The sequence below is a fragment of the Mus musculus genome, chromosome X, assembly GCF_000001635.26.
Source record: "Mus musculus strain C57BL/6J chromosome X, GRCm38.p6 C57BL/6J".
Taxonomy (NCBI): domain Eukaryota; kingdom Metazoa; phylum Chordata; class Mammalia; order Rodentia; family Muridae; genus Mus; species Mus musculus.
Window position 1 is genome coordinate 26,197,470 of NC_000086.7, and position 72,089 is coordinate 26,269,558.

General features: G+C 38.7%; 1 protein-coding gene across 1 annotated transcript; it reads right to left on the minus strand.

The window, feature by feature from the left end:
* Positions 1-3,412: 3,412 nt before the first annotated feature.
* On the minus strand, positions 3,413-33,854 carry Gm2012 (predicted gene 2012). The gene is made up of 9 exons (NM_001104946.2): positions 33,746-33,854; positions 32,173-32,292; positions 26,500-26,566; positions 25,926-25,960; positions 21,395-21,520; positions 21,019-21,082; positions 6,464-6,545; positions 3,921-4,019; positions 3,413-3,602 (listed from the first exon to the last, which is right to left on the minus strand). Exons 2-9 carry the CDS (start codon positions 32,267-32,269, stop codon positions 3,534-3,536), a joined length of 639 nt encoding a protein of 212 aa, NP_001098416.1. The 5' UTR covers positions 32,270-32,292; positions 33,746-33,854; the 3' UTR covers positions 3,413-3,533.
* Between the last annotated feature and the right edge of the window lie 38,235 nt (positions 33,855-72,089).

Consider the following 72,089-nt stretch of genomic DNA (forward strand, 5'->3'; position numbering starts at 1 on the left):
TCTGGAAATCAATCTGGCGGTTCCTCAGAAAATTGGACATAGTACTACAGGACGATCCCGCAATACATCTCTTCTGGGCATATATCCAGAAGATGTCCCAACCGGTAAGAAGAACACATGCTCCACTATGTTCATAGCAGCCTTATTTATTATAGCCAGAAAATGGAAAGAACCGAGATGCCCCTCAACAGAGGAATGGATACAGAAAATGTGGTATATTTACACAATGGAATACTACTAAGCTATTTAAAAAATGAATTTATTAAATTTCTAGGCAAATGGATGGACCTGGAGGGTATCATCCTGAGTGAAGTAAGCCAATCACAAAGGAACTCGCATAATATGTACTCACTGATAAGTGGATATTAGCCCAGAAACTTAGTATACCCAAGATATAATATAAAACTTGCCAAACACATGAAATTCAAGAAGAATGAAGACCAAAGCGTGGACACTTTACCCTTTCTTAGAAATGGGAAGAAAACACCTATAGAAGGAGTTACAGAGACAAAATTTGGAGCTGTGACAAAAGGATAGACCATCTAGTGATTACCATATGCAGGGATCCATCCCATAATCAGCTTCCAAATGCTGACACCATTGCATACACTATCAAGATTTCGCTGAAAGGACCCAGATATAGCTCTCTCTTGTGAGACTATGCCTGGGCCTAGCAAACACAGAAGTGGATGATCACAGTCAGCTATTGGATGGGTCAGATGGCCCCTAATGGAGGAGCTAGAGAAATTACCCAAGGGCCAGAAAATATCTTCAACAAAATTATAGAAGAAAACTTCCCAAACCTATAGAAAGAGATGCCCATGATCATACAAGAAGCCTACAGAACTCCAAATAGACTGGACCAGAAAAGAAATTCCTTCTGACACATAATAATCAGAAAAACAAATGCACTAAATAAAGATAGAATATTAAAAGCAGTAAGGGAGAAAGGTCAAGTAACACATAAATTCAGGCCTATCAGAATTATTTCTTTTTTAAAATTAGGTTTTTTTTTCATTTACATTTCAAATGCTATCCCCAAAACATCCTAGACACTCCCCCTACTCCCCTACCCACCTACTCCCACTTCTTGGCCCTGGCGTTCCCCCATACTGAAACATATAAAGTTTGCAAGATGTTGAATCTGCATAAATAAATAAAATACTAATACTAAAAAAAGAATGAATCTAAAAATCAAACTTCTATATGTTTGCTGAACCTGAAAATAGAAGGCATTCTTGATTACTTATGTTTGAAGACATATGTGAAGCATTCTTAAGCATTAGGTAAGGTTATATGTCATTTATCTGAAGGCCAAGCACAATGAAATGATGTTTTGATGCCTTTATGAGAATACAAAAATCCATGTCTCAAACTAATATTTATAGATTTTGTCAGTTGCATTTAATGTGTTAGTGTTATGAAATATAACATGGCAAGGGAGTACCTTTGGTGGGCTCATGCAAGGTGTGGCCCTGAGAAATTATACCATGCAACAGACCTGGTATAAAATGGATTTATTGGGGGAGGGGAGAAGAGTGAGGAAATGGGGAAATGATAGAGGCAGACAGACAGAAGAAGCAAAGTCATTAGGTCAGAAAAAGTAGGGCAGAGAACAGATAGAGGGGAAGCTGAGAACAAAAACAGAGACAGAGAGCTCAGAAACAAGAACAATGGGAACAGAGAGAAGGGGCTGGGCCTGGAACAGTGAGATGGGGCTAATCAGTTCTTTTATCCTGCCTCACAGTTAGCAGTTTAGTTTGTTTCAAGAAACAAATATACATTCTGTCAATGAATTTTGTAAGTGAACAGGAAATATTTTCATCTCTCAGAGCTGACAGTGTTAATTTTATAGTGTTTATAGGAGATTTTTTTGGGACTATTTTCTTAAGAACAGTGTAAGCCAGGTATGTTGTCACATTCCTGTATAGCACCTACATGGAATGCTGAACCAAAACATTCTAGACCTTACTAGACATACAAAAAATACTAAGTGCCTATCTCAAAAATAAAATAAATGAAATAAAACCAAACCAATGTGCCTTCTATATTTGTATCTTGTACCTTCGGGAACTAATAAGATAATGAATCAAAAATAAATTTCAACTATCCTTATGAATAAAAATAATTAGAAATGTTAAGAAGGTTAAAAAAATCACTACAGGGAGGGTGGAGGGGTCCTGGGTGGGAAAGCAGACAAGGAGAAGAGGAGAGGAACATGATCAGGTATTGTGGGGGTGGGGAAAAGGACTGAAGCACTGAGGACCAGCAAAAAGAATGGAAACAGGCATCTTTGATATGTAGGAGGTTAGAAAACCCTCTAGAATATACCACAGACCTGGGAGGTGAGAGACTCTCAGGACTCAAAGGGAGGGACCCTAGATGAAATGCCCTGCAGTTGGGAGAGGGAACTTGTAGAGTCCTCCTCCAGTGGAGAGACAGGTCATCAAGTGGAAAGATGGGGTTGCCATCCCACAGTAAAAAGCTCTAACCCAGAATTGTTTCTGTCTGAAAGAACTACTGGAAAAAAATGGAGAAAAGCCTAAGGAAAAGGAGATCCAGTGACAGGCGCAAATTGGGATCCAGCTCAATAAGAGGCATCAAGGCCTGACACTATTACTGATGCTATGGTGTGCTCACAAAAATGGGCCTATCATGACTGCCCTCTTAAAGACCCAACCAGCAGGTGAAAGAGTCAGATGCAGAAATTTACGTGCAACCAATGGACAGAAGCTGAGAACCCCTGTGGTTGAATTAGGGAAAAGCTAGAAGAAGCTGAGGAAGAGGAGTTGAAGGAGGAGGACCAACAGTCTCAAATAACCTGGAACTCCCAGGATCTCTCAGACACTGAGCCACCAACCAGGCAGCATACACCAGCTGATATGAAGCCCCCAACACATATACAGCAGAGGACTGCCAGGTCTGGACTCAGTTAGAGAAGCTGCATTTAACTCTCAAGAGACTTGAGGCCACAGGGAGTAGGGAGGTCTGGTGGGGTGGGGGTAGGATGGTGGGGATATCCTCTTAGAGATGAGGAGTGGGGATGTGGGAGCATGAGGCAAGGAGGTATGGGATGTGGAACAATCAGAGGGTGGACAAGGAGGGGGATAAAGTCTGGACTTTAAAAAAAGATTAAGGAATAAATTTTAAATAATTCACTACATTAGTGTGTGGAATTTCGGTACAAAGGACTATTTGCCACTCACTTATTCATTTAGATTTTGTTTGGAAGTTAATATAAAGAGGCTCTTACACTTAAACGAGAAAATGATTAAAGATGTTTAAAAATAAAGGAGTTCTATTTTGACTCTGAAGGTATACCTCCTAGTTAACTTTGTAATCACTTCACGGGGGTTAACTTCCTTCTTAGAATCATCAGAATTACAAGGATTAAAGAGCCTTTCAAACTCTGTTTCATAGGAGACAAAAATGTTAGTGAAATTTTATTTGGTTACAATGTACCAGCAAGTGAGAAATATGTATGCTTCATTAGTCTGAAGATGGGAAAGGAGAAGAGTACTTCAGAGTATGCTTCATAATGTCTCTTCACCATCTACATCAAAAAGCATATCGTAGTTGTTGGTCTCCATGTTCATCAAACCCTAAAACAGAACAGCACTTCTTACTAAACAAACTCCCAAGGATACAAATATGAAAGATTCTGTGCAAATGATGTATAGATGTGCTATGTTTAGTTAAGCAGGATAATTATAGTGTTAATAAACTATGAGGTACATCTGAGGTCAAATTTCCAATTTATCATTTCATGTCTTGAATAATTCCTACAAGGCATTAGGATTTTACAGATAATATCAGTCACTTCAGTAAGAAATAATTCAAAATAGCAAGTAGTTAAACTTTTTGATTCCTAAAACATATTTCGTTTCCTGAGGACATTTTATGGACCATGTGCAACATACCTCCATGGACTTCTCATGCATGTCTTCAATTGCTTCCAGGGTCTGACTCTGACTACATTCGGACAGATTTAATGCTTGTTGTTCTTTTTGATAATTGTTCTACAAATGTAAAATGAAAACATTACTGTAACAATTCTGTTCATTTTTGTTGTTACTGCCATGCAGCATGAATGCTAGGCTAACAACCAACCACTTAATGTATTTCCAATACTAAAATGTTTACGTGAGCAAAAATAATTCCATATGAAAGGTAAAAGGAATAGTTTTCCAAGTGATTTAACATTTTAACAACTATTATGACTAAATATACTTATATTTTAAAGTAACATGAAATACAATTATACTACCAATTGTGGGTTAATAAAAATTTTTTATGAGAAATTGTTTGCCATGCTGCAGAGACTGGCCTTAGCCTCTCAAGTACTTAAGTTTATAGGCATGCACCATGTAAACATGAACTTGGTAAAATCCTAGCCCTGGAAACTTAACTCTAGCTAGTGTTAATGCTTTTACCATATGGTGGCCTCCTTTTTCTAACTAGCAGAAGTAATCCCAGGAGGTGGTTCACTACCTCATCTTTATATCTAGCCCCCACCTAAGGTGTATGTGCCATGTCTTCTACTTTTTCTTCCTTTCTTAAGGATGCCTTATACTTATTCTTTACTAAGTCCAACATCTTCACTTTTCTCAACTATTGTCAAGAGTTTCAGCAATTGTAACTGTTATTTTAAATTCATGACTTTAGCTGGTTGTCAGTGTAATGCCTATAAAACTAACTTTTATAAAGTTTGAGTTAGAATGATCACAAGATCATGAATAATCTTGATCACTTAAAGATACCCTGCCTCAAAATAAAGTGTAAAAAGATGTCTGGGGACAAAGTTTAGTGGTAGATTTGTTTTCTCTAGGTTCCAATCTCAAGTAACACATGTAAGAAGTAATATAAATTTCTCTTTGTATTCTTTATGTTGGCAGACAACCATGGTAATTTGCATTTAAAAAAATTAAGACAAGTCATTTCCACCTTTTCTCCTTGTGCTACTAGATTCCTATTTTGTCCTTTATTCACTGTGATCAGTTTTGTACCTCACATTTCCACTCAAATCATCCTGATTAAGTACAATGACCTGCACTTTGTGAAGTTTCCCTTTAAAAAATGTACACGTGCATACATATGGAGACAAAGGATTAATATTGGGTGTCTTCTTTGGTTGCATCCCACTGTTTGGGAGACAGGGTCTCAATGAACCTAGAGCTCATCCATTAGGCTACAACTGGTGGCTAGGAAGCTCTGGGAATCTTCTTATCTCTGAACTAAATCTGAGTTTGGTGGTTCTAAAATGCTCACCACCACACCAACTTTTATTTTTGTGGTGGTTTGTTTTTAGTTTTGCTAGTTTGTTTTGTTGGTGGTGGTGTTGGTGGTAGTGGTGGTGGTGGAGGTGTGTGCGTGCATGCTTACTCAGGGAATATAAACTCGAGTCTCCATGCCTACAGTGAGAAAGATTACCAAATAAACCATCTTCCAGCCTTGCAAATCTATTTTATTTGGCCAATTAGCAGCATATGACAAAGTTAGTGAACTTTTCTTCCTTAAATGTTTTCCTTCACTCATGGTAGTTTTATTTGTACCAATTGTTCTCTTCCCTTACTGGTTCACTCTCACCCCCACCCCCACCTCATGCAGAATTACAAATATTGAAGTACTCTGGGAGTCTGTCTTTAGACTCCTCATATACATGGATGATTACTCCCCCTTGAAATTTCATCCAGGGTTCAAGGTTTAAAAATTGCCTTCAATTGGAGTATTCATTTACTTTTTATCTTTAGTCCCAATCTCTTTCCAGAACTGACTCATAATGGCGGCTTCCTCAATGCCTTCCCAGGCAGGAATGGATCTCCTGTTCATTTCAAATTGAATACTTCTCAAACTATTAACCAATCAAATAAAAAATAGTTAATATGGTCATCATCTCAGATCTTACTTGGAAACTATGTGATGACTACAGTCATTGGTACAGTAATGGAGAGATGATCTAAAATAGTTTGGTGATATTCTTCCACAGGAATATTCTGCCAGGGCTGTTGAGAAAGGTTGTTTCTATCCACTGTTGTTACAAAATTTGTACTAATTTTAGGATTGTAAGAACTGATTTGCCAGTTTGAGTTGGCTTTCGAATATTAACAAGAGAGTCCAGATGACACCAGTAAGTAAGCTTTCTCTCTCCTTTCAACTGTACCTGAGGCTGACATAGTGTGCTTCCTTTTGTAGAAACGGGTAATCCTCTCTTCATCTTTCAGCAAAAGTCTGCCTCTTGAAAATTTATAATCTGGTCTACCAGAAAATACCTAGTGGTTTTCATTGATATACTATGTGATCATACTTCTCTGCTTTACAATTCAGTAGGACTAGAACAGAACCAAGGATAGATAGATAATGAAACTTAACTTCCTTTCATGTGCCCAACACAAGGCTAGTTTCTCCATTCCTATTTGATACTTAGTTATTCTAGGTTAATTATAAAGTTAGTTATGATACCAACCACTGATTTTTCTTGTTCTTCATTGAATTTCTGTATATCCATATCACACTTCTGCTCACACAATTTGTTGTTGATCTTCTTTCTGAAAAGCACAGTAATAAAAGCAGTCACATTTCATACCAATATGAAAAAGAACACTCAAAACAAATTAAATTGACCATTTCATACTATAAAAAGAAAAACAGCAGTAAAAAATTATCTAATGGGAAATCATTATAGTTTTTTTTTCCCTGAAAGATTATCAGAGAAGTCTTCTTTTATGTTTTAGCTTTTCAAAATTAAAGAAGTTTTAATACATATATATCTTATTTTAGAATATTAATTGTATTTCAAAGTATTTTTTCATTATTTTCTATCAAATATAATGTCTAATTTATTTTCCTATATTGATTCAGTTAAGACTTAGTGCAAACAGCAGCAGCGGTCGCCATCTTGGTCCGGGACCCGCCGAACTTAGGAAATTAGTCTGAACAGGTGAGAGGGTGCGCCAGAGAACCTGACAGCCTCTGGAACAGGCAGAAGCACAGAGGGGCTGAGGCAGCACCCTGTGTGGGCCGGGGACAGCCGGCCACCTTCCGGACCGGAGGACAGGTGCCCGCCCGGCTGGAGAGGCGGCCTAAGCCACAGCAGCAGCGGTCGCCATCTTGGTCCGGGACCCGCCGAACTTAGGAAATTAGTCTGAACAGGTGAGAGGGTGCGCCAGAGAACCTGACAGCTTCTGGAACAGGCGGAAGCACAGAGGCGCTGAGGCAGCACCCTGCGTGGGCCGGGGACAGCCGGCCACCTTCCGGACCAGAGGACAGGTGCCCACCCGGCTGGGGAGGCGGCCTAAGCCACAGCAGCAGCGGTTGCCATCTTGGTCCCGGGACTCCAAGGAACTTAGGAATTTAGTCTGCTTAGGTGAGAGTCTGTACTACCTGGGAACTGCCAAAGCAACACAGTGTCTGAGAAAGGTCCTGTTTTGGGCCTTCTTCTTCGGCCAGGAGGAGGTCCAAATACAAGATATCTGCGCACCTTCCCTGTAAGAGAGCTTGCCAGCAGAGAGTGCTCTGAGCACTGAAACTCAGAGGAGAGAATCTGTCTCCCAGGTCTGCTGATAGACGGTAACAGAATCACCAGAAGAACAATCTCTAAACAGAGTCAACTATAACTACTAACTCCAGAGATTACCAGATGGCGAAAGGTAAACGGAGGAATCTTACTAACAGGAACCAAGTCCACTCACCATCACCAGAACCCAGCACACCCACTTCGCCCAGTCCAGGGAACCCCAACACACCTGAGAACCTAGACCTAGATTTAAAAGCATATCTCATGATGATGGTAGAGGACATCAAGAAGGACTTTAATAAATCACTTAAAGAAATACAGGAGAACACTGCTAAAGAGTTACAAGTCCTTAAAGAAAAACAGGAAAACACAATCAAACAGGTAGAAGTCCTTACAGAAAAAGAGGAAAAAACATACAAACAGGTGATGGAAATGAACAAAACCATACTAGACCTAAAAAGGGAAGTAGACACAATAAAGAAAACTCAAAGCGAGGCAACACTAGAGATAGAAACCCTAGGAAAGAAATCTGGAACCATAGATTTGAGCATCAGCAACAGAATACAAGAGATGGAAGAGAGAATCTCAGGTGCAGAAGATTCCATAGAGAACATCGGCACAACAATCAAAGAAAATGGAAAATGCAAAAAGATCCTAACTCAAAATATCCAGGAAATCCAGGACACAATAAGAAGACCAAACGTACGGATAATAGGAGTGGATGAGAATGAAGATTTTCAACTCAAAGGTCCAGCAAACATCTTCAACAAAATTATTGAAGAAAACTTCCCAAATCTAAAGAATGAGATGCATATGAACATACAAGAAGCCTACAGAACTCCAAATAGACTGGACCAGAAAAGAAATTCCTCCCGACACATAATAATCAGAACATCAAATGCATTAAATAAAGATAGAATACTAAAAGCAGTAAGGGAAAAAGGTCAAGTAACATATAAAGGCAAGCCTATCAGAATTACACCAGATTTTTCACCAGAGACTATGAAAGCAAGAAGAGCCTGGACAGATGTTATACAGACACTAAGAGAACACAAACTGCAGCCCAGGCTACTATACCCAGCCAAACTCTCAATTATCATAGAGGGAGAAACCAAAGTATTCCACGACAAAACCAAATTCACGCATTATCTCTCCACGAATCCAGCCCTTCAAAGGATAATAACAGAAAAAAACCAATACAAGAACGGGAACAACGCCCTAGAAAAAACAAGAAGGTAATCCCTCAACAAACCTAAAAGAAGACAGCCACAAGAACAGAATGCCACCTTTAACAACTAAAATAACAGGAAGCAACAATTACTTTTCCTTAATATCTCTTAACATCAATGGTCTCAACTCGCCAATAAAAAGACATAGACTAACAAACTGGCTACACAAACAAGACCCAACATTTTGCTGCTTACAGGAAACTCATCTCAGAGAAAAAGATAGACACTACCTCAGAATGAAAGGCTGGAAAACAATTTTCCAAGCAAATGGTATGAAGAAACAAGCAGGAGTAGCCATCCTAATATCTGATAAGATTGACTTCCAACCCAAAGTCATCAAAAAAGACAAGGAGGGACACTTCATTCTCATCAAAGGTAAAATCCTCCAAGAGGAACTCTCAATTCTGAATATCTATGCTCCAAATACAAGAGCAGCCACATTCACTAAAGAAACTTTAGTAAAGCTCAAAGCACACATTGCGCCTCACACAATAATAGTGGGAGACTTCAACACACCACTTTCACCAATGGACAGATCATGGAAACAGAAACTAAACAGGGACACACTGAAACTAACAGAAGTGATGAAACAAATGGATCTGACAGATATCTACAGAACATTTTTCCCTAAAACAAAAGGATATACCTTCTTCTCAGCACCTCATGGTACCTTCTCCAAAATTGACCACATAATAGGTCACAAATCAGGCCTCAACAGATTCAAAAATATTGAAATTGTCCCATGTATCCTATCAGATCACCATGCACTAAGGCTGATCTTCAATAACAAAATAAATAACAGAAAGCCAACATTCACATGGAAACTGAACAACACTCTTCTCAATGATACCTTGGTCAAGGAAGGAATAAAGAAAGAAATTAAAGACTTTTTAGAGTTTAATGAAAATGAAGCCACAACGTACCCAAACCTTTGGGACACAATGAAAGCATTTCTAAGAGGGAAACTCATAGCTATGAGTGCCTTCAAGAAAAAACGGGAGAGAGCACATACTAGCAGCTTGACAACACATCTAAAAGCTCTAGAAAAAAAGGAAGCAAATTCACCCAAGAGGAGTAGACGGCAGGAAATAATCAAACTCAGAGGTGAAATCAACCAAGTGGAAACAAGAAGAACTATTCAAAGAATTAACCAAACGAGGAGTTGGTTCTTTGAGAAAATCAACAAGATAGATAAACCCTTAGCTAGACTCACTAAAGGGCACAGGGACAAAATCCTAATTAACAAAATCAGAAATGAAAAGGGAGACATAACAACAGATCCTGAAGAAATCCAAAACACCATCAGATCCTTCTACAAAAGGCTATACTCAACAAAACTGGAAAACCTGGACGAAATGGACAAATTTCTGGACAGATACCAGGTACCAAAGTTGAATCAGGATCAAGTTGACCTTCTAAACAGTCCCATATCCCCTAAAGAAATAGAAGCAGTTATTAATAGTCTCCCAGCCAAAAAAAGCCCAGGACCAGACGGGTTTAGTGCAGAGTTCTATCAGACCTTCAAAGAAGATCTAACTCCAGTTCTGCACAAACTTTTTCACAAGATAGAAGTAGAAGGTATTCTACCCAACTCATTTTATGAAGCCACTATTACTCTGATACCTAAACCACAGAAAGATCCAACAAAGATAGAGAACTTCAGACCAATTTCTCTTATGAACATCGATGCAAAAATCCTTAATAAAATTCTCGCTAACCGAATCCAAGAACACATTAAAGCAATCATCCATCCTGACCAAGTAGGTTTTATTCCAGGGATGCAGGGATGGTTTAATATACGAAAATCCATCAATGTAATCCATTATATAAACAAACTCAAAGACAAAAACCACATGATCATCTCGTTAGATGCAGAAAAAGCATTTGACAAGATCCAACACCCATTCATGATAAAAGTTCTGGAAAGATCAGGAATTCAAGGCCAATACCTAAACATGATAAAAGCAATCTACAGCAAACCAGTAGCCAACATCAAAGTAAATGGAGAGAAGCTGGAAGCAATCCCACTAAAATCAGGGACTAGACAAGGCTGCCCACTTTCTCCCTACCTTTTCAACATAGTACTTGAAGTATTAGCCAGAGCAATTCGACAACAAAAGGAGATCAAGGGGATACAAATTGGAAAAGAGGTAGTCAAAATATCACTTTTTGCAGATGATATGATAGTATATATAAGTGACCCTAAAAATTCCACCAGAGAACTCCTAAACCTGATAAACAGCTTCGGTGAAGTAGCTGGATATAAAATTAACTCAAACAAGTCAATGGCCTTTCTTTACACAAAGAATAAACAGGCTGAGAAAGAAATTAGGGAAACAACACCCTTCTCAATAGCCACAAATAATATAAAATATCTCGGCGTGACTCTAACGAAGGAAGTGAAAGATCTGTATGATAAAAACTTCAAGTCCCTGAAGAAAGAAATTAAAGAAGATCTCAGAAGATGGAAAGATCTCCCATGCTCATGGATTGGCAGGACCAACATTGTAAAAATGGCTATCTTGCCAAAAGCAATCTACAGATTCAATGCAATCCCCATTAAAATTCCAACTCAATTCTTCAACGAATTAGAAGGAGCAATTTGCAAATTCATCTGGAATAACAAAAAACCGAGGATAGCAAAAACTCTTCTCAAGGATAAAAGAACCTCTGGTGGAATCACCATGCCTGACCTAAAGCTTTACTACAGAGCAATTGTGATAAAAACTGCATGGTACTGGTATAGAGACAGACAAGTGGACCAATGGAATAGAATTGAAGACCCAGAAATGAACCCACACACCTATGGTCACTTGATCTTCGACAAGGGAGCCAAAACCATCCAGTGGAAGAAAGACAGCATTTTCAACAATTGGTGCTGGCACAACTGGTTGTTATCATGTAGAAGAATGCGAATCGATCCATACTTATCTCCTTGTACTAAGGTCAAATCTAAGTGGATCAAGGAACTTCACATAAAACCAGAGACACTGAAACTTATAGAGGAGAAAGTGGGGAAAAGCCTTGAAGATATGGGCACAGGGGAAAAATTCCTGAACAGAACAGCAATGGCTTGTGCTGTAAGATCGAGAATTGACAAATGGGACCTAATGAAACTCCAAAGTTTCTGCAAGGCAAAAGACACTGTCTATAAGACAAAAAGACCACCAACAGACTGGGAAAGGATCTTTACCTATCCTAAATCAGATAGGGGACTAATATCCAACATATATAAAGAACTCAAGAAGGTGGACTTCAGAAAATCAAATAACCCCCTTAAAAAATGGGGCTCAGAACTGAACAAAGAATTCTCACCTGAGGAATACCGAATGGCAGAGAAGCACCTGAAAAAAATGTTCAACATCCTTAATCATCAGGGAAATGCAAATCAAAACAACCCTGAGATTCCACCTCACACCAGTGAGAATGGCTAAGATCAAAAATTCAGGTGACAGCAGATGCTGGCGAGGATGTGGAGAAAGAGGAACACTCCTCCATTGTTGGTGGAATTGCAGGCTTGTACAACCACTCTGGAAATCAGTCTGGCGGTTCCTCAGAAAATTGGACATAGTACTACCGGAGGATCCAGCAATACCTCTCCTGGGCATATATCCAGAAGAAGCCCCAACTGGTAAGAAGGACACATGCTCCACTATGTTCATAGCAGCCTTATTTATAATAGCCAGAAACTGGAAAGAACCCAGATGCCCCTCAACAGAGGAATGGATACAGAAAATGTGGTACATCTACACAATGGAGTACTACTCAGCTATTAAAAAGAATGAATTTATGAAATTCCTAGCCAAATGGATGGACCTGGAGAGCATCATCCTGAGTGAGGTAACACAATCCCAAAGGAACTCACACAATATGTACTCACTGATAAGTGGATACTAGCCCAAAACCTAGGATACCCACGATATAAGATACAATTTCCTAAACACATGAAACTCAAGAAAAATGAAGACTGAAGTGTGGACACTATGCCCCTCCTTAGAAGTGGGAACAAAACACCCATGGAAGGAGTTACAGAAACAAAGTTTGGAGCTGAGATGAAAGGATGGACCATGTAGAGACTGCCATATCCAGGGATCCACCCCATAATCAGCATCCAAACGCTGACACCATTGCATATACTAGCAAGATTTTATCGAAAGGACCCAGATGTAGCTGTCTCTTGTGAGACTATGCCGGGGCCTAGCAAACACAGAAGTGGATGCTCACAGTCAGCTAATGGATGGATCACAGGGCTCCCAATGGAGGAGCTAGAGAAAGTACCCAAGGAGCTAAAGGGATCTTCAACCCTATAGGTGGAACAACATTATGAACTAACCAGTACCCCTGAGCTCTTGACTCTAGCTGCATATGTATCAAAAGATGGCCTAGTCGGCCATCACTGGAAAGAGAGGCCCATTGGACACGCAGACTTTGTGTGCCCCGGTACAGGGGAACGCCAGGGCCAAAGGGGGGGAGTGGGTGGGTAGGGGAGTGGGGGTGGGTGGGTAAGGGGGACTTTTGGTATAGCGTTGGAAATGTAAATGAGCTAAATACCTAATAAAAAATGGAAAAAAAAAAAAAAAAAAAAAAAAAGACTTAGTGCAAAACATAAGTCAATTAAAATATACAAATTTCTGCATATGTAATTGATTTTTTTCTATATTGTTAAACATAATAAACAACATATTACACTTCTAAGATTTGGTGCAAGACTTCTGTGTTTCCACAATGAATGTAAATCAAATTTTAAAATCTCATTAACAGGTACTTAAAGTAGAAAATAAAAATTTTCACAGATTTCTAAGAATTAGATTTAGTTTCCTTGAAGGCATGAAGTTATAGGGTTAACTGCTTAGACAAAATCAAAGACAAACAATTTTACTAAAAGCTCAGTAATGTTTTTTTTTTTTTAACTTCAGCCACATATAATTTTTAAAATGATACAAATGTGACCCTACAAAACTAACAACTCTACCTCTCCCATTTGTTCGTTTGCCAAAGTCATTCTAATTTCTGGTTGCATTTTTTGAAAGAATCTTTGATATAAGTTTCCATGTGTTTTCTCTTTATGTGACTCCAGGTCCAAGGTGTCTGAAATAATCATCTTATATGTACGGGCAACAGGCACATATGTGGTGCACATATATAACAGTAAGCAAAACACTAATACACAAATATGTCTGAAAAATAGGTATTAAGAGCATTGTTTCTTAAGCCATTTAAGATGTTTTGGGTCTATGATCCTAGTCTAGGAAGCTTAGCAGGAGATTTCCAGTGTAAAGGACAACATAGGTTACATAGGAAAATTCCAGCCAGCCTGACATACATAGTGAGACTATATATCAAAGACAAATTATTATTATCTAAGAAAGCTCATGCAACATTCAATTACATATAATTTAAAATAGATTCTTTGGGATCTGAGTTTCATTCCCTCACTGGTTAGTAAATTTGTCTTTCACTTTCAGTTACATAATTCATTTTATAAAAATCAGTGAGGGGATTGGTGAGATGATTCATCAGTTAAGAGCACTGGTTCCCTTCCAGAGATCTGAGAATGGATTCCCAGCATCCACAAGGTTGCTCACAACCTATAACTCCAGTTCCAGGGAATTCAATGCCTTCATCTGGCCTCCTCAGGTACAAGACATACAAGCTGTGTACATACACACAATCAAGCAAAACAAACATACCCATAAAATAAAATTTAAAAAAAAATAAGTAATAAGGGTTATATTAAAGAATTCATTTTTCCATTGTGTCATATAAAGAAAAGCACAGAGGAGATTTAGAAAAGAAACTGACTTAATATAAAATTAATACTGGGTCAAAGAAATACTGTTGCATGTACAGAATTTTGTATACATATCACTTAGCTTTGAATACATGGAATGTAGAAAAGTTTACATCATTTTTTTCCTCTAAAAATCCCTTCAATACAGTTATGAAGATGCCTCAGTAATAAATAGGGTTTACTGTGAAAGGAGGACTTTCGCAAGTTTGATTCTAGTACACATTTAGAAAACTAACCATGGATGATTGCTTCTACAATAGCAGCACTGTGGTAGGCAGAGTGAGAATTGCTAGGACTTGCTGGCTGCTTATCTAGCTACATGTTCAGTGAAAGAGCAGGTCTTACGGGAATAAGGTGGAAAGAAATAGAGCAAAACCCAACATCCTCCTCTGCCCTCCACATGTGTATATATGCAACACAGACACAAATATACGAAAAAATTAAAATTAAGTTTAATTAATGTCGCACCTGTTGAAAAAGCACCATTTTCACTTCTGTACCACAGGCAAAAATAAGTCCATGATGCTAAATCAAAAATATTTGCAAGAGTCCGTGTCATGAGTAGATCTTGGGTGCTGACCTAGTCCCACAATACCCAGAGTAAGCTCAAATCCCAGGTGCTCTAACACTACCAGGATCACAGGAATGGCCCCAACATCAGGAGTAACTGAGTCCCTAAGGATCCAGGGACACAGGAACTCCTGCCTTTCCAGTGGCATGGATTCCTTCTGGTCTGAAACTGCACCTGGATCAGACCTGGGGTACTGGCTCTGCACCCACTCTTAAAACACCCAGAAGGAGCACGACTCCCAGGTATTCTGAAATGCTCAAGATCACAGGATCACAGAGGAAGCTCGACTCCCAGGAGATCAGACACACCCAGGAACACTGGAGTTCTGACAGAAGAGCACAGCTGAGGGCACAACATCTTTCCCAACACCCTGTGTATCTGGGACCCCCACAAGAACCAGGGAAACAAAATCATCCTCCCGGCCAGAGGCACAGGTTCCTTGCAGTATGCAACTGTGTCTAGAGAAAACCTAGGGCTCTGGCACCCCACCAAATCTTGCAACACCAAGAAAAAGCTTAACCCCCAGGAGCTCTGACACAGCAGGATCTCAGGAGATTGGTCACACCAGGATTTCAAGATCCAAGAGGCAGCATGACTTCCAGGAGCTCAGACACACCCAAAATATCAGGATCCCAGGATCCCAAGATCTCAGAGATAGCTGGACTCCTATGAGTTCTGACACAACTAGGATTACAGGAGGGACAGGCTCCAGACAGAGACAGCAAGGGAATATAGCACCAAAGAAAATGAGATGGCACGAGGTAAGTGCAAGAATATAAGCAATAGCAACCAAGACTAGTCGGCGTCATCAGAAACCAGTTTGGCCACCAGAGCAAGTCTTGAATACCCCAACACATTGGAAAAGAAAGATTCAGATTCAAAATCACATCTCATGATGATGATAGAGGTCTTTAAGAACAAAAATAGTTCCATTAAAGAAATACAGGAAAACAACTAGAAGCCCTTAAAGAGGAAACACAAAAATCCCTTAAAGAGTTAAAGAAAACAAAATCAAACAGGTGAAGGAATTGAACAAATACCACCTAGATCTAAAAATGGAAATACAGAATAAAAACTCACAAAGAGAGATGAACCTGGAGAAAGAAAACCAAGGAGACATAGATGCAAGCATCTCCAACAGAATACAAGAGATAGAATAGAGAATCTCAGGTACAGAAGATACCATAGAAAACATTGACACAACTGTGAAAGAAAATGCAAAATGCAAAAATCTCCTTACCCTAAACATCCAGGAAATCCAGGACACAATGAGAAGACAAAACCTAAGGAAAATAGGTATAGAAGAGAGAGAAGATTCCCAAGTCAAAGGGCCAGCAAATATCTTCAACAAAATTATAGAAGAAAACTTCCCAAACCTAAAGAAAGATGCACATGAGCATACAAGAAGCCTACAGAACTCCAAATAAACTGGACCAGAAAAGAAATTCCTGCCGACACATAATAATCAGAACAACAAATGCACTAAAGATTAAATATTAAAAGCAGTAAGGGAAAAAAGTCAAATAACATAAAAAGGCAGACCTGTTAGAAATACACCAGACTTCTCCCCAGAGACTATAAAAGCCATAAGATTCTGGACAGATGTTATATAGACCCTGAGAGAACACAAATGCCAGCCCAGGCTACTATACCCAGGAAAACTATCAATTACCGTAGATGGAGAAACCAAAGTATTCCATGATAAAATCAAATTCACACAATATCTTTCCACGAATCCAAACCTTCAAAAAAAATAGATGGAAAACTACAACACAAGGAGGGAAACACTACACCATACAAAAATCAAGAAAGAAATCTTCTTTCAAGAAACCCCAAAGAAGATAGCAATATAAACACAATTCCACCTCAAACAACAAAAGTAACAGGAAACAACCAACAGTCACTGGTCTTTAATATTTCTTCATAGCAATGGATTCAATTCCCCAATAAAAGACATAGAGTAATAGACTAGATACATAAACAGAACCCAGGATTTTGCTGCATACAGGAAACCCTCCTTAGTGACAAAGACAGACACTACCTCAGAGGAAAAGTCTGGAAAAAAATTTGCAAGCAAATATTTCCAGGAAACAACATGGAATAGCCATTCTACTATGGAATAAAATCAACTTACAACCAAAAGGTTTTTGTTATTGTTTTTTTTTTATTGTTTTTTTTTGTTATTGTTTTTTTTTGTTTTTGTTTTTGTTTTTTAAAGATAAGGACTGTCACTATACTTGTCAAAGGGTGAATCAACAAAGATGAACTCACAATTCTGAACATCCATGCTCCAAATGCATGGGCAACCAAATTCATAAATGAAACTTTACTAAAGCTCAAAGTATATATTGTACCCTACATAATAGTGGGAAACTTCAACAACCCACTCTCAGCAACAGACAGATCCTGGAAACAGTAACAAAACAGAGACACTGTGAAACTAACAGAAGTTATGAAACAAATGGTTTTAACAGATATCTATATCTATAGATATCATAGAACATTTTATCATAAAACAAAAGAATGTGCCTTCTTCTCAACACCTCGTGATGCCTTCTCCAATACTGACCGTATAATGGGTCACAAAACAGGCTTCAACAGATATAAAATATTTAAATAATCCCATGCATCCTATCAAGTCACCACGGACTAAGGCTTATCTTCAATAATAATATAAATAAGCCAGGCATGGGGGCACATGCCTTTAATCCCAGCACTCGGGACACTGAGGCAGGTGGATTTCTGAGTTCAAGGCCAGCCTGGTCTACAAAGTGAGTACCAGGACAGCCAGGGATACACAGAAAAACCCTGTCTTAACCCCCCAAATAATAATAATAATAATAATAATAATAATAACAACAACAACAACAACAATAATGATATAAATAATACAAAACCCATATATATACACGTGGTAGGTGAACAACAGTCTAATCAACGATAACTCGGTCATGGAAGAAATTAAAGACTTTTAGAGTTTAATGAAAATGAAGCTACAACATATCCAAACTTATGGGACACAATGAAAGCATTCCTAAGAGAAAAACTAATAGCTCTGAGTGCCTCCAAAAAAGAAACTGGAGAGAACATACACTAGCAGCCTGGCAGCACAGTTAAAAGCTCTAGAACAAAAGGAAGCAAATTCACCCAAGAGGAGTAGAAGGCAGGAAATAATCAAACTCAGGGCTGAAATCAAACAAGTGGAAACAAAAAGAACTATACAAAGAATCAACCAAACCAGGAGCTGGTTCTTTGAGAAAATCAACAAAATAGATAAACCCTTAGGCAGACTAAAGAGAGGGCACAGAGTCAGTATCCTAATTAACAAAACCAGAAATGAAAAGAGAGACATAACAACAGAAACTTAGGAACCCCCCCCCAAAAAAAATTATCAGATCCTACTATAAGAGCCTATACGTAACAAAACTGGAAAATTTGGATGAAATGGACAAGTGTCTACACAGATATCAGGTACCAATTTAAATCAGGATCAAATAGACCCAAATGAAGAAAGGAAACTTGAGACCAGTTTCACTTATGAATATTGATGCAAAAATGCTCAATAAAATTCTGGTAAACCCAATCAAAAACACGTTAAAATGATCATCCTTCATGATCAAATGTTCTTCATCCCAGGGATACAGGGATGGTTCAATATATGGAAATCCATCATCGTAATCCACTATGTAAAATATCTTGAAGATAAAAAAAAGTATTATCTCATTGGATGCTGAGAAATCATTTGCAAAAATTCAATAACTCTTCATGATAAAATTATTGGAAAGATCAAGAAGTCAATGCCCATACCTAAACATAGTAAAAGCAATATAGAGCAAACCAGTATCCAACATCAAAATAAATGGAGAGAAACTTGATGCAATCCCACTAATATCAGACAAGACAAGACCACTCTCTTCCTACCTATTCACAGTAGTATATAATATAGTAGTATTTTATAGTACTAGAAGTTATATCCATAGCAACTATATAACAAAAAGAGGTCAAAGGGATAAAAATTGGAAAGGAAGAATTCAAAATATCACTATTTGTAGATGATATGATAGTATATGTAAGTGACCCCCAAAATTCCAACAGAGAACTCCTAAACCTGATAAACAAATTCAGCAAAGTGGTTGGATATAAAATTAACTGAAGCAAATCAGTAGCTTTCCCCTACTCAAAGGATGAACAGGCTGAAAAAGAAATTATGGATACAACACACTTCACAATAGTCACAAATTATAATACATTGGTGTGACTCGAACAAAGCAAGCAAGAGATCTGTATGATAAGAACTTCAAGTCTCTGAAGAAAGAAATTGAAAATCTCAAAAGATGGAAAGATCTCCCATGCTCATAGATTGGCACAATTAATTTAGTAAAAATGGCCATCTTGCCAAAAGCAATCAACAGATTCAATGCAATCTCCATCAAAATTTAAACTCAATTCTTCATAGAGATAGAAAGAGCAATTTGAAAAATCATTTGGAATAATAGAAATCCAGTATATCAAAAAACTATTCTCAACAATAAAAGAACTTCAGGGGGAATCATTCCCGAACTCAAGCTGTATTATAGAGAAATAATGATAAAAATGTTTGTTAATGGTACAGATACAATTACTTCATGAAATTCACAGGCAAATGGATGGACCTAAATTATATAATACTGTGTGAGGTAACCCAATCCCAAAAGTTCAAACATGGTATGCACTCACTGATAAGTGGATATTAGTCTAAAAGCTCAGAATACCCAAAATGTAATCCACAGACCACATGAAGCTCAAGAAGAAGGAAGACAAAAGTGTGGGTATTTCAGTCCTTCTTAGAATGGGGAACAAAATACTCCTGGGAGGAAACATGGAGATAAAGTACAGAGCGGAGACTGAAGGAATGACCATCTAGAGTCTGCCCAAACTGTGTATCCATCCCATATACAGACACCACACCCAGTCACGATTGTGGATGCCAACAAGTGCTTGATGACAGGAGCCTAATATGACTTTCTCCTGAGAGGCTCTTTCAGAGCATGGCAAGAACAGAGGCTGATGCTCACAGCCAACCATCAGACTGATCATAGGGTTACCAGTGGAGGAGTTAGAGGAAGGACTGAAGGATTTGAAGGGGTTTGCAACCTTATAGGAAGAACAACAATATGAACGAACCAGACCTCCCAGAGCACCCAGGGACTAAGCCATCAAGAAAAGAGGGGGTCCCATGGCTCCAGTGCATATATAGCAGAGGATGGCCTTGTCACACATCAGTGGGAGGAGAGGTCCTTGGCCCTGTGAAGTTTCAATGCCCCAGTGTAGGCAAATGCCAGGGTGGTGAAGTGGGATTGGGTGGGTGGGGGAACAACCTCATGGAAGCACAGGGAGGGATAATGGAATAGGGAGTTTCTGGGGTGAAACCAGGAAAGGGCTATTATTTGAAATGTAAATAAAGATAATATCGAATAATAAATAAATTGAATTAAAATAAAAATATTCACAAAATACTACATATAAATAAGTCATTAAGATGTCATATAGTATATTAATCAATATTATCTAATATATAAATTATGTTAATACTATATAGTTTTAAACAAATTACATATCCAAAAATGTACCTTCAAAATTTCCCAGTATATTTTATACTGGAGATCTGTGAAGTAATTAAAGGTTAAAAAGTAAGGATGCTGGGGATACTGTTTGATTGCTCAGCTTTTGTCCTACAAGCAGGACGATGAGAGTTTGACCCACAACATTACACCCTCCAAGAAAACCATTAAAATTAAGGATTAATCTTATAGAAATATTGTTTATATTATATATCATATTTCAATTATTAATATACATTACTTGCTATACAATCAATTAAACTTTTCTGGAAGTACTTACACTAAGAAGAAAATAGTAAGTTTGAACATATTACCGTGTATCTCCAACTACTTCTTCAGGATTTGCATTCCCATCATCATGAGTTACTGGATTCTGTACTGGGTTCGTAATAAATCAAGATATTAAAACAATTATGTTATTTTGCAAATTTTAATGAAATACTTTGTGATCATTCAGGCATAGTGCCAACATTAGGTTTTAAAGCAGATCTATTGTTTGCCTAGAAGTTAAACAAAATCAAGTAATGTCTAATTGTCATCTAAAAATATGTTTTAAGCAATTTATTTATATGTTGTGATTAAAGACAAGAGATACAATATGAGATTTTTGATCTCCTTTACAAGCCTAAGAAGAACAACTGAGAAAAAAAGGAAGTTTAACATCAATGCCCATCATTAAATATCTGGTACCTTCCATAAGGTCCAATTCTGAAGCATTCCTAACTTGCTGTTCACCACTTAACAAATTCCAGTTTTCCATTGGTGTCTCTACAGAACGTGCAAAACGCTGCCATTTTTCTGAGAAACTTACGTTTTCTGATTTAAAATAAAAAAAGAAATTTTCTCAAGCCATTTGAATAAAAAAATCACTTAAACTAATAAAATTGAAATATAAAATAACATTAAGGAATGATTTTTACAAAAACAGCACTTCATAATTGCAGGAAGGGTTTAAAGATAAAACCATATTTCTATTACCCTCTGATTTAATACTAAAGACTTTAGTATTTAAACATGGAACACAATAGTTGGCTTCAAAGATAGCCATTAATAACCTTAACTTTAATATGTACACATTTTTAAAAAGAATTATTTAAGTTGAATAAAGTATCTTAGTCTTCCTTACTATAAATGAATAGAGGTTTGTTATTTTTTAGTTTAAAACTCTCCCTCTCTCTCTCTCTCTCTCTCTCTCTCTCTCTCTCTCATTCTCTCTCTCTCTCTCTCTCTCTCTCTCTCTCTCTCTCTCTCTCTCTCTTACACACACACACACACACACAGACACACACACTATGATGGCTTTAACTGTGACGTCAAGTGGGTTTATATCTAAACATAGGAGGATCTGCATCTTGGTCCCATTCCTGCAAGGTTTTTGATAAGTTAGAACAAATGTGTCTGCATCTCAATCTCCAAATAAAATCATAGTTGCTATTATCACAACCAAGCTCCTCAATCTTTTTCATCGAAATACAAATCTAAATTATAAAGATCTGGCTGGCTGGACATATATTTCACTGCTACAGCAAGAAGCTCTGGGTTCAATCTTCAACTATGAAAAACCCCCACAAATTTTAAAAGTAAAAAATAAAACAAGCATGTTTCCTCAGGTCCCAGTACATTTGTAAGGCTGAGGACTTCAGTTTCAAGGCCAGTTCAAGCTGCACATGAGGTTTCAGACACTCCTGAGATACAGAGTTAGAGCTTACTTCCCTAAACCAAAACAACACATAAATAAACACAGCCTGGATATATGCCCAGGAGAGGTATTGCTGGATCCTCCGGTAGTACTATGTCCAGTTTTCTGAGGAACCGCCAGACTGATTTCCAGAGTGGTTGTACAAGCCTGCACTCCCACCAACAATGGAGGAGTGTTCCTCTTTCTCCACATCCTCGCCAGCATCTGCTGTCACCTGAATTTTTGATCTTAGCCATTCTGACTGGTGTGAGGTGGAATCTCAGGGTTGTTTTGATTTGCATTTCCCTGATGATTAAGGATGTTGAACATTTTTTCAAGTGCTTCTCTGCCATTCGGTATTCCTCAGGTGAGAATTCTTTGTTCAGTTCTGAGCCCCATGCTCCACTATGTTCATAGCAGCCTTATTTATAATAGCCAGAAGCTGGAAAGAACCTAGATGCCCCTCAACAGAGGAATGGATACAGAAAATGTGGTACATCTACACAATGGAGTACTACTCAGCTATTAAAAAGAATGAATTTATGAAATTCCTAGCCAAATGGATGGACCTGGAGGGCATCATCCTGAGTGAGGTAACACATTCACAAAGAAACTCACACAATATGTATTCACTGATAAGTGGATATTAGCCCCAAACCTAGGATACCCAAGATATAAGATATAATTTGCTAAACACATGAAACTCAAGGAGAATGAAGACTGAAGTGTGGACACTATGCCCCTCCTTAGATTTGGGAACAAAACACCCATGGAAGGAGTTACAGAGACGGAGTTTGGAGCTGAGATGAAAGGATGGACCATGTAGAGACTGCCATAACCATAGCCAGGGATCCACCCCATAATCAGCATCCAAACGCTGACACCATTGCATACACTAGCAAGATTTTATTGAAAGGACGCAGATGTAGCTGTCTCTTGTGAGACTATGCCGGGGCCCAGCAAACACAGAAGTGGATGCTCACAGTCAGCTAATGGATGGATCATAGGGCTCCCAATGGAGGAGCTAGAGAAAGTAGCCAAGGAGCTAAAGGGATCTGCAACCCTATAGGTGGAACAACATTATGAGCTAACCAGTACCCCGGAGCTCTTGACTCTAGCTGCATATATATCAAAAGATGGCCTAGTCGGCCATCACTGGAAAGAGAGGCCCATTGGACTTGCAAACTTTATATGCCCCAGTACAGGGGAATACCAGGGCCAAAAAGGGGGAGTGGGTGGGCAGGGGAGTGGGGGTGGGTGGATATGGGGGACTTTTGGTATAGCATTGGAAATGTAAATGAGTTAAATACCTAATAAAAAATGGAAAAAAAAATAAACACAGCCTGGTCTGAAGTATGTCTGAAGTTCCAGCACTTCAGAGGCTGAGAGGAGCCTCGGGATTTTGAGGCCGTTTGGATCCTATATATACAAATTTTGGCAATCTGGCCTTTCAACACCAGGTAGAAGAAAATGAAGACTTGTCTTCAGTTTGTTTTTAATGAATTTCTGTCGGGTAGCAGCAGCACAGAAAAGGTTCTAGTCTGTTTCTGCCACTAACTGACCTCCAGTTTACTCACACTTCACATCCCCAGGCCCAAGGAAGACTTTCGGGGTCTCCAATACCCTGGCCTTCCTGCTTTCTGCTAGATGCTAGGCTTTTCAAACTCCTGCCCTTAGTGAAGTTCTCCGTTTTTCACCGCAGAGGTCTAAGTGGGTAAAGTCGATTGTGAACCCAGCAGCAGTGCTATCCGGAGTCCAGGGAGGGTCACCTCCTCTCCTTACTCTGGAAGTAACACCTCCGCCCCGCCACCTTCACCCTACCTGGACCCCCACCTGAACCATTATTAACCATCTTTTAACAGGTCACTGACTACCTCCACAGAGACTTCCCCCTACCATGCTTCCTCAAGAAACTTCCCTTCCTCAAGAACTCAGCTTCGTGGCCACCACAAAGCATACTGGGTAACAGGGTTTGGGCAGCTGTAAAACAATCTCAGCCAAGCCCCTTGCTGACTGGCCGTGTTTGCACATGCTTACAAAAGTGAGAGAGGCTCTATCAGTCATCTGTCATCCAAGCAGCAAAAAAGAGGTAGTATTTTAGCTGCCACTACTACCCAGAAGCTTTCAAGTTTGCAATACTAACTTGAAAGTTAAAATAAAATGAACCCCAAAGAAGACTCTCCTACTTTGTTTCAGTTGAAGGGGCTGTTATGTGTATTTCGGATTTGTTTTATTTATTAAACTAACGTGGTTTTGCATGTTTGTATTTGTTCAACATGCATGTCTGGTGCTCATAGAAACTAGAATAGGATGCCAATTCCCCTGGATCTCGAATTACAAATGGTTGTGAGCCATTATATGGGTCCTAGGAACTTAACCTTGGTTTTCGAGCAACAAGTGGTCTTAATTTGAAAGCTATCTTTCCATCCCTGTCCTGTGTGTGTTTTAAGGTATGCTGGATCATTTCTCTCGATAGATATTTATTTTTAATATACAGTGGAGATTATAGAAATATGACACTTTCCTAATATTGTCTATTTCCAGAAAAAGAAAAAAAACATAATTTTAAAGGATTCTGTAAATCATAAAAAGAGATTCAGCAAAAATGATGTGTATACATTTCAGTATATGTGTGCAGAAGAAGGCTTTATTCTCAATCATATTCCAACTTACATTTTTTGTTTGTTTGTTTTTCCAGACAGGGTTTCTCTGTATAGCCCTGGTTGTCCTGGAACTCAACCTGTAGACCAGGGTTGCCTCAAACATAGAAATCCCCCTGCTTCTGCCTCCCAAACGCTGGGATTAAAGGCATGCGCCACCACTGCCTGATCCAACTTAAATCTTCAGAGACAGGGTCTCTCTGAATCTGCAGCTCACCAACGTCACTAGCCTGGCTAGCCAGCTAGCTATCTCTACCTACTCAGCACTGGACTGCAGCCTGCATTTTTAAAGTGGAATCTAGGCCCCCACCTTAAGTCCATATATTTTCAAGGAAAGAACTTTACCAAGTGAGCCATAATTCTAGCCCCTCTGCAAGGTTTGTTATGTTGCTGTAGCCACTGTCTTTTTTTTGGGGGGGGGTGTATTTCTCTAATCATGCCTAAATTTAGGTTCCTAAAATGCTTAATGCTGGTTTTGTGTGTTTCCTTATAATAGCCAATTGCATTTCTTGCTCACTTTACAGTTAATTGGGCAAACTGGGAAAACTAACATTTCATTTGCGAGGCTTATTGCTGTGTTTTGTTTGTTTGGTGGGTGTTTTGTTAATTTCATGTGTTGGTTGGGTTTTGTTTTGTTTTGTTTTGTTTTTTCACCACTGAAGATGAAACTCATAGCTTTTACATGGTGCTGTACCACTGAGGTACACCTTCAGCTAATCTTTGTTTCTGAATGTTGGGTGAGTAGTCATCTGTATGTGTTTTAAAGAAAACTACAATTACTGTGAAACCTAAAATTATCCTCTTATGCTGTAGGGTTTATAGAGATCTGATGCCATCTTATGTCCTCTTCAAACAACAGGCAAATATCTCCAAAAACACCTACCTCCAGATTTATCCAACATACTGTCTTGTTCATCTCTGTGAAGAAAGGACAATAAAATGTTAAAGCTAGAAATATAGTGGACTGGTAGAGCATTTGCCTAGCACACACAAAACTTTACACAGGAACTTCTTTTAATTATTTAGAATAAATATATAATGTTTGGTTTGGAACAAATGTCATATGCATATAAAATACATGGCAGACAACCAAAGTGAACCTGAATTACTTACTTTTAACAATTCATACATTTACAACACACAGTAGTTTATTCATAACTCTCCCACACTTGCTGAGACCCTTCTTCTTCCCAGATGGTCCCCCTCTTATTTTTATTATGTTTCTCCTTTTGTTTGTGTGTATATCTGGGAAGATCCCATGCAGGTGGGTATATTGTCCTAGTTGCTATGTGTTTGTGATGACGAGGACTTAAGGACCCCAAGCTGGGCTTGAACTCAATATATAGCTGCATCTGACCATAAATTGTTGATTTTCCTGAATCTACTCCTCCAGTGAAGGGATCACAAACACTACTTTTGAAGTACTCTATTGAACTGGGAAAAATTGAAAATATTACCTTATATCTTCATCTGCTTCTACGTGAGGCGGCATATTCTCATGTTTGCCAAATGCTGGCCTCTTTACTATATTGACAATAGAAAATGGAAACATTTGAAAGTATGCTATATAAGTAATAGTTAATAAAGTATTTTCAATTTGCATTTCTCTGGAAAAACTGCCCATGTGAGTTTTTCAAACAGTTTTATAAATGAAATAATTACATCAAGGTTATTGAGGATACAAGGAGAAAACAAAACTTAAGGATAATAGGTATAGATGAGAAGTAAGATTTCAGACTTAAAGGGCCAGTGAATATCTTCAACAAAATTATAGAAGAAAACTTCCCTAACCTAAAGAAAGAGATGCCCATGAACATAAAAGAAGCCTACAGATACCCAAATACTTTAGACCACAAAAGACATTCCTGCCATCACATAATAATCAAAACACCAGATGCACACAAAAAAGAGAATATTAAAAGCAGTAAGGGAAAACAGTTCAAGTAACATATAAAGGCAGACCTATCAGAATTTCACCTAACTTCTCCCCAGAGACTATGAAAGCCAGACGATCCAGGACAGTTGACATACAGACCCTAAGAGAGCACAAATGCCAGCCAAGGCTACTATACACAGTAACACTCTTTTACCATAGATGGTGAAACCAAGGTATTCTATGACAAAACCAAAATTACACAATATCTTCCAACAAATCATGCCCTTCAAAGGATAATGAAGGGAAAACACCAAAACAAGGAGGGAAATTACATTCTAGAAAAAGCAAGAAAGTAATCTTGCAGTAAAACTAAAAGAAGATGGCCACATGAACAAAATTCCATTTCTAAAAACAAATATAACAGGAACCAACAACGACTTTTTCTTAATATCTCTTAATATCAGTGGACTCAAATCCACAATAAAAAGACATAGACTAAAAGACTTAATGTGTAAGCATGACCCAGCATTTTGTTTCATATAAGAAATAAACCTCACAGACAAAGACAGATATTACCTCAGAGTAAAAGTCTAGAAAACAATTTTCCAAGCAGATGGTCACAAGAAACAGGCTGGAGTAGGCATTCTAATATCAAATAAAATTGACTTTCAACCCAAAGTTATCAAAAAAGACAAGGAGGAACACTTCATATTCATCAAAATTAAATTTACCAAGAGGAACTCCCAATTCTGAACATCTATGCTCCAAATGCAAGGGCAGCCATATTCATAAAAGAAACTTTAGTAAACCTCAAAATACACATTGCACTGCACACTATAATAGTGGAAGACTTCCAAACCCCTCTCTCATCAATGGACACATCCTGGAAACAAAAACTAAAAACAGACACAGTGAAACCAACAGGAGTTATGAAACAAATGGATTTAGTTGATATCTATAGAACACTGTATCCTAAATCGAAAGGATATCCCTTCTTCTCAGTACCTCATGAGGCCTTCTCCAAAACTGACCATATAATCAGTCACAAAACATGCCTCAACAGATATAAAAATATTGAAATAATCCCATGCATCCTATCAGATCACCACAGACTAATGCTGATCTTCCATAATAATATAAATAATAGAAAATCCACATATATGTGGAAGGTGAACAACAACCTACTCAATGATAACTTGGTCAAGGAAGGAATAAAGAAGGAAATTAAAGACTTTTTAGAGTTTAATGAAAATGAAGCTACAACATAACCAGACATATGGTACACAATGGAAACAGTAATAAGACTAAAATTCACAGCTCTGAATGCCTCTAAAAAGAAACAGGATAGAGGATGCAGGAGCAGCTTGACAGCACAACTAAAAGCTCTAGAACAAAAGGAAGCAAATTCTCACAAGAGGAATAGAAGGCAGGAAACAATCAAACTCAGGAATGAAATCAACCAATTGGAAACAAAGGAACTATACAAAGAATCAACCAAACCAGGAGCTGGTTGTTTGAGAAAATCAACATGATAGGTAAACCCTTAGCCAGACTCACTAAAGGAAACCGAGACATCATCCTAATTAACAAAACCAGAAATGAAAAGGGAGACATAACAACAGAAACTTAGGAAATCCAAAAAATCATCAGATCCTACTACAAAAACCTATACTCAACAAAACTGGAAAATCTGGATGAAATGGACACATTTCTAGACAGATATCAGGTACCAAATATAATTCAGGATCAGATAAACCCTAGAAATACTCCCATAACACCTAAAGAAATAGAAGCAGTCATTAATAGTCTCCCAAACAAAAAAGCCCAGGATCTGATGGGTTTAGTACAGAATTCTATCAGATCTTCATGAAGACCTAATACCAATACTCTTCAAACCATTATGCAAAATCTAAAGAGAAGGAACATTATTCAATTTGTTCTATGAAGCCAGAATTACAATTATACTCAAACCATACAAAGATCCAATGAAGAAAGGAAACTTCAGACCAATTTCCCTTATGAAAATTGATGCAAAAATATTCAATAAAAGCCTTGCAAACTGAATCCAAGAATACATAAAAATGATCATCCATCATGATCAAGTACACTTGATCCCTGTGATGAGGGATGGTTTAATATACAGAAATCCATCAACATAATCCACTATAGAAACAAACTCAAAGACAAAAATCACATGATCATTTCATTAGATGCTGAGAAAACATTTGACAAAATACAGCACCCATTCATAGAAAAGTCCAGGATAGATCAGGAATTCAAATCCTATACCTAAACATAATAAAAGCAGTAGACAGCAAACCAGTAGCCAACATCAAACTAAATGGTGAGAAACTGGAGGCAATCCCGCTAAAATCAGGGACTAAACAAGTCTGCCCACTTTCTCCCTACCTATTCAACATAGTACTTGAAGTCCTAGTCAGAGCAATTAGACAACAAAAAGAGAACAAATGAATACAAATTGGAAAGGTAGAAGGCAAAATCTCACTATTTCCAGAAGATATGATAGTATATATAAGTGACCCCAAAAATTACACCAGAGAAATCCTAAATCTGATACACAGCTTCAGTGCAGTAGCTGAATACAAAATTAACTCAAACATATCGGTGGCCTTTCTCTACAAAAAGAATAAACAGGATGAAATAGAAATTAGGGAAACAACACCCTTCACAATAGTCACAAATAATATAAAATACGTTGGTGTGACTCTAACTGAGTAAGTGAAAGAAGGATCTGTATGATAAAAATGTCAAGTCTCTGAAGAAAAATCAAAGAAAATCTCAGAAGTTGGAAAGATTTCCCATGTTCATTGATTGGCAGGATTAATGTAGTAAAAATGGCTATCTTGCCGAAAGCAATGTAAAGATTTAATGCAATCCCCACGAAAATTCCAACACAATTCTTAACTGAGTTAGAAAGGGCTATTTGCAAATTCATCTGGAATAAGAACAAAACCTAGGATACAAAAAACTATTCTCAACAATAAAAGAATCTCTCCTGGAATCACCGTGCCTGATCTCAAGCTGTACTATAGAGCAATTGTGATAAAAACTGCATGGTACACGTATACTGATAGACAGGTAGATAAATGGAATAGAACTGAAGACACAGAAATGAACCCACACACCTATTGTCACTTGATCATTGACAAAGGAGCAAAAACCATCCAGTGGAAAAAAAGACAACATTTTCAACAAATGGTGCTGGCTCAATTGGCAGTTAGCATGTAGAAGAATGCAAATTGATCTATTTTCATCTCATTGTACAATGCTCAAGTCTAGGTAGATCAAGGAACTCCACATAAAACCAGAGACACTGAAACTTATAGAGGAGGAAGTGGGGAAGAGCTTCGAAGACATGGGCACAAGGGAAAAATTCCTGAACAGAACAGCAATGGCTTGTGCTGTAAGATTAAGAATAGACAAATGTGACCTTATAAAATTGCAAAGCTTCTATAAGTCAAAGGACACTGTCAATAGGACAAAACAGCAACCAATAGATGGGAAAAAAACTTTACCAATCCTAAATCAGATGGGGACTAATATCCAATATATATAAAGAGCTCAAGAATCTGGACTCCAGAAAATAAAATAACCCCATTAAAAATGGGGACAGAGATAAACAAAGAATTCTCAACTAAAGAAAACCGAATGGCTGAGAAGCACCTAAAAATGTTCATCATCCTTAATTATGAGGGAAGTGCATGTCAAAATAAACCTGAGATTCCACCTCATACCAGTCAGAATGGCTCAGATCTAAAACTCAGATGACAGCAGATGCTGGCGAGAATGTGGTGAAATAGGAACACTCCTCCATTGCTGGTGAGATTGCAAGCTGGTAAAACCACTCTGGAAGTCAGTCTGGTGTTTCCTCAGAAAATTGGACATAGTTCTACTGGAAGATCCAGCAATACTCCTCCCTGGGCATATTCTCAGAAGATATTCGAACTTGTAATAATGACATGCTTCACTATGTTCATAGCATCCTTATTTATAATAGCAAGAAGCTGAAAACAACCCAGATGTCCCTCTTCAGTGGAATGGATACAGAAAATGTGGTACATTTACATAATGAAATACTACACAGCTATTAAAAACAATGAATTCATGAAATTCTTAGACAAATGGATGGATCTGGATGATATCTTCCTAAGGGAGATAACCCAATCACAAAAGAACACACATGATATGCATTCACTGATAAGTGGATATTATCCCAGAAGCTCAGAATAACCAAGATACAATCTGCAAAACCCATGAAACTCAAGAATAAGGAAGACCAAAGTGTGGATACGTCATTCCTTCTTAGAATGGGAAACAAAATGTCCATGGAAGGAGTTATAGAGACAAAGTTTGCAGCTGAGACTGAATGAATCCAGAGACTGCCTCACTCAGGGATCAATCCAATAAATAACCAACAAACCCAGACACTATGGCAGATGCCAACGAGAGCTTGGGGACAGGAGACTGATATCGCTGTCTCCTGAGAGGATCTGTCAGTGCCTGACGAATACAGAAGTGAATGCTCACAGACATCCATTGTACTGAGCACAGGGTCCCCAATGATGGAGCTAGAGAAAGTTCCCAAGGATCATAAGGGGTTTGCTGCCCCATAGGAGGGTGAACAATATGAACTAACCAGTACCCCCAGAGTTCCCTGGGACTAAAGCACCAATCAAATAAAACAGATGGTGGGACTTATGGCTCCAGCTGCATATGTAGGAGAGGATGGCTTAGTATGTCATCAACGGGAGGAGAGACCCTTGGTACTGTAAAGGTCCTATGCCCCAGTATTAAGGGATGCCTGGGCCAGGAATTGGGGGTGGGTGTGTTGGGGGCAGGGGGAGAGGTAAGAGGAGAGGGGATTTGCAGAGGGGAAATAGAAAAGGGGATAATATTTGAAATGTAAATAAAGAAAATATACAATAGAAAAAAGGAATGAAATAATTTATTTGCAGGTATTATGAAATAAATTCATGTTTTGCTAACATATAGGAACAACGTTCATGTCTTTTTCTGGGGTAAAACCATAGCAAGTTATCGTTTCTCAACATATTATGTCTACAGTGCCAAGAGTAGGTATATGCACTGCTAAAACTCAGGTATAGGAATATATAGATATAGGTAAAATTAGAAATGAAGTATATGAAAACTTAGAAAAGACTTCTTCCATTGCAGGTGAGTTGGGAAAGGTCTAATGAACTTCAGGACACAATCAATACTGAAGACTGGATACCTTCAGAATGAGCCTGCTCTTCTTCTTCATCTGAATCATAGTCAAGAAGTAATAAGTAACCATCCTTTGGTATCACCCACAGTTTCTTAATAGACATTTTTCTCTTAAGCGCTCAGTTGTCTTCTTAGTTAAAAAATAAAAATAAAAAGGAAAAAAGAAAAAAATGTAGTTATCTAAATCCAAAGGTATCATTTAAATAGTTAAAAATGTCAAAAAGTCAAATAATTATATAATTATCTTAGCTCATTGAAAGATTGTTTCTTTTGTTTTTTAACACTTATATTTTTAATAATTTGTTTTTATCAGAGAGTTTTGCATACATATTCAATATGGTCACACGTGTATATGTGTATGTGTGTGTGTGTATGTGTATATGTATACACACACACACACACACACACACACACACACACACACACATATATATATATATATATGCTTCCCCTTAAAATTTCCTTCATGTATCCCGTTTATCATGTCTCTCTCCCTCCCAACTTTGTTTTAAAATCTTATTTAACTTACTTATTTTAAATCCTTCTTTAGAACCCAAGTTAACAATCTGTCATTTCTCAGTTTAAAAAAGGCAAAAACAGGCCAGCCTTTAATACGTGAGTCCTCCCTTTCTCACCAAAAATGATGAGCAAAATGTGTTTGCATTTAAACTTTGAGGCATCTGAATTTTGGTACTATCTCCCAAAGATTCTTTTTAAACAAAACATCAGCAATTCTGATTTTCAGTATATCTCAGTTTTAAAGTAAATTCATAGTACTATCCAGAAAGATGATGAACATGGTAACTATATATTCATGTCAAGAAGACCCAATGCTCAGTCTACAACAAACACTCACCACCACTACCCACACAGAAAATCCTTATATTGGAGAAATTTGGGATTGGGGGAAGCCGAGGATTTCAAACATCTGAAGATTGTAAGTTAAAGGCCAGCCCAAGCCAGACCAGTCTGAGCTACAAAGGAAGATCCCATACTACAGAACTAAAACTGAGAGAAAAAGCTGAACTTGGTGGTCCAAGTCTTTAATCCCAATACATGGGCGATTAGACAGGAGGATCCCTGTTCAGAATCCTTCCCAGATTACTTATTAATCTCTTGTAATGTCTCCTCTTCTTCTTTTCATTCATTCTTCCTACGCCACTCCCCTCTCTGCAATGTCCATACAGTCTATACCAAAGGAACACACCGTAGAGAAGACAATGAAGAGGGAGGAATCCTTAGTGTGTTTTAATTGGATCCCGGACAGCACACAGGGCAAGCGCCAAGTTGGACCCTAAGGCTCCTTACAGCACACAGGACAAGCGCCAAGGCTCCTCACTCACAGCCCGATGCTCCCCCGACCCACAATCCTGCAGCCAGCTCTCTGATCCTATCCCAAGGCCCCATGATTGTGTCCTCCAAGGGTTCACAATCTTCTAAGGCCCTGACCTGTTCAATCCTCTGCCATGAATATGGTCCTCCACCTTCAGTTAACAATCAGAAGCCATAGGAAATGGCGATCATGAGGCATTCCCTCACCTAGTGGCCACCTGGGCCTGATATGCCCCACCCTGTCATACCTCGATTAACTGTCCAACAACCCTGAGCAGAGCCGATTATCACTTAAAGGTTATCTCAGAGGTGAACACCTTCACAACTGCACCCTTCCGTGCTCAACTCCTCAATGGTAAAAAACCGTTGTCAGCAGAGATTCCTGGACTGAGGATTCTGAGGACCCTTTGTGATGCAAGCTGGAGAAATCAGGTCTGTGCTGATTGGCTGAATATATCCTGCTCATGCGTACATGGAGTACCAGGCCCCATTGCTTCAAAGGGAGTTTTCAGAAGGTGGGAATGAGCTACTACTGGCTTTAAGACAATTTCTAGGTTTTAAGCCCTTACATACTTGAAAAACTTGAACAAATGTGAAACATATGAAACACTGCAAACGGCACTACTTTATTTCAACAGTAGAGGCTCTTGCATGCCATTTTGGTTTGTATTTATTCATATGCGTAACAATGAATGTGTGTGGACTCTTTCTGAATGTACATAAGCACACCACAAGAGTTTATTCTGTCCTAAGAGATCAGAAGGGAGCATCCAGATCCCCTATATCCCCTGGTACCCTCCTGTCTCCACCTTCCTAGTACTGACCTTGATTACAAGAACATGCTAGACCCTTCTGGCCCTCTCTCTCACTTATGCCTCTGTTGCCTACAGAGGCTGGAAGTGTGCACTGATTCTCTGAAACTTTAGCTGTGCATAAATTGTGAGCCACGATGTGGGTGTTTTGTGCCTGGTCATCTGCATAGAACAGGTGCTTTTAACAGATGAGTCATTTTTCCAACCACTGTTTTGTGCACTTATTTGCATTCCTATGGTTTCTTCAGGTACCAGGCATGCATCTGGTGTGTTTAAATTAATGTTGACCTAACACACACACACACACACACACACACACACACACACACAAAACCCACTGATATTTTTTAATTTGCATATTTCTCTATAACTCCTTTTGTCCTATTTCACGCCTTGTACAACTTCCTTGTGAGGTGTATTCCTTTTCTTTGTTTTTTGTTTGTTTTCAATTTTTTTACTACATATTTTTTTCATTTACATTTCAAATGCTATCCTGAAAGTCCCCTATACCCTCCCCCTCCCTGTCTTGCTCCCATACCCATCCACTCATATTTCTTGGCTCTGGCACTCCCCTGTACTGCAGCATATAAAGTTGGCAAGACCAACGGGCCTCTCTTCCCAGTGATGGCTGACTAGGCCATCTTCTGCTACATATGAAGCTAGAGAAACAAGCTCTGGGGATACTGGTTAGTTCATATTTTTGTTCCACCTATAGGGTTGCAGACCCCTTCTGCTCCTTGAATACTTTCTCTAGCTCCTCCATTAGGACCCTGTGTTCCATCCAATAGATGACAGTGAGCATCCACTTCTGTATTTGCCAGGCACTGGCTTATCCTCACACAAGACAGCTATGTCAGAGTCTGTTCAGCAATATCTTTCTGGCATGTGCAATAGTGTCTGCATTTGGTGGCTAATTATGGAATGGATGCCCGGGTGGGGTAGTCTCTGGATGGTCCATCCTTTCGACTTAGCTCCAAACTTTGTCTCTGTAACTCCTTCCATGGGTATTTTGTTCCCTATTCTAAGGTAGTATGAAGTGTCCATGCGTTGTTTTCCTTCTTAATTTTCTTGTGGGTTTTTTTTTTTTTTGCAAATTGTATATTGGGTATTGTAAGTTTCTGGGATAATATCCACTTATCAGTGAGTGCATTTCAAGTGACTTCTTTGTGATTGGGTTACCTCACTCATGATGATGTCCCCCAGGTCCATCCATTTGCTTAGGAATTTCATAAATCCACTGTTTTAATAGCTGAGTAGTATTCCATTGTGTAAATGTACCACATTTTCTGTATCCATTCCCCTGTTGAGGGACATCTGGATTCTTTCCAGCTTCTGGCCATTATAAAAAAGGCTGCCATGAACATACTACTGCAGGTGTCCTTCTCTGGGTATATGCCCAGGAAAGGAATTACTGAATCTTCAGATATTACTATGTCAAATTTTTTTGAGAAACTGCCAGACTGATTTCAAGAGTGGTTGTACAAGCTTGCAATCCCACGAGCAAAGTAGGAGTGCTCCTCTTTCTTCACATCCTCGCCAGCATCTGAGGTTACCCGAATTTTTGATCTTAGCCATTCTGACTGGTGTGAGGTAGAATCTCAGGGTTGTTTTTATTTGCATTTCCCTGATGGTTAAAGATGCTGAACATTTTTTCAAGTGCATATCAAACCTTCGATATTCCTCAGTTGAGAATTCTTTTTTAGCTCTGTACCCCATTTTTTTGGGTTTTTTGAATTTCTGGAGTCCAGCTTCTTGAGATCTTTGTATATATTGGATATTAATCCCCTATCAGATTTAGGATTGGTAAAAATCCTTTCCCGATCTGTTGGTGGCCTTTTTGTCCTATTGACAGTGTCTTTTACCTTACAGAATCTTTGCAATTTTATCTGGTCCCATTTGTTGATACTTGATCTTACAGCACAAGCCATTGCTGTTCTGTTCAGGAATTTTTTCCACTATGCCCATATCTTCGAGGCTTTTTCTCACTTTCTCCTATATAAAATTCAGTGTCTCTGATTTTATGTGGAGGTCTTTGATCCACTTGACTTAAACTTTGTACAAGGAGATAAGAATGGATCAGTTCTCATTCTTGTACATGATAACCACCTGTTGTGCCAGCACCATTTATTGAAAATGCTGTCTTTTTTCCACTGGATGGTATTAGCTCCCTGGTCAGAGATCAAGCGACCATAGGTGTGTGGGTTCATTTCTCTTTTTTTAAGTTTTATTAGGTATTTATTTCATTTACATTTCCAATGCTATCCCAACAGTCCCCCACACGGTCCCCGACCCACTCCCCCTCCACTCCCCTCCCCCACTCCCACTTTTTGGCCCTGATGTTACCCTGTACTGGGGCATATAAAGTTTGCACGACCAATGGGCTCTCTTTCCACTGATGGCCGAATAGGTCATCTTCTGATACATATGTAGCTAGAGACATGAACTCCGGGGGTTACTGGTTAGTTCATATTGTTGTTCCACTTATAGGGTTGCAGATACTCCCAGTTCCTTTGGTACTTTCTCTAGCTCCTCCATTGGGGGCCCTGTGATCCATCCAATAGTTGACTGTGAGCATCCACTTATGTGTTTGCTAGGCCCCGGGATAGTCTCACAAGAGACAGCTATATCAGGGTCCTTTCAGCAAAATCTTGCTGGTATAGGCAATGGTGTCCGTGTTTGGAGGCTGATTATGGGATGGATCCCCGGGTATGTCAGTCTCTAGATGGTCCATCCTTTCATCTCAGCTCCAAACTTTGTGTCTGTAACTCCTTCCATGGGTGTTTTGTTCCCAATTCTAAGAAGGGGCAAAATGTCCACACTTTGGTCTTCGTTCTTCTTGAGTTTCATGTGTTTCGCAAATTGTCTTATATTTTGGGTATTCTAAATTTCTGGGCTAATATCCACTTATCAGTGAGTACATATTGTGTGAGTTCTTTTGTGATTGGGTTACCTCAATCATGGTGATGCCCTCCAGGTCTATCCATTTGCCTAGGAATTTCATAAATTCATTCTTTTTAATAGCTGATTAGTACTCCATTTTGTAAATGTGCCACATTTTCTGTATCCATTCCTCTGTTGAGGGTCATCTGGGTTCTTTCAAGCTTCTGGCTATTATAAATAAGGCTTCTGTGAACATAGTGGAGCATGTGTCCTTCTTATTGGTTGGAACATCTTCTGGATATATGCCCAGGAGAAGAATTGCATGATCGTCTGGTAGTACTATGTCGAATTTTCTGAGGAACCGCCAGACTGATTTCCAGAGTTGTACAAGCTTGCAAACCCAACAATGGAGAAGTGTTCCTCTTTCTCCACATCCTTGCCAGCATCTGCTGTTACCTGAATTTTTGATCTTTGCCATTCTGACTGGTGGGAGGTAGAATCTCAGGGTGGATTCATTTCTGTGTCTTCAATTCTATTCCATTGATCTACCTGTCTGTTGCTGTACCAGTACCATGCAGTTTTTATCACAATTGTTCTATGGTACAGCTTGAGGTCAGCCATGGTGATTCCCCTAGAGGTTCTTTTATTATTGAAAATAGTTTTTGCTATCCTAGTTTTTTGTTTTTGTTTTTTTTTCTGATTTTTTGTTTTTGTTTTTGTTATTTCAGATGAATTTGAAAATTGCCTTTTCTAACTCAGTTAAGAATTGAGTTAGAATTTTGATGGGTATTACATTGAATATGTAGATTTTGTTCGGCAAATAGACATTTTTACTATATTAACCCTGCCAATCCATGAGTATGGGAGATCATTTTATCTTCTGAGTTCTTCAATTTCTTTCTTCAGAGACTTGAAGTTCTTGTCATACAGACTTTTCACTTCCTTAGTTACAGTCACACCAATGTATTTTATATTTTTTGACTGTTGTGAAGTGTGTTGTATCCCTAATTTCTTTCTCATCCTCTTTATTCTTTGTGTAGGGAAAGGCCACTGACATGTTTGAGTTAATTGTATATTTAGCTACTGCACTGAAGTTGTATATCAGGTTTAGGATTTATCTGGTGTAATTTTTGGGGTCACTAATACATGCTATCATATCTTCTGGAAATAGTGATATTTTGCCATCTTCCCAATTTATATTTATTTGTTCTCCTTTTGTTGTTGATTTGTTCTCGCTAGGACTTCTAGTACTATGTTGAATAAGTAGGGAGAAAGTGGGCAACCTAGTCTAGTCCCTGATTTTAGTAGGATTGCTTCAAGTTTCTCACCATTTAGTTTGATGTTGGCTACTGGTTTGCTGTCTCTTGCTTTTATTATGTTAGGTATGGGCCTTGAATTCCAGATCTTTCCTCAAATTTTACTATAAATGGTGTAGTATTTTGTCAAATGCTTTCTCAGCATCTAATGAGATGATCATGTGGATTTGTCTTTGAGTTTTTTTCTCTAGTAGATTAAGTTGGTGGATTTCTGTATACTTAACTATCCTCTCATCGCAGGGATGAAGACTACTACTTGATCATGATGTATTCTTGGATTCAGTTTGCAAGAATTTTATTGAGTATTTTTGCATTGATATTCATAAGGGAAATTGGTATGAAGTTTCCTTTCTTCATTGGGTCTTTGTATGGTTAGAGTATAATTGTAATTCTGGCATCATAGAACAAATTGAATAATGTTCCTTCTCTTTTGATTTTGCATAATATTTTGAATAGTATTGGTATTAGGTCTTCTTGAAGATCTCATAGAATTTTATACAAACTCATCAGATCCTGGGCTTTTTTTGTTGTTGTTGTTTGGGAGACTATTGATGACTGCTTCTATATCTTTAGGGGTTATGGGAGTATTTCCATTGTTTATCTGATCCTGGTTTTAATTTGGTACCTGATATCTGTCTAGATAATTGTACAAGTTATCCAGATTTTCCAGTTTTGTTGAGTATAGGCTTTTGTAGTAGGATCTGATGATTTTTTTTTGGATTTCCTAAATTTCTTTTGGTATGTCTCCCTTTTCATTTCTGGTTTTGATAATTTGGATACTGTCCCTGTGCCCTGTAGTTAGTCTAGCTAAGGGTTTGTCTATTATGTTGATTTTCTCAAACAACCAGCTCCTGGTTTGGTTGATTCTTTTTATAGTTCTTTTTGTTCTTCTTGGTTGATTTCAGTCCTGAGTTTGATTGTTTCCTGCCTTCTATTCCTCTTGGGAGAATTTGCTTCCTTTTGTTCTAGAACTTTTAGTTGTGCTGTCAAGCTGCTCCTGTATCCTCTCTCCAGTTTCTTTTTAGAGGCATTCAAAGCTATGGGTTCTCCTCTTAGGACTGCTTTCATTGTTTCCCAAAAGTTTGGGTATGTTGTAGCTTCATTTTCCTTAAACTCTAAAATGTCTTTAATTGCTTTCTTTATTTCTTACTTGACAGGGTTATCATAGAGTAGATTGTTGTTCACCTTCCACGTGTATGTGAGTTTTCTATTATTTATATTTTTATTGAAGATCAGCCTTAGTCTGTGGTGATCTGATAGGATGCATGTGATTATTTCAATATTTTTATATCTGTTGATGCATGTTTTGTTATTGATTATATGGTCAATTTTGGAGAAGGCATCATGAGGTGCTGAGAAGAAGGGATATCCTTTTGGTTTATGATACAATGTTCTATAGACATCAACTAAATCCATTTGTTTCATAATTTCTGTTACTTTTATTGTGTGTCTGTTTAGGTTTTGTTTCTAGAATCTGCCCATTGATGAGAGAGGGTTGTTGAAGTCTTCCACTATTATAGTGTGCAGTGCAATGTGTGTTTTGAGCTTTACTAAAATTTCTTTTATGAATGTGGATGCCTTTGCATTTGGAGCATAGAAGTTTAAAATTGAGATTTCATCTTGGTAGATTTTATCTTTTGTGAGTATGATTCCCACCACCTTATCTTTTTTGATAACTTTGGGTTGGAAGTCAATATTATTCCATATTAGAATGGCTACTCCATCTTGTTTCTTGGGACCATTTGCTTAGAAAATTATTTTCCAGGCTTTTACTCTGAATTACTGTCTGTCTTTGTCCCTGAGGTGGGTTTACTGCAAGCAGCAAAATGTTGGGTCCTGTTTTTGTAGCCAGTCTATTAGTCTATGTCTTTTATTGGGGAAGTGAGTCCATTGATGCTAAGAGAAATTAAAGAAAAGTAATTGTTGCTTCCTGTTATTATTGTTGTTAAAGTTGCGATTTTGTTCTTGCAGCTGTCTTCTTTTAGGTTTGTTGAAGGATTACTTTCTTGCTTTTTCTAGGGTGTAGTTTCCATCTTTGTGTTGGTGTTTTCCCATTATTATCCTTTGAAGGACTAGATTCGTGGAAAGATATTGTGTGAAATTGTTTTTGTCATGGAATACTTGTGTTAATCCATCTATGGTAATTGATTGTTTTGCTGGGTACAGTAGCCTAGGCTAAAATTTGTGTTCTCTTCGTGTCTGTATAACATTTGTCCATGATCTTCTGGCTCTCACAGTCTCTGGTGAGAATTCTGGAGTAATTCTAATAGTTCTGCCTGTATATGTTACTTGAGCTTTTCCCCTTACTGCTTTTGATATTCTTTCTTTATTTAGTGCATTTGTTGTTCTGATTATTATGTGTCAGGAGGAATTTCTTTTCTGGTCTAGTCTATTTGGAGTTTTGTATGCTTCTTGTATGGTCATGGCCATCTCTTTCTTAAGGTATGGGAAGTTTTCTTATATATTTTTTGATGATATTTCCTGGACCTTTAAGTTGAAATTCTTCATTCTAATCTACACCTATGTGGTCTGTGAATTTTTTCATGGGCATTCCGAACTTCTGGTCTAATGTCTACTCATCAGTGAGTGCATATCATGTGTTTTGTGATTGGGTTACCTCCCTCAAGATGTTATCCTCCAGAGACATCCATTTGCCTAAGAATTTAATAAATTAATTTTTAATAGTTGAGTAGTACTCTATTGTATAAATATACCACATTTTCTTTATCCATTCCTCTGTTGAAGGACATCTGGGTTCTTTCCAGTTTCTGACTATTATAAATAAGACAGCTATGAACATAGTGGAGCATGTGACCTTATTACAAATTGGAACATCTTCTGGGTTCATGCCTAGTAGTGGTATAGCTGGGTCCTTAGGTAGTACTGTGTCCAATTTTCTGAGGAACCACCAAAATGATTCCCAGAGTGGTTTTACCAGCTTGCAGCCCCACCAGCAATGGAGGAGTATTCCTCTTTCTCCACATCCTTGCCAGCATCTGCTGTCACCTGAGTTTTTGATCTTAGACATTCTGAATGGTGTGAGGTGGAATATCAGGGTTGTTTTGATTTCCATTTCCTTGATGACTAATGATGTTGAACATTTCTTTTGGTGCTTCTCAGCCACTATATATTCCCTAGTTGAGAATTCTTTGTTTAGCTCTGTACCCCATTTTTAATAGGGTCATTTTTTCTCTGGCATCTAACTTTTTGAGTTCTTTGTATATACTGGAATTTAGGTTTCTATTTGATGTAGGATTGTTAAAATTTTTTTCCCATTCTGTTCGTTTCCATTTTGTCTTATTGACAGTGTCCTTTGCCTTACAGAAGCTTTGCAATTTTATGAGGTCCCATTTGTTAACTCTTGTTGTTTAGGAAATTTTCCCCTGTGCCCATGTGCCCAAGACTCTTCCCCACTTACTTTTCTATTAGTTTCAATGTATCTGGTTTTATGAGGAGGTCCTTGATCCATTTGGAATTGAGCTTTGTACAAGGAGGCAAGAATGGATCAATTTGCATTTTTCTACAAGCTAACTTCTACTTGAAACAGCACCATCTGTTGAAAATGCTGTCATTTTTCTACTGGATTATTTTTAGCTCCCTTGTCAAAGAACACGCGAACATATGTGTGTTGACTCATTTCTAGTTCTTCAATCCCATTCCACTGGTCTACATGCCTGTCTCTGTACCAATACCATGCAGTTTTTTGTTTTTTGTTTTTGTTTTTTAATTACAATTGCTCTGTAATACAACTTGAGGTCAGGGAATGTGGTTCCACCAGAAGTTCTTTTATTGTTGAGAATAGTTTACACTATCCTAGGTTTTTTGTTATTCCCAATGAATTTTCAAATTGTTGTTTCTTTTGAGATAACCCCCACTTTAGTTCTTCAGGACCCGCATGACGACCAAGCTGTGCATCTATTACCTTTAAGCTGAGAGGCCTAGATCCAGCCTGTGTATTTTGTTAGTTACTTAGAAGCAGAATAGTTAATATAGTTTGTTGTTCAGGAGCTTTGGCTTTATTCTTGCATTATTTGTTTATCTCTCTCATGGAACTATACACTTAGCATGTGCACACTACACATTCAACTCCCAAAGTGAATTCCATCAAATCTCCAAACTCACAAGTTATCAATGAGTAGTCCACTGATTCCTATATCTTTCTGTGGTGCTTTTTAACAATTGGAAAAGATTGACAATCCATGTGTAATCTCTATCAATCATGGTCTAATCTCTCAGTAAGCAAAATGCATGAGTGGTATTTGGATACTCCGTCTTTATCCCCTACTATCTTTTTATCTTCTATTTTTATTTTATACCAACCCCAATTCCCCTTCTAGCTTTTGCACCAGTCACAATGTATTATGATGCAATCCTCCTAAGGCCAATGATACTCAGGCTTTTATGTCTCCAGGAACACACTATTTTAACTGTTTGGTCTTTTGTTACCTTATCTGCCTAAAAATTAATAATCATTATTTCATATCAATTGGTTCTATTTATACACACTGTGCATATATTTTATGTGATTATTATTATTAAAAAGGCATAATTTTTATATTTTCAAAGGACTCTGTTGGATAAAGGTGAAGATTAGATTCCCCCAGAAATGATCATGTATGACACAGCAGAAATATACTGAGACTTCAAAGACTCCAGCTGTGTCAACCAAGTTCTCTTTCACACATAGTCTGTCTTTCTATGTTTCCATAATATTTTCATATTCTTTTTTCATTGGTCCTTTTTTTCCTTTGTTCTGAGATCCAGTGAAGTCAGAAAAATGTTATTTTTCATCTTTATTTAAAGAACATATTATTATTATTACCATTATCATTGTTTTATTTACATCTCAAATACTGTCCTGCTCCTGCACCCCCTTGCACAGTTCTTCACCTTATTCCCTCTCACTTTGCCTCTGAGATCGGTATCACCATGGGCATCCCCCTTCCCTGGGTCTGCAACTCTTACAGGATTAGGCAGAACCTCTCCCACTAAGGCCAGTCGAGGCAGTCCACTGCTACATATATATTGGTGGCCTCAGACCAGACTTATTTCCTCTTTGATTGGTGACCTAGTCTTTGGGAGCTCCCAGTGGTACACATTAGTTGACACTGTTGGTCTTCCATGTTGCCAACCCCTTCAGTTTTTTCATTCCTCCCCCTAAATCTTCCATACATGTCTCTGACCTCAGTCTAGTAGTTGGATATATGCATCAACATCTGTCTCATTCAGTTGTTGGTATAGCATCTCAGAGGACAGGTTCCTCTCTGCTAGGTTCCTCTCTGAAAGTACAACAGAGCATCAGTAATACTGTCAGGGTTTGGTACCTGCCCATGGGATAGATCCCAAGTTGGGCTGGTCACTGGTCTGCCATTCCTTTAGTTATTACTTCATTTCCCCCTGCATTTCTTTTACATAGGAACAATTTTAGGTTGAAAATGTATAGACTCAATACAATTTCCATCACTATTCCAATATAATTCCTCACAGACTTGGAAAGAACAATTTTCAACTTCATATGGGAAAACAAAAAACCAGGATAGCCAAAACAATTCTGAACAATAAAAGAATATCTAGAAGAATCACTTAAGAAAAATTAATAATAATAATAATAATAATAATAATAACCCACATAGAGTTGGTACAGAGACAGACAGGTTGATCAATGAGATAAAAAACGAAAACCCATGAATAAACACATACACCTATGGACACCTGATCTTTGACAAAAAAAGCTAAAACCATACAGTGGAAAAAAATAAGGCATCAACAAATGGTGCTTGTCTAACTGGAAGTCTGCCTGTAGAAGAATGCAAACTGATTCATATTTATCACCATGCACAAAGCTTACATTCAAGTGGATCAAGGACCTCAACATGAAACCAGATACACTGAATTTAATAGAAGAGAAAGTTGAAAATAAACTCGAATACATTGGCATAGTGAGAAATTTTCTGAATATAACACACCAATAGCTGAGGCTCTAAGACCAACAATCCATAAATGGGACCTCATGGAACTGCGAAACTTCTTTAAAGCAAAGGACACTGTCAACAAGACAAAAAGCAAGGTACAGAAAATGTTAGTGTGTGTAGTCTTACTTCAACTAGATAAAACAAGTCTGTTTATTAGGAAATATGTAATCATATCTTGACCATTCTATCAAAGCCTGTAGTATTTTCAGAGGACTATTACTATAAACTCACTTGGTATTACCTTGCTTCTGGTAGCTTATATGTACCATTTAAAGCAGTTGTCCTCAATCTTCCTATTGCTGGCAATCCTTTAATACTGTTCCTTATGTTGTGGTCAACCCAAACAAATATATATATTTTTTGTTGCTTCTTTTATAATTGTAATTTAATTTTTTTTTCATTCGTTCATGGTAAAATGTTTTATCAAGGTTGTGCAGAACAATGGAGACTCCTTTATAGCCAATTATAATGTAACCCTAAAAGGAAAGACTACGTTAATATCTCAAATTTGGTTCCTATTGAAACAAAGAAAACTAAATTCAAGACTTTAAAGCCCTACCCAGAAAGTTTATTCAAGGTCCATGTCTCATGCAGCTTGCTAGTTAGGAGGGCTTTTTGGGCTTAGAGCAAAGAACAAAGGCTGTAAAGTCATCCCAGGAACCAACTAGCCTTTGAGGTAAGAAAGGCATGCAAGGATAATCCTGCAGACAAGCTCAAGATGAGTAGTGGACCACCTGCTGATATGGTTTGAGCTTAGCCAGATGTCCTGCCCACCAAGATAAACACCCTCCCTTTAGAGTTACTCTCTGATGTTTAAATTGCCCATTTGTGTGTAACTGTGCCAATTCTTCCCCTACCCCCACTCCTTTATTATATAAACTTTTATATTTTATTTACCAATGAAGTTCTTTTCTTGGTTTTAATGTACATGTTGAATACAATATTATATGCTATGTTGGTTTGGTTTTATCAATATAAGCTTTATTATTTATTCGTGGAACCTGCTACCTTAAGATACATATCTTTATTTTTTTTTCATGATTCAGTTTTTATTTCTTTTTTTTTCATTTTTTATTAGGTATTTAGCGCATTTACATTTCCAATGCTATACCAAAAGTCCCCCATATCCACCCACCCCCACTCCCCTGCCCACCCACCCCCCCTTTTTGTCCCTGGTGTTCCCCTGTACTGGGGCATATAAAGTTTGCAAGTCCAATGGGCCTCTCTTTCCAGTGATGGCCGACTAGGCCATCTTTTGATATATATGCAGCTAGAGTCAAGAGCTCCGGGGTACTGGTTAGTTCATAATGTTGTTCCACCTATAGGGTTGCAGATCCCTTTAGCTCCTTGGCTACTTTCTCTAGCTCCTCCATTGGGAGCCCTATGATCCATTCATTAGCTGACTGTGAGCATCCACTTCTGTGTTTGCTAGGCCCCGGCATAGTCTCACAAGAGACAGCTACATCTGGGACCTTTCAATAAAATCTTGCTAGTGTATGCAATGGTGTCAGCGTTTGGATGCTGATTATGGGGTGGATCCCTGGATATGGCAGTCTCTACATGGTCCATCCTTTCATCTCAGCTCCAAACTTTGTCTCTGTAACTCCTTCCAAGGGTGTTTTGTTCCCACTTCTAAGGAGGGGCATAGTGTCCACACTTCAGTCTTCATTCTTCTTGAGTTTCATGTGTTTAGGAAATTGTATCTTATATCTTGGGTATCCTAGGTTTTGGGCTAATATCCACATATCAGTGAGTACATATTGTGTGAGTTCCTTTGTGAATGTGTTACCTCACTCAGGATGATGCCCTCCAGGTCCATCCATTTGGCTAGGAATTTCATAAATTCATTCTTTTTAATAGCTGAGTAGTACTCCATTGTGTAGATGTACCACATTTTCTGTATCCATTCCTCTGTTGAGGGGCATCTGGGTTCTTTCCAGCTTCTGGCTATTAAAAATAAGGCTGCTATGAACATAGTGGAGCATGAGTCCTTCTCACCAGTTGGGGCATTTTCTGGATATATGCCCAGGAGAGGTATTGCTGGATCCTCCGGTAGTACTATGTCCAATTTTCTGAGGAACTAACAGACGGATTTCCAGAGTGGTTGTACAAGCCTGCAATCCCACCAACAATAGAGGAGTGTTCCTCTTTCTCCACATCCTCGCCAGCATCTGCTGTCACTTGAATTTTTGATCTTAGACATTCTGACTGGTATGAGGTGGAATCTCAGGGTTGTTTTGTTTTGCATTTCCCTGATGATTAAGGATGTTGAACATTTTAACAGGTGCTTCTCTGCCATTCGGTATTCCTCAGGTGAGAATTCTTTGTTTAGCTCTGAGCCCCATTTTTAATGCGGTTATTTGATGGATACTTCAATGCATCTTAGAAGTTGGGAACAAAAGAGCGATGGAAGTAGTTACAGAGACAAAATGTGGAATGGAGACTGAAGAAATGACCATCAAGAGACTGATTTACCTGGGGATTCATCTGTGATGGTTTGTATATTCTTGGACCAGGGAGTGGCACCATTTGGAAGTGTGGCCTTGTTTGAATAGGTGTGACCTGGTTGGAGTAGGTGTGTCACTGTGGTTTTGGGCATAAGATCCTCACCTTAGTTTCCTGGAAGTCAGTCTTCCACTAGTAGCCTTTGGATGAAGATGTAGAACTCTCAGCTCCTCCTGCACCATGCCTGCCTGAATGCTGCCATGCTCCCACCTTTATGGTAATGAATTGAACCTCTGAATCTATAAGCCAGCCCCAATTAAATGTTGGTTTTTGATAAGACTTGCCTTGGACATGGTTTATGTTCACAGCCATAAAACCCTAACTACTATACCATCTCATATACAATCACCAAACCCAGACACTGTTGTGGATGCCAACAACTGCTTACTGACAGGAGCCTGATATAGCTCTCTCCTGACAGGCTCTGCCAGAACCTGACAAATACATAAGTGGATCCTCACAGCCATGCACATAGGGTCCCCATTTAAGAAGCTAGAGAAAGGACCTAAGGAGCTGAAGAGTTTGATGACCCATAAGAGGAACAACAAAATGAACTAGCCAGTACCCCCAGAGCTCCCAGGCACTAAACCATCAACCAAAGAGCACATATGGTGAGACTCGTGGTTCCAGCTGCATATACAGAACAGAATGGCCTAGATAGACATCAATGTGGGGAGAGGCACTTTGTCCTATGAATGTTCTATGACTCAATGTGGGGGGAATGCCAGGGCCAGGAAGCTGGAGTGGCTGGGTTGATAAGCAAGGGGAGGGAGGATAAGGGGTGGGGTTTTTTCAGAGAGGGAACCAGGAAAGGGGATACCATTTGAAATGTATATAAAGAAAATATCCAATAAAATATTAGAGAAATTTCATATTAGTACTTTAAAAGAACACCCAAAAAGCTCTAGAACAAAAAGAAAAAAATGACACCCAAAAGAAATGGTGGCATGAAATAGCAAAACTTGGGGTGGAAATCAATAGAATAGAAAGAGAAAAATATTTTTAAAATCCATGAAATAAGTATTGGTTCTTTGACAAGATCACTAAGATCAAAAACTCTTATCCAAATTAACTAAAAGACAAAGAAATAATATCCAAATTATTAAAACCAGAAATCAAGAGCAGGACATAACAGACACCTTATAGTTTGGAAAGATTCCCAAAATGCTTTCATCTTACCATAAGGATACTTGCTCAACCATGTTAATTGCTGCTGTATTAATAATAGTCAGTAACTGGAAACTATCTGCATGTCCATAAGCTGAAGAGTTTGCAAAAATGTTGTATATCTATACAATGGAATATTACTCACCTCTTATGAAAAAATTGACATAAGGAATCTGCAGGCAAATGCATGGAAATAGAAAAAAATCTTCCTGAGTAAAATAACCTAGTCCAATTAAGATAGATATGCTATGTATTGATTTATATGTTGATATTGACTGGGCTGTATTGTTTTTGTCAACTTGCCACAAAGTAAAGTCATCTGAGAGAAGGAAACCTCATTTGATAAAATGTCCATAAGATTAGGCTGTTCAGGCAAGACTGTAGGGCATTTTCTTAATAAGTGTTTGATGGGGAGGGATCCTGTCCATTGTTTTTACTACCATCAATGTGCTTGTGGTTATGAGTTATCTATGAGAAAGCAGACAGAGCAAATCATGTGGAACCAGCCACTAAACAGTACCCATCCATGATCTTTGTATCAGTTCCAGCCTCCAGGTTCCTGGCCCATTTCAGTTCCTGTTCTGTCTGTCTTCAATGATGAACAACAATGAAGAAGTGTAACCCAAATAAGTCCTACCCTCCAGCAACTTGCTCTTTTGTCATAGTGTTTTGTGACAGCAATAGAAACACTAAGACATTCAACATTACATAAGTGATGACCAGTATATAATTGGTAGATCCACGGAAGTTAGATATAGAGGAAGGGACTGGCACAAACCCATGGATGCCCATGGTATGGGGAAATAGAATGGTTTTATTAGTGGACAAAGGTGGACAAGAAAGAGATCAGGTGACATGGTGGAGGGAGATGGCGTTGAGGAAGGGAATGCAGGGAGAGATAGTTGAAAGAGAGGGACATTTGATGAATGATGAGAGAAAAGAAGTAGATTTGGAAGCGAGGGGAAGTGGAAAAAGAACTGTGGGAGTAAAATTTGTGGGGACAGTAAGCAGGGTAATATTATATGAGAAATTACTTTACTTTAAATTTTACTACAAAGAAAAAAAATTAAACATGGCAGAGGGGCTCTCAGGACTGTACATTTTACCTCTGAACTATTGGGCTTTGATGGATTCTTGGTGAGGTGAACCATATAAAAATTGAAGTATACACATTCCATGAGTGACAGGGGCAATCGATGATACACATAAGTGGATGCTCACAGTCAGCTATTGGATGGATCACAGGGCCCCCAATGGAGGAGCTAGAGAAACCACCCAAGGAACTAAAGGGATCTGCAACCCTATACGTGGAACAACATTATGAACTAACCAGTACCCCAGAGCTCTTGACTCCTGCTGCATATGTATCAAAAGATGGCCTAGTTGGCCATCACTGGAAAGAGAGGCCCATTGGGCTTGCAAACTCTATATGCCCCAGTACAGGGGAACTCCAGGGCCAAAAAGGGTCGGTAGGGGATTGGTGGGGAGGGTATGGGGCACTTTTGGGATAGCATTGGAAATTTAAGTTAGGAAAATGCCTAATTTAAAAAAATATTTTTATAGCATTATTTTTTGAGATAAATAATAAAGTAATTGACCTTTTTTTTTATAACAGCAAATAGCAGTCTACCAGTAAGAGTAACTGGCTGAAAAAAAAAAAAGTTACCTTGCTTGCTTACACATGGTTAATCTATAAAAAGTTGCTTAGATATAAATATATGTATTCTAGGAGAAAATTTGTTTTTTTATCCATAATTTATAAACAGATCATTGTGGGAATATATTTGGAAGATGCTTTTCCTCACATATACTCATAATTATTCACGAGAAGAAAACAACAAGTAATCACCTTGCATTTTATACTACGTGAAAGATTTTACACAGATAAGTAAGCAGTGTGAGAAAAGTAAAGTTGGAGCTGTGTTCCATATCAAATATAAGTATATATGTAAAGTGGTTGATGCTTTGCTCTATCCATCAAGATATACATGTAAAATTGCTTGTGACTCTTAAAGCTTGCTTTTTCACCAAGTGTGTAAATATGTCAGAAATAATATCATGGGCACTGAAAACAGGGTTATAGTTGCATTATGCTTCATTAGGGGATTACAACATCCAGAACTGGACATTGGCCTGGTACCCTCAGCTATCAGGATGACCACCGAGTATAAGGAAAACCCCAAGACAGTCATTCTTACCAGCATTGTGGTAACACCATGGTGTTGAGGTAAATCTCCTCCCAAATATGCCCCAGCAATGAAAACACAACTCAGTTAATATGATTACATGCTGTGCTCCAAGATTGGACAGATCTACCACTATGCTACCACCTTCCACAGCTTATGAGACCCCTTAGAACTTGCAGTTTCCCCAGGCGATGGGCTTCTGCTCTGCTTTTCTTTGCTTTCCTCCACCTCTGCATCCTCTACCTCTTCCATTTTCTCCTTCTTCTCTCTCCCACCTTCCACTCCACCTTCCCTTTATCTGCCCAATCATCAGCTTTCCTTTATTTTGCAAATTAAGGTGGGAAGCAGGTTTATAGGAAATGACCTGAGTGCTGACTAACTCCTTGTTTGCAGCCACTCACAGGAGAATGGAGTTAATATCAAATATAATTATCCCCATGGCTACCCACAACGTTTCCCCCTTTCTGTCCAATTAAAAGACTATTTTATCTCAGATACAATAGAACATAACTATTACTATTTTGTTATTGATAAATTACAAGAGACCAAACACCCAGTTCATTATGGTTGTTAATTAAATAGAACCTCTGTCATCTATCCTTAGGTAAAGCCAGGTTCTGCGCCTGGCTATCACTGGGCTTTAGATACAATGCCATCTGAAAAACATCCTCTCAAATCTGTTCCTCTTAAAGTAAAAAGCCTCAGTTCTCTAGGAGACTATGTAGTTTTTCAACCCCATCAGAAATTCAAGAACCACTGATATTAACTGAAAATATATAGGAAGCCTAAAACAGCTTCCAAAACTTAGCCAATTTATAGAGACAACTGATCACCTGGATAGTCCCTTACTTCAACACATTGGAGCATCGGTATTCAGCCTACTGGCCAGGGTCATCTGACAGACTTTCAGATACATTAATATTAAGGACTAGCCTACTCTGTCTCATCAGAATTAAGCTGTCCTAACCTGTAATTGTATCCTTTCTTTGAACTGTATTATGTCTGTAGATGAAATGAGGCAATTCTTGCCTAGTGGTTATTTTGTCACAAATGGAGTACCTCAAAGATATTCAGTTTCTTCTTTGAATCAAAGAAGGGAAAGCTGTCAGCAGCAGACTTGTATTAACAACATGTGAATAAATAATATTAAAGCTCACATTCTGTGGACTTCTGAAGTTTTGAAAACCAGCTATCTATATGAAGTAATCTAGACTGTTGTCTGTTAACTAATCTCAGCCATTTCTAATTAAAATAACTGAAAACACCCAAACAATAACCTCATAACCATGGATTTCCTATTTGGCCCTTAACTCAACTGCTTAAAAATCTCAGATCTGATTATAATAGCAGCAATAGAAGGACTGGGTCTAAGCCCTGAACTTCAAAATTTTTAGTATCTAAAACAACCTATAATAACCACCCCCAACCCTGAAGCTTAGGGAACTTGGATGACAACTCTTCATGACTTCTTCAAGCTGAATATGGGTGTTGAGATACGTTAGAAAGTAGGGGGAAGAGTAGGGAAATGTGAGAGTTAGTTCACCTTATGAAGGACATACCAATGATTGTATTCATCTCTGATGTCTGTGTCCTGACTGGATACAGATGAAAATCCAAGACAACAGGGGTTCAGGGAGGTCAGTTCAGCATGTCTGATGATGAAATTCACCAAGGCTGTATATTCTGTAATATATAAATCTCAAAACAAAATTTTAGTATCATCAAGATGAACTTTGTGCTGGCTGGTTTTGTGTCAACTTGACACAGCTGGAGTTATCACAGAGAAAGAAGCTTCAGTTGGGGAAATGCCTCCATGAGATACAACTGTAAGGCATTTTCTCAATTAGTGATCAAGGGGGAAATGCCCCTTGTCGGTGGGACCATCTCTGGGCTGTTAGTATTGGGTTCTATAAGAGAGCAGGCTTAGCAAGCCAGGGGAAGCAAGCCAGTAAAGAACATCCCTCCATGGCCTCTGCATCAGCTCCTTTTTCCTGACCTGCTTGAGTTCCAGGGCTGATTTCCTTGGTGATAAACAGCAGTATGGAATTTTAAGCTGAATAAACCCTTTCCTCCCCAACTTGCTTCTTGGTCATGAGGTTTGTGCAGGAATAGAAACCCTGACTAAGACAAACTTGTTATTTGATTCTCTGGAATCTACACCTTAGGTTTCTCCCTCTACCAAATCTGATCCATATAACTCTGGAAGGTGTAAGTACTTTCATCACCTTTTCGAAAAACAGATGACTAAACCTGTTCCACAAATTAGCATGTCCTTCAGCTGGTAACCAAGAAAAACTTTAGGTTGCCCTCTGTCCCATAGGAACAATAAAGCAACCACAATACACAAAACCACACTCATTTAAGCCTATTTAGGTCTTTCTAATTTGTCATGTCAGGATATTATCCCAAAATTCCCATGGAGCCCACATTAGACAGAATATGACTCTCCTTCAAACTTTATTATACTAACTTTAAAACAAATGATTCACACTTCTATTTTCTTTCCTTTTCCTTTCCTCTTTCGTCTTCTTTCTTTTCCCCTTTCCTTTCTCCTTTCCTTTCATTTCCTCTTTCCTATCCTTTTCATTTTCCTTTCCTCTTCCCTTTCTTTCCTTTCTTTTCTTTCCCTTTCCCTTTTCCCTTTTCCCTTTTCCTTTTTTCCCTTTTCCCTTTTCCCTTTTCCCCTTTCCTTCCTTTCTATATTTGCTTATAAGCAGGATTTAACCCCAAAATTCCCTAGAAACCCACGTTAGAAAGAATATGAGTACCCTGTAATACTTATTAGAGCAGTATATCTTTATACCATCTTTAAAGGAATTAATTCAACCTTCCACTAATACCTGTTATACCAGCTATCTGTTATGTTCTCTACCTGGAGCTACAGACTTCTATTAATTAATACCTGTTCATAGCAGGTGATTATCACTGCTCTACTTGGAGTCAGTGACTAATCTTCCCATCTAGTTCTGAACCACAGGTGAAATTTCCCTTGAATAATACACTTTCCTCCTAGAGCAGCTATCTTTTCTGTTTTCTGTTGTGCTCTCTACCAAGAGCTACAGACATTTATTTAAACCTTTTATTTGTTGTGCTCTCTACCAGGATCCACAGACATCTATTTAATTAATACCTATTATAATATCTGTTATGCTCTTTACCTAGAGACACAGACTTTATTATTAATACCTATTCATAGCAGGTGATTATAACTGCTCTCACTACTTGGAGTCAGTGACTAATACTCCCTAGCTAGTCCCAAACCGCAGGTGAAATTTCCCATCTTTAAGTGCTACACCAGCTTATAAGAGGCATCCTGTCAAACCAGTACTTAAACCCAAAATTCCTTTTGCGCCCACGTTAGACAAAATATGAGTATCCTGTAAGAATTATTAGAGGAGAATATCTTTATGCCATCTTTAAGTATCAAGAGGGTTAAGCACCAGCTTGATTTCTCTTGGTTCAACGGTTTATGTAGGCATTATTGTCACCAATAGGGAATTACCATTGGTTTGTGGAAAACAAATAAACAGCATTTTCAATAGCCTGGATTCTTTGTTTGTGGGTTTGTGTGTGTCCCTTTTGGCCAAAAACTCCCTTATATGTAACCCATTCTAACCACTGGGGTTTCATTTAGTACTGAGTGGTGTCCAGTTGGTTCATTTTACTCTTTATTTGGTGATTCCATTTACATTTCTTACATATGCATATATAATTTATGAAGATTCATATGAACCAACAAATGGCCCTTAGTTATAACTCTCCCTCTCCATAGGCATTTATCTGCCCTTCCTCTTCCTTCTCCATCTCTATTTAGTCTTTACATCCATTAACTGCATACACCCGCCCACAAATAGTCCTTAGTTATAACCCTCCCTTGCCATAGGCATTCGACTGCACTTCCTGTTCCTTCACCATCTTTATTTAGTCTTCACTTCCAATCCCCATATATCCCCACCCATAAGTCTATAATTCTATTTTTCCTCCTTTGAATATTCTTCCCTCTACTTTAGTTCCACACTCTTTACCTAATCTCTGTGGTTATATGGATTGTGACTTATCAAAGACTTAAATGCTAGCATCTATATTTAAACAAATGCATACCATACATGTCATTTTAGTGCTTGAATGGAGATATCATATGGATATGGGAAAATATATATCATATATACAGTGGATAAATGTATCATAAATGGTATTCTGATATTTAAGGAGAATGTAATGTTAACTTTCTTCTTTATGCTTGACTTATTTAGAACACTTAGCTCTCTCCTGCTCATGTGCTGTTATTACCAAACTTATTCCAGGTTTTCAAGAGATTTCATCCTGTTGGTCATGGTGGTACAGGGAGATCTTTGGATGTAGCGGTGTGAGGATCAGAAATTAAAGGCTAACTGTGAGTGCATGGTATGTCTGAGGGACTGGAGAGATCACTGGGTAATTAAAGAGTGCTTGCTGCTCTTCTAGAGGACCAGAATTCAGTCCCACACACCCATATTGGGCAGCTCATAACTGCCCATAGCTCCAGTGGGTCTGACACCCTCTTTTAGTCACCATGGAGAGCTGTACATATGTGACACTTATATAAACAATAACACACATATACACATGAATAAAAATAAATCTTTAGAAAAAAATAATGATTCTGAGTAACTCCTAGGATATGTGATATCCTACTTTAAAAAAAAAGAAGGAAGGAAGGAAGGAAGGGAAAAAGAGATTTTAAAAAATTTGATTCCTGCTTTCATCTTGGTTACTTTAGTTTATTCTAAAATTTGTGAGACTTTTAAAAAGATTGTATATATAAATGCTTAGCTCACATATATGTATGGGTCCCAAACTTTTGCCTTGTGCCTGCAGAGCTCAGAAGGAGGCATTAGTTTCCCTGAAACTGGAGTTAAAGACAGTTGTTACCTGCAATGTGGGTGCTGGGAATTCACTGTGAGTCCTCTAGAAAAAGAAAAAGTGCTTTCAACAGCTGAGCCATCTCTCCAGCTCCTTTAGTTTTATTTAAAAGTGATGTTAACCTTCACTCTCTTTTCTGTTCAGATCCATGTATTTTCTCTATCAGTTGTATTGATGATGATTGGCAGGAAGCAAACTCAAGGGTGTGTGCAGAGTAGTGAAAGAAATCCTTAATAAAAGAGACTTTGCTTCCTCCATAATACATCCCTGCCTCATCTCCAGCACTTACCTCCTTAGATCTTCCCACAGGATTCTCCAGCATTTAGAGAACCATGGTCTACCTGCCTTAAAGGGAATTGCAAAGTTGTTTATGCTGAAGGCTCAATTCCATCACATATCTATCCACTGGAAGGCCACTATGTGCATTATCCTTGTGAGTTGCTACAACTATTTGCTACTATCTCATATTGTTCAACCCAAATTCAGGACCACATTATATACTTGTTCCTCTCAAGTGTGGGCTTCAGAAATCTCTACAAATAATAAAGTCCCCAAGTGCTCAAGTCCGTTCTATAATACCACAGTATTTGCCTGTAACCTGCACAATCCTCCCGCATTATCTAAACCACTTCTTGGAGGTTTATAATACATAATAAAATGTACATTCTATATAAATTGTTGTATCATATTATTTAGGGAATGAAAGAAAAAAGTCAAGAAATGTTCAATACAGATGATTTATTTTCTTACAGATATTTCCTGTGTGTAATTGGTTAAATATGTGTGAAACTCACATACTGAGGGCCACTGTGTCTCAAAAGCCATTTTTCCCAATGTATATAGCATTGAAATTGGGGTAAAATAGGAAAACCCATACCCATGAACCCTGATAGTGAGGCTGGAGGGAATGTGCCCAAGCTTGACATTGTTGGGGAGCAAACAAACAACTTCCTTGCAAGTGTTATTTGGAATCTATATATATAAAGAACAAAAGATGTTAGACTCCAGAGAACCAAATAATCCTAGTAAAAATAATGAACAAAGCTAAATAGATTCCTCAACTGAGGAAACATGAAGGGCTAAAAAGCACCTAAAGAAACATCTGTAGTCATTAGAAATGCAAATCAAAACAACCCTGTGAATCCACCTCATACCAGTGGGAATTGCTAAGATCAAAAACTGTCATCCTGCCCCACTATCTTCTACCTGAACCCGCCAGAGGCTGCCAAGGTCCCTAGAGTACTCTCCAAGCCACAGGAACTCGGGATCACCTTGGGATCATGGGTGAGTAGAATGCAACATCAGCTCCAAAGAATCACAGAGGGTCTTGTGCCAGCAGGAACAGGGACAAAGGAACACCACCTGAACAGATGCTGGGATCCATTCAGGTCAGGCCAACCCTGCCATCTTCTGACTGAACCTACCAGAGGGTGCCAAGAGCCCCAGAGGACTCTCCATGCCACAGGACTCCTAGCACACCTGGGACCTCTGGATTACAGGTGAGTGGAACACAAAATCAGCTCCAAAGAGTCGAGAAGGGTCTTGTGCCAGCAGGAACAGGGACAAAGGAAACCTGCCCAACAAGAGGCTGGGATTCTTTCCAATTGGGGCCAGCCACACCATCTTCTGCATGAACACACCCAAGGGTGTTGAGGGCACCAGAGAACTCTCCACTCTGCAGGATCTCTAGCACACCCAAGACCTCTTGAGCACTGGAGGGCATGTGGGCGACAGAAGCAACAGAGCTTCTTGGAAAGGGTCCCTTCAGGCCTTCATTCTCAGCCAGGAGGCAGAGCTGAGTACCAGACCCCTGGGCACCTTCCTTGTCAGAGGAGATTCTGCCTACAGGGAGGGCTCTGACACCTGGACTCAGGAGATGGATCAGAGCTCCAGACTTCTGGACACCTGCCTGCAAGTGGAGAACTTGCCTGCAGAGAGAACCTGAGACTGGGACTCAGGTGACAGTTGGATTCTCAGGAGTGCTGACAGAGGCTAACAGAATCACAGGAGGACCAAGCTCCAGCCAGAGACAGCTTCAACATTAACACCAGAGATTACCAGATGTCGAGAGGAAAAGGTAAAAACCTTTCTAACAGAAACCAAGAACAATGGGCATCATCAGAATCCAGTAAGCCCACCACAGAAAGTCCTGGATACCCCAACACACCCGACAAGCAAGACTCGGATTTAAAATCATATCTCTTGATGGTGGTAGAAGATTTTAAGAAGTACATTAATAACTTACTTAAAGAAATACAGGAGAACACTGCTAAACAGGTAGAAGCCCCTAAAGAGGAATCACAGAAATCCCTCAAGGAATTACAGGAGAACACTGCTAAACAAGTAGACGTCCTTAAAGAACTACAGGTAAACACTGCTAAACTGGTAGAGGAAACACAAAAATCCCTTAAAGAATTACAGGAAAACACAACCAAACAGGTGATGGAATTGAATTAAAAAAAAATCCAAGATCTAAAAATAGAAGTAGAAACAATGAAGAAAACCTAAACTCTGGAGATAAAAACCCTAGGAAACAAATCAGGAAACACAGATGTGAGCATCATCAACAGAATACCAGAGATGGAAGAGAGAATCTCAGATGCAGAAGATTCCATAGGTAACATGAACACAACAATCAAAGAAAATGCAAAATGCAAAAAGATCCCAACTCAAAACATTCAGGAAACCCAGGACACAATGAGAAGACCAAACCTATGGATAATAGTAGATGAGAATGAAGATTCTCAACTTAAAAGGCCAGCAAATATCTTCAACAAAGGTATAGAAGAAAGTTTCCAATACCTAAAGAAAGAAATTCCCATGAATATACAAGAAGCCTACAGAATTCCAAATAGGCTCAACCAGAAAAGTAATTTCTCCTGACACATAATAATCAGAACAACAAATGCACTAAATAAAGATAGAATATTAAAAGCAGAAAGGGAAAACACACAAGTAACATATAAATGCATACCTATTAGAATAACACCAGACTTATAAGCAGAGACTATGAAAGCCAGAAGATCCTGGACGGATGTTATACAGTCCCTAAGTGAACAAAAATGCCAGCCCAGGCTAATATACACCAGTAAAAATCTCAATTACAATAGATGAAGAAACGAAAGTATTCCATGATAAAAACAAATTCACACAATATCTTTCCATGCATCTAGCCCTTCAAAGGATAATAAAGGGAAAACCCCAACACATAGATGGACACTACACCTGAGAAAAAGCAAGAAAGTAATCCTTCAACAAATCTAAAATAAGATAGCCACAGGAACAGAATCCCACTTTAACAACAAAAATAAAAGGAAGCAACAACTACTTTTCTTTAATTTCTCTTAACATCAATAGACTAAATTCCCCAATAAAAAGACATAGACTAATAGACTGACTACACAAAGAGGACCCAACATTTTGCTGCTTGCAGATAACCCACCTCGAGAAGAAAGACAGATTCTACATCAGAGTAAAAGGCTGAAAAACAATTTTCCAAGCAAATGGTCTGAAGAAACAAGTGGGAGTAGCCATTCTAATATCGAATAAAATTGACTTCCAACCCAAAGTTATCAAAAAAGACAAGAAGGGGTGCTTCATACTCATAAAGGTACAATCCTCCAAAAGGAACTATCAGTTCTAAATATCTATGCTCCAAATGCAAGGGCAGCCACATTCATTAAAGTAACTTTAGTAAAGCTCAAAGCACACATTGTACCTCACACAAAAATAGTGGGATACTTCAACACCCCACTCTCACCAATGGACAGATCCTAGAAACATAAACTAAACAGAGACTCATGGACACTAACAGAAGTTATGATACAAATGGATTTAACAGACACCTACACAACATTTTATCCTAAAACAAAAGGATATAACTTCTTCCCACCACCTCATGGTACCTCCTCCAAAATTGACCATATAATGGGTCAAAAAACAGGCATCAATAGATACAAAATTATTGAAATTATCCCATTCAACATATCAGATCACCATGGACTAAGGCTGATCTTCAGAAAAAAACATAAATAAGAGAACACCAACATTCATGTGGAGACTGAACAACACTCTACTCAATGATATCTTGGTCAAGGAAGAAATAAAGAGATTAAAGACTTTTTAACATTTAATGAAAATGAAGCCACAACATACCCAAATTTATGGGACACAATGAAAGCAGTCCTAAGAGGAAAACTCACAGCCCTGAACGTCTCCAAAAAGAAACTAGAGGGAACACACACTAGCAGCCTGACAACAGAACTAGAAGCTCTAGAATTAATGGAAGCAAATTCTCCCAAGAGGAGTAGACAGTAGGAAATATTCAAACTTAAAGCAGAAAACAACCAAGTGGAAACAAAAAGATCTATTCAAGGAATCAACCAAACCATGAGCTGGTTCTTTGAGAAAATCAACAAGTTAGATAAACCCATAATCAGACTAAGAAGAGGGCACAGGGAGAGTATCCTAATTAACAAAATCAAAAATTAAAGGGAGATATAACAACAGAGCCTGAAAAAATTCAAAACATCATCAGATCCTACTACTAAAGGCTATATTCAACAAAACTAGAAAACCTGGATGAAATGGACAACTTCCCAGACAGATACCAGAGACATAACAACAAAACCTGAGGAAATCCAAAACATCATCAGATCCTACTACAAAAATCTATATTCAACAAAACTAGAAAACCTGGATGAAATGGACAACTTCCCAGACAGATACCAGGTGCCAAAGTTAAATCAGGATCAGATTAAAGATATGAACAGTCCCATTTTCCCTAAAGAAATAGAAGCAGTCATTAATAGTCACCCAACCAAAAAAAACACAAAAACAAAAACAAAAAGCCCAGGACCAGATGCGTTTAGGTTCTATCAGACCTTCAAAGAAGACCTAATTCCAATTCTCCTCATACTAGTCCACAGAATAGAAACAGAAGGTACTCTACCCAATTCATTATATGAAGCCACAAATACTCTAATAACTAAACTACACAAAGATCCATCAAAGAAAGAAAACTTCAGATCAATTTCCCTTACGGATATCAATGAAAATATTCTCAATAAAATCCTCGAAAACCGTATCTAATAATACATCAAAACGATCATCCATCAAGACCAAGTAGGCTTCATCCAAGGGATGCAGGGATGGTTTAATATACGGAAAGCTATCAATGTATTCTGGAAAATATTCTAACAGTTGTTTTTCAATCCCTACTCCTCTAGCCTGAAGCAGCTCTTGAAGATTGCAGACAAATGCCTGTTTAGGATTTTCTAATCCCATTTTCCTCTGTCAACCCCTAGTGGAATCAGCGCCAGGTCAACACTATTGCAATTTAGCCCGTGTCATATCACACCTACAGCAACAATTTAAAAAATAATCCACTACATAAACAAACTCCAAAACAAAAATCACATGATAATATCATTAGTTGCTGAGAAAGCATTTGACAAAATCCAACAACCCTTCATGATAAAAGGCATAGAAAATCAGGAATTGAAGGCCCATACCTAAACAAAATAAAAGCAATATACAGCAAACCAGTAGCCGATATCAAACCAAATGGAGTGAAACTGGAAGCAATCCCACTAAAATAAGGGAATAGACAAGGCTGCCCACGTTCTCCCTACCTATTCAATATAGTACTTGAAGTCCTAGCCAGAGCAATACTACAACAAAAGGAGATCAAGGGGATAAAAATTGGAAAGACGTCAAAATATCACTATTTGCAGATGATATGATTGTATATGACCCTAAAAATTCCACCAGAGAATTCCTGAACCTGATAAATGGCTTCAGTGCAGTAGCTGGATATAAAATTAACTCAAACAAATCAGTGGCCTTTCTCTACTCAAAGGATAAGCAGGCTGAGAAAGAAATCAGTGAAACAACACCCTTCACAATAGTTACAAAAAATATAAAATACCTTGGTGTGACTCTAAGGAAGTGAAAGATCTGTATGACAAGAATTTCAAGTCTCTGATGAAAGAAATTGAAGATCTCAGCAGAAGGAAACATATCCCATGCTCATGGATTGGCAGGATTAATATAGAAAAATGGCTATCCTGCCAACAGAAATCTACAGATTCAATGCAATTCCCATCAAAAATCCAAATCAATTCTTCACTGAGTTGGAAAGGTCTATTTGCATATTCATCTTGAATGACAAAAAAAACTAAGATAGCAAAAACTATTCTCAAAAATAAAAGAAACTCTGGTGGAATCACCATGCCTGATCTCAACCTGTACTGCAGAGCAATTCTGATAAAAACTGCATGGTACTAGTACAGCAACAGACAGGGAAATCAATGGAATAGAATTGAAGACCCAGCAATGAACTCACACACCTATGGTCACTTACTTTGACAAGGGAGCTAAAACCATCCATTGGAAAAAATGCATTTTCAAGAAATGGTGCTGGCACAATGGGTAGGTTATCATTTAGAAGAATGCAAATTGATCCATTCTTATCTTCTTGTACAAAGTTTAAGTCTAAGTATATCAAAGAACTCCACATAAAACCAGACTGAATTTTATAGAGGAGAAAGTAGGTAAAAGCCTCGAAGTTATAGGCAAAAAGGAACAATTCCTGAACAGAAAATCAATGGTTTGTGCAGTAAGATCAAGAATTGACAAATGGGACCTCATAAAATTGCAAAATTTCTGTAAGGCAAAAGACACTGTCAATAAGACAAAAAAGGCCACCAACAGATTGTGAAAGGATTTTTTTGTAATCCTAAATCTGATAGGAAACTAATATCCAATATATATATATAAGGAGCTCAAGAAGCTGGACCACAGAAATTCAAGTAACCCCATTAAAAATGTGGTACAGCGCTAAACAATGAATTCCCAAGTGAGGAATACTGAAGGGCTGACAAGCACCTGAAAAAATGTTCAACATCCTTAATCATCAGGGAAATGCAAATCAAAACAACCCTGAGATTCCACCTCACACCAGTCAGAATGGCTAAGTTTGAAAATTCAGGTGACAGCAGATGCTGGCAAGGATGTGAAGAAAGAGGAACACTCCTCCATTGCTGGTGGCATTGCAAGCTTTTACAATCACTCTGGAAATCAGTCTGGCGGTTCCTCATAACATTGGATATTGTACTACTTGAAGATGCAGCAATACCTATCCTGGGCATATACCCAGAAGCTGTTCCAACCGGTAAGAAGGACACATGCTCCTCTATGTTCATAGCAGTCTTATTTATAATACCCAAAAGCTGGAAACAACCCAGATGTCCCTCAACAGAGGAATGGATACAGAAAATGTGGTACATTTACACAAGGGAATACTACTCAGCTATTAAAAATAATGGATTTATGAAATTCTTGGGCAAATGGATGTGTCTGGAGGATATTACCTTAACTGAGGTAACCCAATCACAAAAGAAGTCACTTGATAAGCACTCACTGATAAGTGGATATTAGCTAAGAAACTTAGAATATCCAAGATACAATTTGCAAAGCACAAGAAAATCAAGAAGCAGGAAGACCAATGGGTTGATACTTCATTTCTCCTTAGAATAGGGAACAAAACACACATGGAAGGAGTTACAGAGACAAAGTTTGGAGCTAAGATGAAGGGATGGACCATCTATAGACTACCCCATCCAGGGATCCATCCTATAATCAGCCACCAAACACAGACACTATTGAACATGCCGGCAAGATTTTGCTGAAAGGACCCTGATATAGCTGTCTCTTGTGAGGATATTCCAGTGCCTGGCAAATACAAAAGTGGATGCTCATAGTCATTTATTGGATAGAACTCAGGGCCCCAATGGTGGAGCTAGAGAATATACCCAAGGAGCTAAAGGGGTCTGCAACCCTATAGGTGGAACAAAAATTTAACTAACCAGCGCCCTCAGATCTTCTTTCTCTATCTACATATGTAGCAGAAGATGGCTTAGTCAGCCATCATTGAAAAGAGAAAGGCCCCTTGGTCTTGCAAACTTTATATGCCCCAGTACAGGGGAATGCAGGGCCAAGAAGTGGGAGTGGGTGGGTTGGGGAGCAGTGCATAGGGGAGGGTATAGGAGACTTTCGGGATAGCATTTGAAATGTAAATGAAGAAAATAGCTAATTAAAAATTGAAAAAAAACAAATAAAACAAAAACTATTGTCTTGAGTGAGGTAACTCAGTCACAAAAGACCATACATGGTATGTACTCACTGATAAGTGAATATTACTCAAAGAACATAGAATTCCCAAGATACAAATCATGGAGCAAATGAAGGTCAAGCAGAAGAAAGACCAGTGTGAATGCTTCTGCTCTACTTAGAAAGGGAAACAAAATACTCATGGGAAATAGAGGGTGAAAGGGACTGGGATGTAAGAGAAGAGGGGTAGGTGAAAAAGAGGGAAGAATCATATATTAGAGGAGATGGAAGAGATGTAATGTGGGTCAGGAACCTGAATAGCAGTGTATAGCAATAGGGGATGGGGAACTGGGTGTAGCAACCAGAAAGGCCCCAATGCCAAAAAGCAAGGAACTCACAGGACTCCAACAGGATTACATTAGCCAAAGTACACAACGAAAGGGGAGAGAGAACCTGTAAAGACCATATCCAGAGGTTGGCATTGTTGAAGAATGGGGCCCCACACTCAGTTCCAAAATTTTAATTCATAATTACTCCTTTCTATAGAAAATATAGGAAAAAAGAGAGGATCAAAGACTGAAGGAAATGTTATCCAGAGACTACCCTACCTGGGGATCCATCCCAAATGCAGACACCAAACCCAGACACTATAGCTGATTCCAAGAAGTGCTTGCTGAAAGAAGCCTGATACATCTGTCTTCTGAGAGGGTCTTCTACATCCTGACCAATACAGATGTGGATGCTCACAGTCAACCATTGGACTGAGCAAAGGGACGCCAGTGGAGAAGTAAGGGGAAGTACTAAAGAAGCTGAAGGGGCCTTATCTGGCATCAATGGGAGAAGAGGCCCTTGGTCCTGTGATGGTTTGCTGTCCCAGTGTAGAGGAATGCTAGTGCAGGGAGGCAGGAGTAGATAGGGCAGAGGGGGAGCACCCTCATGGAAATAGGGTAAAGGGGGTTGGAATAGGGTATTTGCAGAGGGGAAACCTGGAAAGGGATAACATTTGAAATGTAAGTGAATAAAATATCCAATTTTTAAGAAAGTCAGAATGACACAAAAAGACACTGTCTCCACAATGGGAGCCGGTTTAAACATTTTAACTCCAGTCTGCTTATCATAGGTTTACTTCCCTCTGTGTCCATGTCCTAGGAACACCTTTTGATTGTAGGACATTAGAGGTCTCATTTTTTCTTGACAGGTTGAAAAACATTAGTTATCATAAGTTGAGGGCAAATAGAAGCCAACAAATGTCTTAATAATCCTAGATTTAAGTGGGACAATTCCAACTGGAATTATATTTCTATTAGCATGAGTATAGATAATATTATTTTTATGAGACAGGGTCTTATGTCTATCAGGGTAGGCTTCAAACTAACTATGGAGCTGAAGGTGACCTTGAATATTATATGTATGTATATATATATATATATATATATATATATATATATATATATATATATATATATATATATATATTGCAATCCAGCCTTTGCTTCTGCTCCTGGTCCCCCCCTTCACAGTTCCTCATCACATTCCTCCTCCCCCTTGCCCCTCTTCCAAAAGGATGCTCTCACACATACACTGGACCTTCATCCTCCACGGGGTCTCAAATCACTTGAAGATTAGGCACATATTCTCCCAGTTAGGCCAGACTAGGCAATCCTATGCTATATGAGTGTCAGGGTACTCCAGCCAGCTCTGGCATGCTGCCTTGCTGGTGGCTCAGTGTCTGAGAGCTTCTAGGCATCCATATTAGTTGGTACTACTTGTATTCCTATGGGGTCACTCTTCCCTTCAGCTTCTTCCATCCTTCCTCTAATTCACCATAGGGGTCTCGACTTCACTCCAATTTCTAAGTATAAGTATCTGCAACTGAATGATTCAGCTGCTCTTTGGGCCTCTAGGAGGCCAAACAATCCTAGGCTCCTGTCTGTCAGCACACCACTGCATCAGTAATAATGTCAGTTCTTTGAGCCGGCCCTTGAGAGGAATTCCAAGTTGGGTCTTTACTGGACCACCTTTCCCTTCATCTCTTCTCCATTTTTGTACTTTTACACAGGAACAATTCTGGGTCAGAAATTTTAACTGTGTTTTGGTAACCCCATCCCTCTACCTGAAGCCCTGTGTATCTACTGGAGGTGAATGCTTTTTAAGTTCCCTTTCCCCACTGTTGAGCATATCACTAAGTCCTGAGAGTCTTAACTCCAAGGTCCATGGTTCTTTCTAGAGGTTCATGGTACCTCGACCCCACCCTGAAAACTGCATATTTCCACTTATTCTTCTACCACTCTGGGCTTCTTTCCTGTCCCACCTAAGTGATGCACTTCCCATTTCTGTTCCATCGCCCCACTCACACCCAGGTTCCTCCTTCCCCCCGACTCCTATGATTATTTTCTTCACCCACAAATGTTATTGACGTATCCTCACTTGTGCCTTTCTGTTGTTAAATTTCTTAAGTTCAGTAGGTTGTATCCTAGGTATTCTGTACTTTTTGGCTAATATCCACTTACTAGTGAGTACATACTATGAATGTCCTTTTGGGTCTGAGATACTTAACTCATGATGATAAATTCCAGTTCTAACCATTTGCCTGAAAAACTCATGATTTCCTCATTTTTAGTAGCTGAATAATATTCCATTATGTAAAGAAACCACATTTTCTGTCTCTACTCTTCTATTGAGGGACATCTGGGTTGTTTTCAGCTTCTGTCTATTACATGTAAGGCTACTATGAACATAATGGAGCACATGACCCTGTGGAATGGTGGGGCATATTTTGGATATATGCCCAAATTAGTTGAGCTGGTTCTTCAGGTAGAACTATTTCAATTTTCTGAAGAATAGCCAGATTGTTTCCCATAGTGGTTGTACCAACCTGCAATCCCACCAGCAATAAGGGAGTGTTCCTCGGGTTCTACATTCTCACCAGCATGTGCTGTCACATGAGCTCTTGTTCTTAGGCATTCTGTTTGGTTTAGGGTGGAATCTCGGGGTTGTTTTGATTTGCAGTCCCATATGACTAAGAACTTTGAACATTTCTTTAAGTGCGACTTTGACCCCATTCAGAAATACATCAAGACTATCATCCATGATGATCAAGTAGGCTTCATCCCAGGGATGTGGGAATGGCTCAATATCTGAAAACCAATTGTACTGGCTAGTTTTGTGTCAACTTGACACAGCTGGGGTTATCACAGAGAAAGGAACTTGAGTTGAGGAAATGCCTCCATGAGATCCAACTCTAAGGCATTTTCTCAATTAGTGATCAAGGGGGAAAGGCCCCTTGTGGGTGGGACCATCTCTGGGCAGGTAGTCTTGGGTTCTATAAGAGAACAGGCTGAGCAAGCCAGGGGAGGCAAGCCAGTAAAGAACATTCCTCCATGGCCTCTGCTTCAGCTCCTGCTTTCTGACCTGCTTGAGTTCCAGTCCTGACTTCCTTGGTGATGAACAGCAGTATGGAAGTGTAAGTCGAATAAACCCTTTCCTCCCCAATTTGCTTCTTGGTCGTGATGTTTGTGCAGGAATAGAGACACTGACTAAGACAAATTGGTACCAGCAGAGTGGGGTATTCCTGTGACAACCTGACCATGTTTTGGGGAGGACTGTGGAAGGACTTTGGAAATTTGGGCTTGAAGATCCATCCATTGTTAAGAGCTCTATCGGATGTTGTGTAGGAGCTTGGAAGATAATGTTGAGAACAGTGTAGAAGATGGAGGCCTGGCTTGTGAAATTTCAGAGGGAAAATTAAAGTCTCTTTTCAGGGCCATTGCTGTTTTGATTGTGAAGATTATGTAGTTCTGGTTAGCTGGGGCTGAAGAATCAGCTGTGATTAACAAGATACCAGAACTACTAAAGCAAAAACTTTGCATTACTGGGACTATTGATGCTGGTTAGCTGGAGCTAAGAAATTAGCGGTGATTAAGAAGAGACCAGCATCATTGAGGTGACATCTTCTGGGAAGTGTTTTCTGAGAGCACAGTGGCTGTGTTCCAGATATAGCCAAAGTTGTACCTTGTGCTGTGGCTGGACTTGGTAATGTGTAAGGGTCACCCAGGTGGTACTGGTTTTGAAGGCATGAAGGAGTTGAGCAGAGCAGCTGAGGCTTGGCACTGTGAGAGGCCATGGAAGGCCATTGGTGATAGTGCAGCCTCAGTTGCAATTGATGGCCCAGGACTTAAGGGGTCATGCAGTGTTTTGGAGATGCCAGTACCATGAGATGACCACCAAGAGCAGCAGCAGCAGTGGAGTACAGGCATCTGGAGCCTAGAGGATGACGCGTGTGCTACAAAGGGCATGGCTGGAGAAGTGACCCAAGCCCTTGGAGGAGCCCAGAAGATCGTAAGTTGGATCCCAGACATTGGACGGTTGGAGATTGACTTTTGCTTTGGATTGTGACTGTGCCCTGATATTTTCCCTCTTGAAGGAAGAAACTGTTTTAGTGGAGCCCACAGTTAAGAGACTTTTAATTGTAAAAAGACTTTGGATTTTAAAAGAGATGGATATTTTAAAGAGATTGAAATTTTAAGAATATGTAAAGACTGTGGGACTTTTAAAGTTATTTAGATCTTGGGGATGAATAAAAATGTAAGGGTTGAGGCTTACTAGTGATGTGTTTGTGTGTCAAGTTGACAAGGGGTCAATTGTACTGGCTAGTTTTGTGTCAACTTGACACAGCTGGGGTTATCACAGAGAAAGGAACTTGAGTTGAGGAAATGCCTCCATGAGATCCAACTCTAAGGCATTTTCTCAATTAGTGATCAAGGGGGAAAGGCCCCCTTGTGGGTGGGACCATCTCTGGGCAGGTAGTCTTGGGTTCTATAAGAGAGCAGGCTGAGCAAGCCAGGGGAGGCAAGCCAGTAAAGAACATTCCTCCATGGCCTCTGCATCAGCTCCTGCTTTCTGACCTGCTTGAGTTCCAGTCCTGACTTCCTTGGTGATGAACAGCAGTATGGAAGTGTAAGCCAAATAAACCCTTTCCTCCCCAACTTGCTTCTTGGTCGTGATGTTTGTGCAGGAATAGAGACCCTGACTAAGACACCAATCCACATAATCCACCATATCAACAAATTGAATGAAAATATTCACATGATCATCTCATAATATGATGAATCGGCCTTCAACAAAATACACCACCCATTCATGTCAAAAGTTTGAGATCAGGGATATAAGGCACATACATAAACATAATCAAAGCAGTATATGGAAAGCCAATGGACAACATAAAATTAAATGTAGAGAAACTTAAAACAGTTCCACTGAATTGGAGACAAGTGAATGCACACCACTCTTTCACTATTTATTTAATATAGTATTAAACGTTCTACCCAGAGCAATAAGTTAACTGATGGTGTTCACAGAGATACAAAGTAGAAAGGAAGAGGTCAATGTATCACTATTTGCAGATGATATTATAGTAAACATAAGCAAGCTGATAAACACCTCCAGCAAAACAGCTGAATATAAAGTTATTTCGAAAATAATACATAGCCTGCCCTCCTTTGATAAATGATAAATGGGCCAACAAATAAATTAGGAAAATACAACTCTTTACAATAGACACGAACAATATAAAATATCTTTCTGTAACTCTAATCAAGCATGTATAAGGACTTAAATGAGAAGAACTTCAATTTTCTGAAGAAAGAAACTGATGAACATATCAGAAATGGAAAGATCTTCAATGCTCATGGGGCAGTAGGACTAACATATTGAAAATGATCATCGGACCAAAAGCAATTTATAGATTTAATGCAATCCCTATCAAAATTCTAACACAATTCTTTCCAGACATTGGAAGAACAATTCTAAGATTCATACAGATTAAAAAAAAAAAAAAAAAAAAAAAAAACAGGATAGCTAAAACAATCTTAACCAATAAAAGAACTTCCAGAGGTACCACCATACCTGTCCTTGATTTATAATACAGAGAAATAATATTAAAAGCTGCATTCTATTACTATAGGAACAAACTGGTGGATCAATTAAATTGAATGGACGATCCTGAGATGGCCCCACAAACCTATGGACATTTGATTGTTGACAAAGAAGATAAAAGAATACATGGAAAAAGGAGGCATCTTCAACAAATTTTGCTGGTCTAACTGGATGCTTGTATATAGAAGAATGCAAATAGACCCACATCTATCATGCACAAAACTGAAGTCCAAATGGACCAAAGACCTCAACATAAATCAGATACACTAAATTTCATAGAAGAGATAGTAGAAAATAGGTTCAACACATTGGTACAGGAAACAAGTTCCTGAACAGAACACCAATACTTCAGGCTCTAAGATCAAGAACTGATAAATGGGACCTCATGAAACTGGAAAGCTTCTGTAAACCAAAGGACATAGACCATAGTACAAATCAGAAACCTACACATTATGAAAAATTTTCACACTTCAGTCTTCATTTTTCTTGAGTTTCATGTGTTTAGGAAATTGTATCTTATATCTTGGGTATCCTAGGTTTTGGGCTAATATCCACCTATCAGTGAGTACATATTGTGTGAGTTCCTTTGTGAATTTGTTACCTCACTCAGGATGATGCCCTCCAGGTCCATACATTTGGCTAGGAATTTCATAAATTCATTCTTTTTAATAGCTGAGTAGTACTCCATTGTGGAGCATGTGTCCTTCTTACCAGTTGGGGCATCTTCTGGATATATGTCCAGGAGAGGTATTGCTGCATCGTCCGGTAGTACTATGTCCAATTTTCTGAGGAACTGCCAGACAGATTTCCAGAGTGGTTGGACATGCCTGCAATCCCACCAACAATGGAGGAGTGTTCCTCTTTCTCCACATCCACGCCAGCATCTGCTGTCACCTGAATTTTTGATCTTAGCCATTCTGACTGGTGTGAGGTGGAATCTCAGGGTTGTTTTGATTTGCATTTCCCTGATGATTAAGGATGTTGAACGTTTTTTCAGGTGCTTCTCTGCCATTCGGTATTCCTCAGGTGAGAATTCTTTGTTGGGATTGCAGGCTTGTTGACTAAGCTCCACTATGTTCATAGCAGCCTTATTTATAATAGCCAGAAGCTGGAAAGAACCCAGATGCCCCTCAACAGAGGAATGGATACAGAAAATGTGGTACATCGACACAATGGAGTACTACTCAGCTATTAAAAAGAATGAATTTATGAAATTCCTAGCCAAATGGATGGACCTGGAGGGCATCATCCTGAGTGAGGTAACACATTCACAAACGAACTGACACAATATGTATTCACTGATAAGTGGATATTAGCCCAAAACCTAGGATACCCAAGATATAAGATACAATTTGCTAAACACATGAAACTCAAGAAGAATGAAGACTGAAGTGTGGACACTATGCCCCTCCTTAGAAGTGGGAAAAAAAACACCCTTGGAAGGAGTTACAGAGACAAAGTTTGGAGCTGAGATGAAAGGATGGACCATGTAGAGACTGCCATATCCAGGGATCCACCCCATAATCAGCATCCAAACGCTGACACCATTGCATACACTAGCAAGATTTTATCAAAAGGACCCAGATGTAGCTGTCTCTTGTGAGACTATGCCGGGGCCTAGCAAACACGGAAGTGGATGCTCACAGTCAGCTAATGGATGGATCACAGGGCTCCCAATGGAGGAGCTAGAGAAAGTACCCAAGGAGCTAAAGGGATCTGCAACCCTATAGATGGATCAACATTATGAACTAATCAGTACCCCGGAGCTCTTGACTCTAGCTGCATATGTATCAAAAGATGGCCTAGTCGGCCATCACTGGAAAGAGAGGCCCATTGGACACGCAAACTTTATATGCCCCAGAACAAGGGAACGCCAGGGCCAAAAAGGGGGAGTGGGCGGGTAGGGGAGTGGGGGTGGGTGGGTATGGGGGACTTTTGGTATAGCATTGGAAATGTAAATGAGCTAAATACCTAATAAAAAATGGAAAGAAAAAAAAAAAGAAAATTTTTCACTTAACGGACATCCCATAGAGGACTAATGTCCAAAATTTACCAAAAATTCAAGAAGTTAACCTCCAAAAAACCAAATGACCTAGGTGAAAAATTAGGTACAGGTAATTCTCAGCAGAAGAATCTTGAATGGCCAAGAAGCACTTAAAGAAATGTTCAATGTGCTTTGTCATTAGGGAAATGCAAATCAAAACATCTCTGAGATTCTATCATACTATAGTCATATTGGCTAACATCACAAATTTAAGTGGTAATGCATGTTAGTTAGGATGTGGATCAAGGGGAACATACCTCAATTGCTGGTAGAACTGCAAACTTCTGCATCAACTTTGGAAATCTATTTGGTGTTTCTTAGAAAACTGTAAATATTCTATTTAAGTTCTATTCAAGAGCCAGCTATACCACTCCCGTGCATATACCCAAAAGATATTCCACTGTCCCCAAAAGGACACTTGCACAACCATGTCCATAGCTTTATTCATAATAGCCAGAAACTGGAAACAGCCTAGATGTCCCTCAACTGAAAGATGGATAAAGAAAATGTGACACATCTACAGAGTGGAGTACAATAGAGCTATTTAAAACAAAGACATCATGGATTTTGTAGGAAAATAGATGGAATGGAGAATATCATCCTGAGCTAGTTAACCCAGGCCCCAAAGGACATGTATGGCATGTAGTCACTTATAAGTTGAAATTAGTCTTAAAATACAGGATAAAATTGCTGTACTTCACAGACCCAAAGAAGCTAAACAAGAAGAAAGGACAAAGTGAGGATGCTTGAATCTCACTTAAA

Bases quoted from the DNA above. Each gene is read 5' to 3' on its own strand.
- Gm2012 (NM_001104946.2), bottom strand. From the start codon at position 32,269: ATGTCTATTAAGAAACTGTGGGTGATACCAAAGGATGGTTACTTATTA. The intron at 21,521-25,925 runs GTAGGTGTTTTT...ATTTTAAATCAG, and splicing joins TATGTTGGATAAATCTGGAG to AAAACGTAAGTTTCTCAGAA. The intron at 6,546-21,018 runs GTAATATGTTCA...TGTGCTTTTCAG, and splicing joins GAAGTAGTTGGAGATACACG to AAAGAAGATCAACAACAAAT.